Genomic DNA, 55577 nt, shown 5'->3' with positions numbered 1-55577 from the left:
GCATCTGACTGATAAATAGACATGTACCTTTATGTGTCCAACAAGGACCCGCCGTTATCATTCGTTGACTATACCAATGACCTTAGTTATCATTAACTTTAGAATATACAGGATGATGATGCAACCGAGGATACAACTTTCATTTGTCATCACAATCTATCGTAGATTAAAAAAATATGCTCAAATAAAAACTTTGAAAATGTTATTGAATGGAGTACAGAAAATGATTAACGACAAACAATCAAAATGTTTGGTTGTGAGACCAGAGAAAAACTGAAAAAAACTGCAACTTTAGGCCATATAGAAGGTGACAAACTTCTATGAAATTATACGGATAAAATTAGTCATGGTCATATCAAATTGATTAAATATGTGAGATGGTAGTAAGCAGACGGTATACCCGTTAAAAAGGCCGGTTGTAAAATTATTCACCATTAAAGAGCATGGTCGTCGTTTGTTGCTGTATATCATTTTTCGTTTATTGTTTTTTACATAAATCAGGCCGTTGGTTTTCTCTTTTGAATTGTTTTACATTTTTCATTTCGGGGCATTTTATAGAATGTTATGCGGTATGGGTTTTGCTCATTGATGAAGACAGCACGGTGACCTATAGTTGCTAACTTCTACAATATTTGGTCTCTAATGGACAGTTGTCTCATTGACAATCATACCACATCTTATTATTTTCATATTGTGTTGACAACCCTGGCTACATTATGAATATATATCAGCCTCACTAAATCACAATTAAAAAAGATCTGCAGTGATATGATTAATGATTCAGAATTTTAAACGCTGTCCGAAGCTCTTTTTTATATTTACATTTATAGCTTCATCAGGAACGTTCATAGCCAATTTTAAAGTCAAGGATATTTAAAATTTGGGTCAACCGAAACAATAGTTAACGCTGTGTAGTCTCATCATGCTCATATTACTGTAAAAACATTGAAAGTGGCAACGCAGATGCGGATAATCAAAAATAAATTAAACAAATGAATTTTTTACTGAACAGCATTATAAATCAATGCTAACTATTGATAAAAAAGTATTCGTCTATAGCGTACATTTTCCGGCTATAAAATAATAATTTATATAATTCTTACATGTCTTACTTCACACGAGGCCACTGTTATGTGTTTATATTGTTACGAGAAGCTGTCGTGACTAACGTATATTGTGCTGATATAATAAAAATCTTTTACTTCACAGCCTTATACTCTTAAAAGACTGAACTTGATATGTCACTAGTGTACACTAAGTTTACAAATGCCATTGAAAGTTCATTACTTTCCTTTACAGATCATTATAAGTACCCCAAGAGAAAACATGATTCAGTTACTTAGTACTTATTAATGATCATAATGGTAGTGAGCTCGATTCCGTATTGAACATATATATTAATAATTACATTACATGTATGGTTCGTAATAATCCATACTCTTGATTGGCTGACAACAATCGAGAGAAATTCTAAAATGATGTTTTATTTCCCAATAAAATTCAACATATAACAGCACGTGCTTCCTGTGACAACGTTAACGTCACAGCAATGTATAGGAAAACAACGAAAACATTGTTACGTTATTTCATGGTTGTACATGTAGCATAAAAATGTAATTATAAAAACTGAATGCTTCTTTTTGTAATTTTTTACGGTTGTTAAAGCATTGATCGATTTTTTTAAGTATGAAGCACTTGAAAATGTGCTGCGGTCAAATATTTTACACCAAAATAAAATTACGAATAGAAGCGTTTAATTATTAAGTTAATTCCACCTTATGTAATAATGCTGTATTTTGATTTGATGAGAGACATGGTATTTTTTACCAATTTCAATGTATTGAGATTTTCTTTTCCCTGCCGGGGTATTTGTCATTATATTAGGGAATTCCATGTGCCGGGGTATTTGCTAACAAATACCATGGCAGATGGGGAATACCATGTCTAAAAATAACCCAATGAATTATTTCTATTCTAATAGGACAAATTTATGGTCATTCTAAATATACGGTTCCAAATGAAATATTTAGGATAAAAACATCATTATTGAATTTGGAGCGAATGACGTAACTATTCCGCGAACCTGTACTTTTAATGACGTCATATTAAATAAAACTCAACGGAAACGCATTGTCAACCGGTCATAAACATAAACTGGAATCCGCTTGTATTACGCTTCACTCAAGCTGATGAACAAAGTGTAGTAGTCTAAAACCAGCTTATCATAAACAGGTAGTATTTACATTGTATCATAGGTCAAATTTATTTGTTCAGTGTATGTTCAATGGTGTTAATATGTCCTTTGATTGAGTTAAGCTATTTCAGTTGATATTTTATAGTGTATCTTTCTATGTTGTGATGTTACCCTATTGTTTCCGAAAAAGGTTGAAGGTTTGGTACCATTAAAACGTTTAAACCCGCTGCATTTGTTTGCACCTGTCCTAAGTCAGGAATCTGATGTTCAGTAGTTGTCGTTTGTTGATGTGGTTCATAAGTGTTTCTCGTTTCTCGTTTTTTATATAGATTAGACCGTTGGTTTTCCCGTTTGAATGGTTTTACACTAGTAATTTTTGGGGACCTTTATAGCTTACTGTTCGGTGTGAACCAAGGCTCCGTGTTGAAGACCGTACTGTGACCTATAATGGTTTACTTTTGTGGATTTTGGCCTGGATGGAGAGTTGTCTCATTGGCACTCATACCACATCTTCTTATATCTAGATACAATGTATATATACGGTCAGTGACTGTACATCAAAAAGGATCAGAAATCATTATACGGCCAATGCAAACGCTAACAGCACAGCTGCAGTATATACAAAAATTATACATTCAAGAAGAAACTCCATATGATATACCTGATTACAATAAACTTTCTGAGGTCAAGATGGATACAAATAACATTCGGTGGAATCAAACAATTAAATCATGCTTACAAGGGGTATTTGCCAAAAATACCGGTTTCGAGGTATTCAAATTTCCCTCGCCTAACGGCTCTGGAAATTTATACCTCTCAACCGGTATTTTTGGCAAATACCCCTTGTAAGCATGATATATTTGTATAGAATAGTCTATTTTTGCCGAATGTGTTTCCAATTTTACAATTATTGTTTGGCAAAATGAAAATTTAGAAACAACACCATTGAAAGAAAGACTGCAACTGCCTATACAGAGCAAGTAGAGCGAGACATGTGTACTATGCGGGACCTGACCGTTGACAGCATTTTTTACTTTGTATGTGCATTGCACATTTATTTTGAAAAAAAAACCTGATTAATTACAATTTAGGTGATTACGCACTTATAATTAACAAGAATTTAAGTACACCAAAAACCATTAAAACATAAGTTTTGTATATACAATGTATATAGATATGTATATAACAGGTACTTCAATGGAAATAGGACAATTCTTTTGCCCTCCTTTTTTTGTTTTCATAAGTCGAAAACAAACTGACAATGCTATGGCAAAAAAACGAAAAACGAAAAAGTCGGTTATTGAACGGAGTCAATATGTCAAGAGAAACTCGTTTGATTCCGCCTGGAGAACAAGCAACCCTTACTTAATCAATCTTTTTTATGTTAATGTTGAGCTTTGATCAAGAAACGAACGGTCAATGGTATAATCAAACCAGATGTACTATCGAGCTTCTTATTTTCAACGCTTTTTTTTATTTCATACATAGAAGAATTTTTATCAGCAAAAAGTTCGGCTTTTAGCAATTAAACAAGAGAAAGACAAGATAGAACAGCAATTAATATTGCCATAAAAATCAGTGATGAGGTATCAATTTGATGACAGAAAAATAGACGCAATTAATATTTCATTTCAAATCCATAACTACAACTTCTGAAAGTGTTACTGCATCTGGAAAATTTGTGAAGATGACACTTTTCCTGCTTTATCCAAACTAATTGCTGTTTTTAGAACAAGAGAAAATATAAAAATATCCATTTATTACTTCTATGTAAATCAATTGTAATCGTCTGATATCTTCTAAGCTGACGCCCCTCATATATTAGATGCTTACATCTAATACATATTGATTGATAAGTAAAAGATTAAATATATAATATAGGTCAACACGGTACTTTACACTGACTGTTCATTTTCTCATTTACGTCAAGTTGGCCAAACGGTACATTACATTGACTGTTCATGTTCTCACTTACTTGAACAATAATATTGACTGTTCATGTTCTCACTAACTTCACCACACGGTACATTATATTGACTGTTCATGTTCTCACTAACTTGGTCACACGGTGCATTACATTGACTGTTCATGTTCTCACTTACTTGAACAATAATATTGACTGTTCATGTTCTCACTAACTTCACCACACGGTACATTACATTGACTGTTCATGTTCTCACTAACTTGGTCACACGGTGCACTACATTGACTGTTCATGTTCTCACTTACTTGATCACACGGTGCATTACTAGTACATTACATTGACTGTTCATGTTTTCATTTATTTGGTCGCATGGTTCATTGCATTGACTGTTCATTTTCTCACTGACTTGACCACATGGAACATTACATTGACTGTTCATGCTAAGTTACTTGACCACACGGTACATAACATTGACTGTTCATGTTCTCACTTACTTGGCCACACGGTATATTACATTGACTGTTCATGTTCTCACTTACTTGACCACATGGTACATTACATTGACTGTTCATGCTTACTTGACCATACGGTACATTACATTGACTGTTCATGTTCTCACTTACTTGGCCACACGGTATATTGTAATGACTATTCATTTTCCCCCTTACTTGACCACACGTATCATTACATTGACTGTTCATTTTCTTCTTTTTTTTGGCCACACGGTGCATTATATTGACAAAAGGAGAGAGAAAAGAACCCAATAATTATGGATAGGTTTGAATATTCATAACCTTGTATTCCCATTATATGATATTTGTCTTACTAATATAAAAGCACGACTAAATATTACCAATACAGAAGTCAATCAATAACAGTTGAAAGATTGTTTGAACATGATGAACGATGAATTTTGTAATTAAACAGCTGATATTTCTAGTTGAAAAGTTAATTCAAAGCCCCCATCAATGTAATAATTTTATCGTTTTTCGTTAGAAGTAACTTTAGTTAATAAATAACTGACAGTCATTGTTTACATATATCTACTAAATTGCTTCGGCTTTGATTTATGAACACGTGCGATTTATTTTTTGCTGTTTATCTTTTAGAAGTAATATAAATACCTATTTCGCACCTGAGATTTCTCCCTCTCTTATCGCTTGCCAGATCGAAAAAAGATTCAAATTACGACACACTGCGAGATTAGTATACGATACATTATAAGAAGATTGAAATACTAGTAAATAGAGCTACGCCATGATCGCATGAAACGCCAAAACGATTTCATTTCACACACATGAGCCTCACAAAATCAAGTGATAATCTCCTGACCAATAGCAAGATTTAATTGTATTTCCAATACATAGTAAAGCAAATATTGGATGTAACAGTTAATGTTGATGTACTCAGCATGCTCAGATTACAAATTTTTGAAGATTTATGTCCCTTTTTTGCGTTTGTGGTTTGTGTAGCGTTTTATTTCGTTTAATTAAAGAAAACGCTATCATAATAGTTTACGAAATTCTGTAGATGCAAATTTTATGTCTCAGTGTTTTCTAATACTTTCATAAAGGGTTTTGTAGTTAAGAGACCTTATTCACGAAGCGTCATTAAAACCCCGCATCCGTTAACATTGCAGAATGGTTTCGAAATTGAAAATTTTGTCTATACAAAAGCAGCGGACATTTTGCATTCGTTAACTTTGAGGTACCAGGGACTTGCACAAACAACAATTTATCATTCCTCGACCCAAAGGAGGGGTATACTGGTTTACGTCTGTTTGTTCATCCGTTGCCGTTTCCGTCCGTCCGTTACATAAAACTACGTCGTTCTTTTCTCAGGAACTGCCAATCAGAGCTTCCTGAGATTTGGTAGTAAGATTTATGTGACCATGCCATATCGTGTGCTCCGTGCTTCCGTAAATTTTTGTACCATTATGGACGCTGATATGTGAATATTTTGCGAATTTAATGAGGAAACCATCCGTTAACCCGATATCTACAAACCTTTTCGCAACTGTTAATTTTGCTGAACCTTTTTGAATAAAGTCGCTGAGCGTCATGTCTTAACAATGTTCCAAACCAAAATTGTAAACTTTTGAATCCATGCTCCGTGTTATATAATGTCGCACAGCAAAGATAATTGAGTCTATTTTACAAAAATAACAAACACAATTGTAAATAACTCATAATACTAGCATCAGGAGCTAGGGTGTAGTATATTTTTAAATGATTATCTTATAAATAAAAAATAAAAATATATAATAGCTTATTCTCCAGATAAAACTAGAAATGAATCAGCTCATCATTTGGTTCTTCCGTATATACAATTGAAATGTATGTACCAATTGTGTAGGGCAATTACCCTCTTTTTAGGGGTGGGCTGACCTTTGTTTGATATCATGTTTATTTGTTTGTCTGTGTATTATCTTTTTTATCGGTTTTTGTTTTAGTTGGTCCTTTTTTCAATATTTGTAAATGCAACACATTTAATACATGTAGCCCATCGTGTTAAATGGAATAGAAACGAATATTTAGTAAGCATGAACATTTTAAAAGCAATTCCCTTTAGATTTCTTATAAATCAACCTAGCCAAAATTTCAAATCAACCAATCGAACACGTGTGTATACATTTTTACAGCTGACAATGTTCTCGTGGTAATTTGCTACAAGGAAATATAAATCATTACTACGGTAGTTTATGCGTGTAATACAACCTTCTGAAATTGATGTCTGAAATTGATTTAATAATTACAGAAGATTTGTTTATCTTCTATAGCTATTTGCCGTTCCCTATCCGGATCGATCTAGTCGTGGATGGAAGCTGTATTATAGACAACATATTCCCTAAAGTAAGTAACACAAATTAGTTTGCATTCAGTTTTCGTATCGTACCGTTGATGTTTTTATTTAATCGAGTATCGGTCTTCGGACTTGTTTACAAATTTTCATTCCATTTCAAAATTAAAAGCTATGCATGAAATATAACTAAAGGTGTGTAAAAGAACACAAAACACACAATTTTTAACGTGATTTTTTCATTATACATTCTTGTGAATAAAATGTGATGTGGAGTCTATGTAGAGACGAACCAGCATCCCAACAGGGAAATAAAACCAGAATTGATTTCTATATTTCACACTTGTTTTGTATATTACATATAGTACATTTAGTTGTAAAAATACTAACTACCCTGTAAGCAGCAATAACACAAATTAATAAGTAATGTTAAAATAGAAATACAATCAATTGTTTATATATCTTCACAGTATATATATATATATATTCCTGACAGTTAACTATGTGTTTGACTTATCTGCATTATATATAGTTACAAGTAGAAACACTTCACTAGTGCACTAGGGCCAGTGAATTTTAAACATTAATAACATTTTTATTACAAAAGAATTTATACAATCATTTTATCTTTATATGTTTATATGTTTATACATGTTGTGTACCGATAATTGTATGAATATATGATTTCACATTAAACCTTAATTTTTAAAGTCTGACTTGAAGGCCAGTAAATTAAGGAACACTTTGCGAACATTTAACTTGCATTCTTAGCCCATTGTGAATAAAATGTGATGTGTATAGATATGAGCCAGCTTTCCAACAATCCAAATAAAACCAGAAATAATACCTACATTTCACGCCGGTTTTGAATATTACATATAAAGTACATGTAGTTGTAAAAATACTCTAGCTTCGCTCACCCCATATGGGATTTACTGACCCAATATATATCGTATTAGGTCACTCGCACACTGTGTACTAATAACTTATACATCAGTGGCGGATCCGGGGGGGGGGGGGGGGGGGGGTTGATTCCGGGGGTTGGAACCCCCTTTTTTTTTACGATCAATGCATTTGAATGGGGATAATATAGTTGGAACCCCCCCCCCCCCCCTTTATCCTGGGTTAGGAAACACCCCCCTCCCACTTTTATAAATGGCTGGATACGCCCCTGTACATACTACGTCTTGAGTATATAAGTATAGCCCAACAATGTTAGATCTGCAAATTTGCGTTACCAAATTTTTGTTCTTCTCTCATGCAGCTGGATTCGACCCCCTGCATCTTAGACATCGTGGCAACACCGCCTGTAATATTTCCAGCGCCCTAGACCATTCAACCAACTAGGCTATACCAACGTCTCAGTGTTTATAAGTCCATACCGATGGATGAAAGCGCAAGTCTAAGACACTAAAGGATACTTCCACTCACTTACTATCATTCATTTTATAAATATATTGTTAGAAAATAATTGAAATTAATAGAAACGATAAATAAACGATTTTGGGGGGAAAAAAGGGAGGGCTAACATAAAATTGTCCTGTCCCCAGGTACCTATGCTATTGTTGGGATTTTCAGACGGAGTATATGTCAATAGTGGTGTTAGCCAAAAATATATTCTTGTGTCTCATGTCTAAATTTATAATGCATTCGAATTAGAGGCTAATCAAAGAAAACAAATGCTTAATAAATCTAATTGGCTATTGCATCACAGGGTTGTTTCATAGAAATGTATGAGGGTCTGGATAGGGTTTACAAAGTAGAGAATAATGGGCAAAAAAGATAGAATAAAGGGCAAAAAATATACAGAAATTGATGGGTCAAAAAATGTAATAGAGAATAATGGGCAAAAAAGGCAGAATAAAAGCATAAAAAATATATAGAGAGAGAAAGATAGGTCAAAAATGAAAAATAGAGAATTGTATGGTACTGAAAAAAAAAACGAATAGAGAATAATGATCGAAATAAATAAAGAATAGAGAAAAATGGTATAAAAAGTTAAAGAATAAAGAAATGAAGAACCCCCGTCCATACCCTCATTTATGTAATCATTTTGCTATAATATATATTTTATGAGATAATTTTGCAGTTTGTTCGCCGACGTTAGCTTTCCCTAATCCGTAACATAGACTAAATACCATACATTTCTTTTTATGATTAATAATTATAAGTAATTAATAGGCAATGAAGTTTTCTATGAGTCATTGAGTTGTACTCTTAAAGTGGGATAATATATAATGACATAGAACAATTGTATTCTATTTACAATTATTATTAGAAATCTTTTCTTGCTGTTTTTCATTTTTCCATTTTTTGCAAGACTAGTCATTTTAATATCCCAAACGATATTATAATTCACGAGTTTGTTCAGACAGTATGCGGTGTATCAATTCATTACAAAAATCCCAAGGTTTGACTATTACAGAATATAGATATATATTATCCCCTGATTTCTTCGCTCGCAGCCTAAAACTCTTGCGAAAGTAAGTGATGCCTCTTGTAGGGGGAGTGCTACACTCTGTGCTCTTTAAAACCCCTTGCAATAAGTATCTGAGAGGTCAGTAGGTCATCTGCTTTAAACAAAAGTTCGGCCTTTTCCAACTTACTCTCAATTTCTCGTTGCAGTCTAAATTTCCTGCCCTTCATTGTGGTCGAGCAACATGGCAGAACCTACCTTTCGTATAAATTGTTAATATTATTGTTAAAGTCTTGATTACGCATGACATATTTGCCACTGAACGGCCAGGAAGAAACAATCAATCATTAAACCACTATAAGTACAACAGATCTCAAAGACTGCATTTAAAATTTAAGTAGTGGTGTAGTGAAGAGGAATTCCATTTGAAGCCTCATGTCACCATTTACATTGTATAGATATATAAACATTGTTGTGCTGATTGTCCGCATTTTCCGTAGCCGTGAAATAAAAGATCATCAAAGGAACAATTGCATTCCTTTTTTTGTTTTTGGTGTCAACATTTATGTAAATTCATTAAAGGAAGTCTTGTGTGTTGTTGTATTTAATTTACATTTTTACTACACATAAATCAATGTGCGCAATGTGCGAACCGAGAAAACGATTAATTAAGAAATAATTCATGGGGGCTTGAATATATCGTGATTTTACCACGGGTTGGCCCTTTATGACAAATATTTTACCCTGAGCGATAGCGAGGGGTAAAATATCGGCATAAAGGGACAACCCGTGGTAAAATCACGATATATTCAAGCCCCATGAATTATTTCGATTCTAATAGGACAAATACTGCAATTCTTTTGGATCGAAGCGCTCTAGATGAAGGCATTATTTGCCGTTCCCATAAATAAACGCACTATTAAATTGACGTAAAGAACGTAGCAAACTGAATAAATGACATGTTTCAACTATTTACAATGACATGTTTAGATAGGTTTGGATGAATCTAAATGATAATTGTATTTATATGTCTTATATGTAAACAAAAAATGGCTTATATAACACATTTTAGCATCGTTTGTTTACGTTTCCTTGTTGTGATGATTTTCGGTTTCACAAGCGTGTATTTTCTCGTAAAATGCTTATATTCTTACGTCATCGTTCTATGACGTCGGGTAGCTCATTCATATAAAGGCATATGACGCGGGAGTACGATCGGAACAGCCCAAACAATATATTCATATTTTACCACGGGTGAATACTCAAAGCGTTTGAAGAACGTCATGTTAGAATGGGCGTTTTATCGAAAATTTGTATTTTCGGAAGCATTGTGCAGAAAAACAGATGATAATGATATGTAGACATTCCTGGTAAAAGTCAATTCGGAATCGTGCCTCAAGCGCAGCAAATCCGATGGGCAGTTTATCAATCGAACCCGAAACTCTTGATAGATAGTGATAATTATAAATGAATGGAGAACTATAATTTATAATCAAAATATCTAAAAAAATATATATAAAGTATCCGAAATGAGTTAAAATTTACATAACATGGGAAGATCGTTGTTTTGTAAATTTGTAAAATAAAATCCCTTACAATCTTTGAAAAAAGGTTGGCAATGCGACAAATGAATGCAGTTCCGTGTTTGTATTTGTATATCATATTTGTTATTCGTTTATTGTTTTATGCATAAATCTAGCCTTTTATGGCTTTTAACGTCACGGGTTTTGCTTATTGTTGTTCATTGCCAATTAGACAATTATCCAACAGAGATCATATGACGTAGAAGTTAGCAACTATAGGTCACTGTACGGCCTTAAACAATGAGCAAGATATAAACGGCCACGAAACCAATGTCCACCAGTTAAATACTCAATTATGAATTTTATGGTTATACATTATTCACCACCTAAACATGATTTGAACCTTAATAATAAGCAATATATATATATATAGCAAATATCACTTATTATCAAGGTTTCTGATTCATGTGTTATTTCCGACTCTGACTTCAATACATTGACTTAAAGGTTGCATTCGATTAGAGTAGTTGTAACAATGTATAATTTTTTTTTCTATTCAGATAGAACATTCCTTGTTTTAAAGTGTCGAAATCTTCAAACGAAAAATTGTTTTCTTCCAAACGTTCACAACATCGTCATGTTTTCTCAGTTTACATTTTCGCACATTTCACAAAGTATTCCATAAGTTTCGATTTTATAGTGATGCAAAGAAGTCATGATTTAAGAAATGTCTTTAGTAGTATCACATTTATCCGTCCCCCCAAAAAAACTAAGTTAAAATAGAATTTTGATAAAAATATTTAATCTACCGATATGCGACTAAAGTATTGCCATCAATCTACCGAAATATACATCTAAAATATGACACACAATTTACATAATTACGTCTAAAATATTCCAATGAATCCATCGGTATTTATCCAACTGACAGACGTCTAAAATATTGCAATTAATATACCGACATGCATCTTAAATATTGCAACCAATCTACCGAAATACGTCTGAAATACTACACAAATCTACAAAAAAAATATTGTACTCAATTTACCGAAATACTTCTAAATATGACCATCAGTCTAAAATAATGCAATTAAATCTACCGAAACATGTCGAAAATATTGATACCAATCCTACAAAATATGTTTTAAAGATATCCACATATTCATGCCTCGGAATCATGCATCCTGGCCTCAGATATGTCTTGTTTGAAGAAAAAAAAACGGTACGAGTCTTCACCCTAATTATGCAGCTTCAGGAAGATTAATTCTTTTCTGACAGGTGTTATATCATACAGAAAATTGCAATAAAAACGTTTTGACTATAGAATAATGAACATGCATACAACAAAAGCTTGCTGTTCACAAAATGTAACCACGTGGAAAACAACGTTTAATAGCATTACGGTTGCACTTTCATATGACATTTTGAAATCTATCCTTTTCACGTATAATTGACTTATTGTATTGAATGCGTTACAGCCAATACAGGTGATTTGGTTTCTAAAAATACGTGAGGGTCTGTATGTGGGTCCTTCATTTCTGTATTCTTGAATTTTTTAGGCTTTTTTCTCTAATCTATATACTTTTGTCCATTATTCTCTATTCTTTATATTTTAGCATCTAATTTTTCTCTATTCTCTATTTTTTTTAATTCATTTTTCTCTTCTTCATATTTTTAGCCTACTATTCTCTAATCTGGAAACCCCCACCCACACCCCCATACGTCATTGTGGAGGCTATAAATACTGTATGGATATTGTGTCAACCATTAATTACTGTTCATTCTATTTCCTCTTGAATCAAGATTATATAAGGTAGGAAATTTAAAGATTTTAGTGAAATAAAAATTAAATGGTACCAATATAGCATGTTGGATATTTAAAGTTAATATACAAATGCAATCAGTTTAGATAAGATAAAATGATTTAAAAAATGAGAAGAGCAAGTGCAAAATATGGTACACATGCATAAATGTTTTTATAGAGGGTGTTGGCTTCTTATGATTAATCATTACTTGTTTCTGTAATATATTTCCGAATCTTGGTCCATGACTTCTTCCGTTCCGGCAGCAAAACCATTGCTAACGGAGAGGGGTGTCGAATTGGCTGTGCGGGATGTATACATACGCAGCCACATCCCGTTATAATTGTGACGTTAAATCCGATGCCGAGTGCCACGCCCTCTGCACGATAAAGAACCATTGCAACAACTCGCAATGATCCGTAGGTGCAGACCTGTTGCAAGCCACAATTTCTGTCCCTATCCAATAATCACTCACTTTTCCAATTAGTTAAAACTTCCCGCCCTTCAACTCGGTTGAATCCCAACCTTGCACGTCCTACCTATTGTATTTCTTTTTGATTTGTTCTCTTGAATGAATTGTTTCCCCATAGGACGTTAATTAAGCAAAAACAATCAAACAATTTGATTCTTGGTTTCTTTGTGCCGAGTATATATAATTCTCTTAAGCAAAACCAACATGATGTTTGGTTTTGCCTGGTTTTTTTTTCAAAACATAATATTTAGGATGACTTGTCCTGAAATCGACAAGATACTACGAACATGTCTTTTTCTTTCATTTTCAGATTGTTAGAATCCAACCACAAATATGACTTCTGGAAAATCTAAATACAAAAAACGAAAAGTAAAAAAAAAATGTAGCTGTTGAATACTTTTCATTTTGGCAAAATATAATATATAAGTATAATGAATAGCAATAATTAATTTTGATAAAAAAAAAAAAAAAAAAAAAATTTTGATTATACTCCGTTATCGCCTCAGGATGATTTCCACATTACCTTTTTAATATTATAAGCAGGTTTTTGAAACAGGTGTTTTATCTAGTGAAATGAACTTGCTTTTTTGTTTTCCTTTTTGATTTTATAAATAGCGAATTTTGAAGATATTAATGAGTGGAGATATTGAATATTAAACACACTTCCAACATGTATACTTTCTTAAAACAACGTTACGTTTGTGACCATGAACATGTCACTATCATAACACGATATTTACAGACAAAAGAGTTCTGTCAAATCTATCATTAAGCAGCGTTATCTGGAAAGATATATGTGATGTATGTACATTAATAAAGGAGTCACTGTACTATAATTCAAGTCACAGGTTTTGTCAATGAAGCCGTAGAAAAGATAGGGTTTGACAAAAGGTGATTATTCAACGCCCAATCTGATTAGATGCATAAAACTACTTAAGTTAAGATATGTTCCGAACGGACGTATTTTTCTACATGTCCTACGATAAATTAGTACTACGATTGGATATCTTAACTTAAGTGGTACTATGCATATCAGATCCTGTGTTCACGCTTTCGTTTACAAGGTTAAGCGAGGCCGCATTATCTGTATTTGTAGCAGATAATGTTCCACGCCATTTTTGTAGGATGGAGTATCCTGTATCAATGGAATTAGTATCTCTCTGGATTTATAACAATAAATGATTACGCAGCATCATATAATCTCATTTCATCTTTGCACACCATCGCTGTTAACCTTATTAAAATTGTCCATCGACGTCACAAGACAAACTCGAGTAACTGCGAGTACTCTCAGATTGCAATAAGCAATTAATTTCCCCATAGGCGACAATGATAGCTTTTTTCGAAATACAGACTATAGAAAGTTGATTTTTTTAACGAAACCTTGCTAGAAATAAAGAAAATCTATTCGGACAGTATTTTTTGGTCAAAAAAATATAGGTTTCCGTGGCTTTTCTGAACGTAATGTGTACTTATCTCCATTGCCTATCAAATTTGCACTTAAAACACGTGTCTCATCCTAGCGTAGAAAAGACATCTCAGTTTCGTTAGGGCTAAGGAAAATATATTATTTTGCCTTTGGTATAACGCAGAGTGCACGAAGTCTCTAATAATTAAAAAAAAAACGGGTGCACATATCGACCAATCAGGATTAGCCATACTCTTAATTCTGAATACCATGTTCATCTTCATAAAATCTAATAGTTCATTGTAACCTTTACAGTATTTAATATTTTCTAAAATCATGCAATTTATTGTGCATTAGATGCACACACATATATGCCACAGATATGTCAACTTCAAAACGTTCTCTCATTACTCTCTGAATTTTCACAGTTTTTTATCAGAGGTGACCCCAGTCTAAAACTGGAAAAAAAATTACTGATTTTTTTAGTAAATGCGGTACCACTAAAAGGATCAGAAGATATACTTGTCGATTTACTCCAATGATTATTTATACGTCATCAAGTACTGATTATATTGATACCAACACCGATCCAATATGTAACTGCTACGGTGAATTTTGAACAACAGTTTTAAATGAAACCATTTTCGTATAAAAGTACATTTTTGAAACAGACTGTAGCATTTCAAAATATGAAAAATGTGAAAATATTTGTATTTTAACATTGAAAACTATTCTTTAACTTCAAAATTTCATGCCTATTCTAATTTTTCTAGTTTGCAATTCAAGTGAACATTTAAATGTTTAAGGGGGATCATTTCTGTCCATTTTCACTGAATTTGGTAATTTCAATAACGGCACTTGGGTCGAAATCGTCATGTTTAAAAATCGATTTTTGTATCCAAACTCTAGATGTGTGCCTGCTTTTTTCAAACAAATCAGCAGAAGTTCAGAAAATGACATAATATTCTATCCACAGTAAGTTAAAAGTCGAGCACACCCTTGTTTCTAATGCAAAACGCAATACAAATATGAAACAGACTATAGCTTGAAAACTCGTCGATCAATTATTTATTTGTCACCAAAAAATACGATTTCACATCAAATATCAAGTAAAATTACTGTTTTTGGCACTTTTTGAGCACTATGATAAAGAAATATCGATGCTGTATAGATTGCAATAAACAATTAATTTTCCCATAGGCGACAATGATAGCCTTTTTCGAGAAACAGACTTTAGAAAGTTGATTTTTTTTAACGAAACCTTGCTAGAATTAAAGAAAAATTATTCGGACAGTATTTTTTGGTCCAAAAAATATAGGTTTCCGTGGCTTTTCTTAACGTAATTTGCACTTATCTCCCTTGTCTATCAATTTAGCAATTAAAAACACGTGTCTCATCCTAGCGTAGAAAAGACATCTCAGTTCCGTTAGGGCTAAGGAAAATATATTATTTTGTCTTTGGTATAATGCAGAGTGCACGAAGTCTCTAATAATAAAACAATAACGGGTGCACATATCGACCAATCAGGAATTAGCCATACTCTTAATTCTGAATACCATGCTCATCTTCAAAAAATGTCTGCGCCCATAACATTTAATGGTTGATTGTAACCCTCAGATCTGTACTTTTTGTCTTTTTTGTTGCCAGGGATGTACAAATACCCTACCACATCTGGTCTGTGTTTTTGTTAAATGTTTTTTTCTGCTGTACTGTTGTCTATATATCTTCTTACATCCACTCCATTTGAACTTTGGTGTTTAGTTGTCTCATTAGCAATCACACCACATCTCCTTATTTTTATATCGATAAAAACTGTGTAACAATATAATCCCTAGGATTTAAAACGAACATATCTGATGTTCCCACCTCTCACTTTGGATAGTTCGGGAAAATCAATGAAAAATATTTTAAAGTATTTCTTAAAAGACCATGTACAGATGATCATCTAAAACAATCCCGATGAATTTATGATTTTCTTACAAATTAAGGTATTTACTCTTACCGCCCTGAAGCTTGAATACTACCTTTAATGAAAAATAAAAACTTCAAAGAATAAGGAAACTGCTGCAGTGCCAGATCTAGACTAGCCTGGGGTCCTGGCTCACTGATTGCTAACGCTGACAGTATATCGACGAAGTATAAAGATTGGGTCAGGATGCCAGGCTAGATCTAGACCAACACGATTCTTTTAAAAGAAATCACCGATAATAACTGCTAGAGCTAACATGGGTGTCTCAATAAACTAAAAATTTTGACAGAAAATCAATAACATCTTAAAAATCATAAAAAGAGATGTACTGTGAAAATTGTCTCCTTTGAGAGGCATTGCGATCAATTCAATTATTTTAAGGAAGTTTTAGGTCGATAGTAACTGTTGTCACGAAATCATATAAGTTGGCTATGCTGTAACTTAGTAAGTGGCATGTAGCTATGGCAGTGACTAAACTACCTTTTTTAAAGCATTTAGTATGTACTGTTCTATTTCCATGTATTCTATGGAGAGGAGAAAGTCTTTATACTTAGCGTAGCAGAAACAAATTTGACACTGTTTCGAAGATTTGTAAATTTCGGCAGACAGTTTTAACGGTGCTCAATATGAAATATGCGAAATCTGTCGAAATGCGTTAGCTGTTCAAAGTATTGCACATACTGGGAGGGTCTGAACGAGGTTGTCTTCATTTCTGTGTTCTTTAATTTCTATGTCATTTTTCTATTCTTTGTGTTTCGCCTTGTTTCTCTATTATGTAAACCCCATCTAGACTCTTTATTTTAGAATACACATTTTTGAGTTTTACGATTTTTCATGAATAATTCAAAAGTGTATTATACCTAATAATTATGTATACTGGCTCATAACATCTAAAACGTCTACAAATAAAACCAGGATTATTTTCATTAAAATTCATCATTGTATGAAACTGAAAACCATATTATTTGAGACTTAATGCCGTCGTTGAATTTCTATACCATAGCGTTCAGCTATTTTTAACTGCGGATCATTTAAGCATAGTTTCATTTGAAATTAAACTTTAATCGAAGAAATCCTCCTCGTAGATGAAAATAAAATCAAATTACTTTACTTAGAAATCGTGGTTTCTGATTTGCTAAGATCCATTAAACATAAATAAAATTTGATTTCAGTAAGAGCAATTTCTATATAGAAAGCAATTATTACAATTAGTCATAACGTCAGTTTTCATTTAGAGTCATCAGCTAATCGCTGCATCTGTGTATTGCAATAAACGCACGATAGATATTGATTAGTTTCAGCTTGTGGTAAGATAAGTTATTATGGCACTGTACTAGAAAACGTATTAATAATACGCCTAGATCATTGTTTAAGCGCTGGTGTCTACAAGGCTTTCAATGCAGCTTCACTTTTAAGAAAGTTATGCTGTATCGACAATCAAGAACCTATAGGTTTTAATCAAAGCTTTTGCAATAGTTAGCTTATAGAAAACCGTACTAATTGAACTTCGAACTATCTTTCAATAACTTCGAGTACTGTTATAGATCAGTTGATCTTGTCTCTTGCTATTTCTGTAGATGCAGTCTTTATAATTCCGATACCACGAATCTCTTTTGATTAATTCGTAGCTTCTTACAGCGTATTAAAGTGAAGTTTTTATTACATTGCTCATAAAAATTTTCATCTCCGACACACAAAATTGTATGCTCTTTTGTAATTTTATGTATAGCAATGCATATATGTATGTAGATATATATGATAAGTGCATGTGTACTTACTGACCAACTATTTGCCTTTGTTCGTGACATTTGAGTACATAAATATATAAAATTGTTACTTTGATAGTGTATTTTATAAGCCAGCTTAATATAGATATTTATATTAGAAAAGAGGACGGGATTGTAGTTAAGACAATCGGAACATATCTGCCCTCAACTGTGAAACAGATATTCCGTAACGGTCAACAACCTCGTGATGGTTCATCATATAAAGCCTTTGAATAATTCAGTGAGAGGACATCATCTATATAGCGGAACGTGAAGTTAAAGGATAATGCTAGCTTCTTTTCATTTTTCTTAGAAGCTCCTGTATGAAGTCTACCTCATATGAATAAAGAAACAAGTTGACAAGAAGAGGAGCACAGTTGTTTTCCATGGGAATGCCGATTGTTGGTTGAAAAATACGTCCTCCGAACGTAACAAATTTGTTGTCAATTAAGAAGTCAAGCATCTTGATAATGTCAGAGAATTTTTTGTTTGAATCAGTGTGGTTTTTTTTTTTACAACATACAATGCATCCCTCCCTTGAACAAGATACTTGCACATGTATCTAGTACGTTGGTTGGTCATTCTTTTTTATGAAACTAAACAGGACCAATAATTTCAGTTTCCTATTAGTTTGGAATTGGGAATACTTGTGTAGAGGTAGAAAAGTCAAATGTTTAAATACTCTTGCAAGAGTATAAAGACCTAGAATACTATATATATAGTTTGTATATTGCACTAATCATGGCTTTAGATTATCTATCGCGTGGTTGCTGTCTCATCGACGTATATCACAGCTCTCCATTTATTCATACCCTATATATAACATGTATAAAATTTGGATAATTAAGCACTGCTGTCGAGTGTTGCTCTTTTTAAAAGGATGATACATTTGTATAATTTAATAGATGTACAGCAATTTATGAAATTTACAAAAAAATGTAGTATTTCAAACCTTAAATCATTGGAAATCTATATTTGAATGAGAGGACAGGTAATCCACTTCTCGTGAAACGTTGTTCGTTATTCATTTTTAATGCCGGTCGTTCGTTATTACAACGTGTAGTTTCTTCTCAGACATTTGACTCATATAACTAATATACATGCACGTAAAGACTTCTTTATTTTTTTAGATGATAGCTGGAACCAAAAAAGAAGTGTGCTTTTAAAAATTTTTTGTAAATGATTTTACAAACTCCGAAACAGGGGCGAAGTCGCTACGTTTCCCGAAGTGCTGCATTAAATGATTGCATCGCGCGTAATAGAGACAACGTTTCAGCTGTTTTTCAATTGTAGACGAATAAGGTTCAATAATAACATAACAAATATTTTTTTCAAAATTAAATGAAAGAAAAAAAATTTGCCTGCATTGAAAAAAAACAAAACCAAAAAAAACCAAAAAAATAACACAATTTTGGCTTTGTATTGAATGAAATCATACAAAAGACCAATTGACAGATTGTGAAACAAAAGTTTCTTATGGACAAATTCCAAATTATTTTACTTAGTATTTTTCGGTTCAGCCTGTATTTTGTTTACGTAGAGGGGTTTATTTCATGTCAAATGAAAATGGTAAAATCATTTTTTGATATGATATAGAGACACATTAGTTATCAATGTTTCACATCTAGAAATTCACAGCATAGAGATGTATGAAAATTTTCGAAAAATACTGTAATTTTACATTTTTTTACAATAAGACAACCTGGTCGGAGAAGAAAGCGCAATTGAGAAGTATTTCACAATTTTTTTTTGTAGATTTTCCTTATTTAGCTATTGAAACAATAAATTCCTGACAAAACCAGCTATTTGCTTGTTCTAACAGTAAATGAACACGATCATCACGTAGATTCGTTTAGTGAAGGCTTTATTTATGCAGTAATTTAATATAGAGCTGGGAATACTGAGTTTAAAAATAACACTCATATTTGATAATTAAATCACCACGTGTAATGTATGTTTCTATAAACATTCCGCATCAGAATGTAAGAATGACAAAGCAGTGCAGTACTATATTGACAATAAAGAAGTTCCATCGAACCCGCTTTTATATTGTCCGGAGCGCTGGTCAGGGGGTTATTGGATCGATTCCAGGCTGGGTCAAACCAAAGACGTGTAAATTGCAATTTTCTGCTTCTATACACTGATCACGCCGCATTTCGGAGTAAGAGAAAAGACATATTGGTTCGGAGTGATCAGAATAATGTGAACCTTGTGAACTAGCACGATAAAATCCGGATCTGTTTGTCCGTCTTGTACCAAGCAGGGTTAATATTCATCTAATATATGTATCTAATATTTGGCACTGGACGTTAATTACTTACACATTCACCTTCTATATTGCCCAGAATCGTTTGATATACTGTCTATTTATTTTGGATACCTGTCAGACAAAACATTAACTTGCAAATAGAAATTTTTGAAATCTCGCACGTGTGAATAAGTGAGCACATGCATGTACAAAGCAAGGCTACGTGTACTCATGTTTAGGATTAAGAAATTTCAATGGTATTCTTTATATTTGTATAATGAGAAAATACTTGCCCTGAGTTATCATTCGCCGTTTCAAAATCTAATGCATTCTGGGTAATATTTTCAAAAAAGATTACACCCCAATGATGTGATTGGCTACCAAGGAACTAAACAATGCGAATTTTAACCAATGACATGACGTTATTTCATTTAGATTACGAACACTGAAAACACTACCCATAGCTCTTTAGATTCTGAAACGGCGAATAAGATGAATGTTATGTTGATTTATTGAATGTGATTTGCATCGTCAACTTGTTTGATTATTTTATATGCATTTATAGCACTTTTTCTTATCCGACACAATTTATTAATTTAAAAAAATCTTTACGTTTTTTTTTTATCTTTGCAGAATAAAAAACTGTTCTACAATGGTCTGATAGGCAGCTGGTGTGACATGATCTGAATAAATATTTCAAATAACCTAATTAAAGGATGAAAAATGTATAATGTCGGAATGATTTAGATACAAGGTAATAGAACCAACAGTTGATTTTTATGAACAACACACGTATTTGATCATCTGCGGTTTTTAACATGAAATATGTATGATTGGACAGAAAATCAATGGCGCCGGAAATGTTATCGTTAAAACAGCATAGGAATTTACTTAGGATTACACAAGACACTAGTTTAAGTCATGACGAATTTGAAAGATTGAAAGATGATAGGATTTAATCATTTCAGCAGAAGACACGCGCTGAATCTTAAGTACCGTCTATTCCCTTGTGGACTCGGGAATTCCGTCTACTTCGATATGAAAGACTGAATAAAAAACGTATAAATTGATCTGCTGGATTGAAATATGGAAACTATAAAGAAAGGATATTTCAAAATGTAAAAAAAAAATTAAGAGTTGTAATCAATTTTTCTTTAACTTTCAATCTATTAGTTTGAAAAGAGAAACCATTATAAAGCGGAAAATACCGTTCTGTGTACTTAATTGCGATCACATCGAGCCAAGTTGGATATAATCAATGTTTTAAGTAGTCGAGAAGCTCTTATCGTCAAAAATGTAATTAATATACACAGAGTACAATATTTAATGAAAACAGATATTGTTTGTTTTAAATACTAAGCAAGATGTACGAACAAAGAATAATAAAACAGAACGACTTATTTACAGAAACTTTGATCTTGTTTGTAGTTTTACAAATTATTGATTAGCGTTATAAGCACTTAATTTTGCACGAGGAAGAATACACGCGCTAACTTGTGCCAGACAAGTAAGTTATAACACAAAATTAGTTCCACATGCCAACGTACTTTATGTGCCGTAATAGACAATAATTATCAATAAAGGTGACAGATAAATCCTAGTGCTTTAATCTTCGATTGACCAGCATGGATGATATTCATAAAACGTCGAACGAAAAGGTACATGTTCTAAGCGTATCGTCTGCGCCTAGTCATCACGTGCATCATGCGGTTATGGCCCACGTGGGAGGTATTGAATACGACAAGACTAGGAGACGAAGTACGATCCATTCGTACACTCTATCTAACTACCACGCTCTTTCGCATGATCCGCAAACCATGAGAGCCGTTCACGAAATGACTCGGGCGAAAGCTTACAAAAATGTAATAGCACTTGGATTGGCATTCATGTTTGTTTTTACAGCATTTGTTTCAATTCAGGGATTACAAAGTACGATGAACTGGGAAGGAGGTGTAGGAGTTACTTCCCTTAGCAGCATATATGTTACTACTATCATATCGTGTTTATTAGCGCCATGGATAATCCAGAAACTTACGACCAAATGGACAATGATTATTGCCTTTGTGCTTTGTACGGGTTATTTTGCGGGAAACTTCCATCCGGAGCACTATATGCTTGTACCTTTGGGTGCATTACTCGGACTTTTAGGAGGTCCGTTATGGAGTGCGCAAGCAACATCTATCACTTCGATATCTTTAGCTTATTCTGAACATATTCATGCCGAGGAACAAGAAATTGTAGTGAATAAAATGATGGGAATATTTTGTGGCTTATTTAGAACAAGTAATATATGGGGAAACTTAATAACAACGTTAGTTTTAGGAAAAAACGAGACCCTTCACGTACCCAAGTATCATAACTTTTCAACAAACTCTACGTGCGGTGCTGGATACTGTCTCACAGTAGAGGATGAACTAAATCATGGAATCTACTTTTCACAGAACGCTATGAGAACCATCAGTTCGAAAACGAAAATAATGTTATTAAGTATATACCTCGGATGTGGCATGATGGGGATCGTAATTCTCATATCTTTATTTGATCAACATAAAAGTTCCAAGTTGAAGTGTAGAGATGATGTCTTGTCATCAAAAGAAACGTTCCTTGCAACAATAAAGATGTTCAAAGACACAAAATGTTTGCTCTTATTGGTGATTGTCGTATTCATCGGCCTAGAACAAGGGTTCATGTTCAGCGACTTTACAAAGGTATGATTGGTTTTCATGTTTCTGTATCTAATTCCTTTGGATTTGACCTGCATAAAATAATAGGCTTGTAAAAATAACAAACTCAATGATTGGTTTGAACGGTTGTATTGAAGACCAAGAATAAAAAAAGAATCGAATCGTAATATCCTGCAACTATGGCATCTGAAAGTTATCAGTTATCAATATTATTAATACAATGGTTAATTTTCGCATAGTTTAAATTCGCTATAGCTAAACCTATTCGCGATATCTTAAGTATCGCGAAATTTTAAATTTTGTATGTTAGTTGTACCTGATTCTGATATCTTTTATTCACAAAGACAGAGAAAACAAACTGCGCAAAAATATCTGAATTTTTAGTGTTAAAGCAGTCTGTACGTATCTGAGAACTTTATCTTTTCCTTTAATGTATGATAACAAAAGGAAAAAGTTTTTGATGAGAGCGATTATCTTACCCCTGAAATACCAAGAAATAGTAAAATTCTTCAAGCTTTTGAAAATTATGTTAATATTTTGATATAACGAAAAGACTGTGATAATATGAGTAGAAATTTCACTGTCTTAAGTGATAAACCGGCAAAGTTCAACTAACATTGCCATTTTAGTTATCCTTTAAAGCAATGGCTTACTAACCTTACCCTTAAAAGATACTTTACCCTTGTAAACATATTATTATAAGACATCTTGTAGCAAAATGTCTTTTGGGTTTTAGATATCTTGTAGCAAAATGTCTTTTTGGTTTAAGATATCTTGTAGCAAAATGTCTTTTTAGTTTTAGATATCTTGTAGCAAAATGTCTTTTTGGTTTTAGATATCTTGTAGCAAAATGTCTTTTTGGTTTTAGATATCTTGTAGCAAAATGTCTTTTTGGTTTAGATGTCTTGTAGCAAAATGTCTTTTGGGTTTTAGATATCTTGTAGCAAAATGTCTTTTTGGTTTAGATGTCTTGTAGCAAAATGTCTTTTTGGTTTTAGATATCTTGTAGCAAAATGTCTTTTTGGTTTTAGATATCTTGTAGCAAAATGTCTTTTTGGTTTTAGATGTCTTGTAGCAAAATGTCTTTTTGGTTTTAGATATCTTGTAGCAAAATGTCTTTTTGGTTTTAGATATCTTGTAGCAAAATGTCTTTTTGGTTTAGATGTCTTGTAGCAAAATGTCTTTTGGGTTTTAGATATCTTGTAGCAAAATGTCTTTTTGGTTTAGATGTCTTGTAGCAAAATGTCTTTTTGGTTTTAGATATCTTGTAGCAAAATGTTCAACTAACATTGCCATTTTACTTATCCTTTAAAGCAATGGCTTACTAACCTTACCCTTAAAAGATACTTTACGCTTGTAAACATATTATTATAAGACATCTTGTAGCAAAATGTCTTTTGGGTTTTATATATCTTGTAGCAAAATGTCTTTTTGGTTTAAGATATCTTGTAGCAAAATGTCTTTTTAGTTTTTGATATCTTGTAGCAAAATGTCTTTTTGGTTTTAGATATCTTGTAGCAAAATGTCTTTTTGGTTTTAGATATCTTGTAGCAAAATGTCTTTTTGGTTTTAGATGTCTTGTAGCAAAATGTCTTTTTGGTTTTAGATGTCTTGTAGCAAAATGTCTTTTTGGTTTTAGATATCTTGTAGCAAAATGTCTTTTTGGTTTTAGATATCTTGTAGCAAAATGTCTTTTTGGTTTAGATGTCTTGTTGCAAAATGTCTTTTTGGCTAAAGCATTGACTCATAACTAAATGTTAATAAAAATATATCTATAAACCCCTATTGTGGCAGTTTATGCAGTTTTACGTTCAATTCAAGCATTTTGAAACCATAAAGCAAATATCAAAGACGCAATTGGAAACTACAAAATTGATATCTAACTTACAAATGTCTGGTAAACATCTTTCAAATAGATATACGTGTATTATACTTTTTGACTTTCGCTTTAAACTAGCAAAAAGTAGAATAAGCCTACTTTCTCTTTTGCATTGAATGGAATCATTGAGATATTCAGGCAGTTAATTGCAAACGGGATCGCATACATTTTTAACCATGTTTTCCGAAGATAAATCAGGTTATTAATTTGGTGAAGTACGGCAGGCGGACGACGGGAGGACGGGCAGCTGCCAACAGTTTCCGTAAAATATTTTATGAGCCGTTCACTCACAGCTAATGCTTTTCAAATTTTGATATGTTGATACTGATGACAAAATGGAAGTCAAATTTTCACTTTTACCGTCCAGGAGTTATGGTCCTTGGACTATTGGAAAATGGCACTTAATGTCGTTTCCGTGCAATAACTTATAAACCACTCAACCAATGTATTTTAAAATTTTGATAAATTGTTATGATTATTGATGATTTTCACTTTTGCCGTCCAGGAGTTATCATGATAATGGTCTTTAGATTGGAAAATGGCAATTTATGTTATTTTATGTCATTTCCGTGCAAGTACTTCATATGAACCGTTCATCCAAGGCTTTTATTTTAATATGGTGTTACTGATGACAAAATGGTGGTAAAATTCGATTTGACGTTTTTCATTTTTATCATTCAGGAGTTATAGTTCGTGATAGACTGGAAATATGAATAAATATAGTAGTTCAAATATGTCTGAAAGTGCCTTTCAAAATACAAAATAGATAACCGGGTTTGCTGTCAATTTGACAGCTCATTCCTTGTCCTTTAATTTTAATGAACTTATTGAGATTTTCAGGCAGAATAAGACAAAGGGAATTACATAAGGACACGGTTAATGTTGTGCGTTTTTGTATGTTAAAATGTCGTCTGCAGGTACCCCGCTTCTTTTTTTAACTCACGATGACGATAAAAAGATACATATGGAGTTCTAAACGGGTAAGGAATGTCGATCTTCGTAAGACTGTTATAAATTAATAGTATTTGAATAACGGAACTTTAAAAGCAGAAAAAAATGAAAGGTCCGTGTTTTTGTTTTTGAGATATATAATCAATCGAAAATTTGGCGGGAAATGATTCTCTCAAGATTGTTCATACATTGAACATTGGCACCTTTTTTCTTTCAAAAACTATGAAAAACATAACAAGACTTTTATAAAATTTTCTCAAAAATGGATTTTTTATGTATATGTTATAAAACTATAAGAAGAAACGTAGGGTTTAGCAGACAAACATTAAAATTTTATTGCCACTACATGGATAAAACTAGAGGATTCCGAATATCTGACAAAAAGTCGAAAACAAGAGTGACGAACATCATTGAATTATAGGATAATGTACAATATACTTTAATAGTTATATCGTCGGAAATAATCAAATGCATGTGTTCTCTCTTGGAAGCAGACGATCCCGAGAACAGCACGACGAGCCTAGCATGTCATCTCGATTTTTAAGCTCAATGACATACATACAAATTCAAAAATTTCTGACTATGTACATGCATCTATTAACCGTGTTAACATAATTGTATGTGCGTGTTACACTTACAAATGTTTATATTTCAATGATTCCATGATTTAGGCAGATGTTTAACACCTAATGAAATCACTAATTTCAAATGAAAATAATTATGTAATTATACAAGAGCTTTTAACATAAATGCAATGCTGGATTCTCTTTTCCGTGATCTCAAATTTGCAGTTTAATGCCGTATCCAGTTTTGAAAAAAGGTTCTTACATTTTCAAATAAATTATGTCTAAAAATGAAATGGTCACTGAACTTTTGGAGAAAACAATAAATAGGTACTGCAGTGAAACTGATGTCGATCGATAATTCTTTACAGAACAACAGCCGATTAAATAGCGCAAACATTGTTTACACATAGAATAATATCACACAGTTAGACAAATATACCATTAGTGCATGTAAACATATTTCATTTATTAAATTCAAGTTAAATAATATACACAATTTGGCATAAACATAAATTACTACAATTGAATAATTAATAGGATGCGGAAACAGCTGTTAACTTATTACATGTTAATCCGTTTCCTAATGTTTCATAATAAGCCATTGTTTTACGTAGATTGTCTTAAAAGTATGAAATATACTTTTTAAATACATAATTTAAAGCATGAAATAGCTCCCAAAAATGGATAAATATAAAAGAATGTTCCCGAATAACGTCAGCTGCATGGCTACTTGTATTCAGTTCAAATCAAAACTATATACATGTCATGATTGATAAAACGGAATGGGGGAAATGACATTAAATAATAAACATAGAAAATAGAAACGCCCAGAGTCCCCAATAAAAGAAAAGTATATCAGTGTCATCGGGCATAGGTCAAGCTTTAATTTAAGCTACCCTGAATAAAGGAGGTTGTGCCTCCATGTCCGAATCTAGACATGTCAATCTAGACATTCATTTGTCATTTCGGGGCCTTTTATAGCTGAGTATGCGGTATGGGTTTTGCTCATTGTTGAAGACTGTACGGTGGCCAATAGCTGTTAACTTCTTTGTTATTTGGTCTCTGGTGAAGAGTTGTCTCATTGGAAATTATACCACATGCAGCTTCTTATTTTCATAATTCAATTATGAACGAACAAATACTAGATACAACAACCGATTTTCCATCAATTGATTGGCATGGAAGGATAATATAAACATTAATGTAAAATCGAAAGTGAAAAAAAATATACATAAATCAAGAATTTAATGATTCATTACATTTGATAATATAGCAATGACATTAACAGGTGTGTGTATTGAATGTAATTAACCGATTTTTTGCGGTCAGTGTTATATTGATTTTATTAGATCACATTTTCATGTTTTGCATTATATTCAATTATCAAACTGATATTTTTTCAAGGCTGTTTTCTTTGCTCGGTGATTTTTATGAATCTCAATGCAGAAGTTAATTAGTACTAAACTTTTGGTTCCTGCATTTTTAAATTAAATTTCATAAAATAATTATAGCAACGCCCTCGGGTAAAGATGCATGACTTATTTTAGGATTTTAAATAAGTTAGTTTTAGATGTCCTAATTAGTATATTAAGCGCATCTATTTTATACTTTTCTGGCTTTTAATTTATAAAGTTAATATGTATATCTTCCGATGAAGTTAAACACATATAATACTAAACTGGACGCATGTTGTGTTCACTTATCGCTATTTTTTTCTGAAAGTACATCATAAGAGCTATCTTCTCAGATTTTGTTTTAATATTTTATCGTTTATTTTATTTCTACTCACGCACAATGTTTTTTCCATGTGTAATCCTTACAAAATCTGACAACTTTTCACAACCTGTAGCTTGAAAAAAAGCTGCGTGACCCATACTTTTTGAACTGCCATTTTGTCAAGTATTGAAAAAAAAGAAGTATATAGTAATTGTTTTTCTTTCTTTCTTTCTTTTTATTGGAATTTAATCGTGAATGCTGATGCAACTTCATTCAGTCAGTGATGATTTCATATATGTTACTGCACTAGGGTATAAATGTCTATACTTGTAAATATGTAAATAATTAAAAATATTAATGAGGGTTGTAAAAAATCTTACATCAAAAGAACATGGAAACATAAAATATACAGATATAAGATTTGCGATAACGATTACCGTTTCGATATATTACAGCTATTGACATTGTGTTTTAATCGTTGCAGAATTACAGTGAAAAAGATAATAATTTACAGAATAAATCGATTGAATCACATGTTACTCGTATGTTTCTTCAAAAGATTATTCGACCGCCTTTTTCGAAAATTATCGATCCTTGACTCTTGCCATTTTATACTATAGTAAAAGGATTTGGATCACGAAGGGCTAAAATTGGCTCTAATTTTGATTTTTTTTTTAAATCAGACCAAAATACTATACCTTTCACATGGAATAGTTGTGATATAACTATTAATACAAAATATCTTCTTTTTGGCACTTCACATTATAGATTACGAAGTTTTGACCCCTTGGTTTTTATTTTAACATTAATTTGGTCATTTTTTTTCAATATTTTATAACAGTTTTAGGATAATTGACTTTGGCCACCATCCCTATTCAAGAAAATGATTGAGCCTAGGGATTTATTATCACCCCTTAGCATCATTTAGATACATTTTGAACATTTTGGATTGTAGATTGTTTAGCCTGTGTTTTTCTAAAGCTTTTCGGTCTGAAAAATGACGAAAAATCATCGCATTTTGACAAAATGTCTAAAATGTGCTGACTTTAGATCTTATAAATGTACTATAAAGAAGAGTCTGTTTAACTCGTCATTAAGAAAGGCTTTTGAAATAGATCTATTTAAGAACCAAGTTGTGGGATTTTTTATATTTTATGATATAAAAATTCAAGGTCATATTTTGCCAAAAATTAACTTTGTCCTTTGTCGTTGAGTTTTATTATTATCATACCGCAATCGGTATTTTTAAATTCACTGTTCGTATGTAGTGTTCTTAAAACACCATTACGGCAAATAATGTGTCCTGGTATCCCTGAGTCTCTGAAGCACAATGTTAATTCAAACCTTAAGTTTCCTTATTTTCTTAACACTAATATAATTGCATAGATGAATACATATATAACTATACTGTTAACCAACTTACTTTCAGGAGCAATTTATTTTCACGACTTTCGTGAGTAGAAAAATAACGCTAGTGATACCCTCGGGGAATTATTACTCCACCAGCAGTGGCATCGACCCAGTGGTTGTAAATAAACTCATCATAGATACCAGGATTAAATTTCATATTTACGTCAGACGCGCGTTTCGTCTAGTATAGAAATCACAAATTCTTGATAATCATAAAATTAATCAACACGATAAATTGAATATCCTTATCGGGATAATCTTGAAGGATTGTCTTGATTGGGTTTACAGAATAGAGAATATTCGGCAAAAAGTGCAGAATTAAGGGGAAAATATAAGAATAAAGAATAGAGACAAATAGACAAAAAATAAAGAATAGATAACAATGGGGTGCTACAATATAAAGAAAAGAGAATAATGAGCAAAATGAATAAAGAATAGAGAAAAACAGTACAAAAATTAAAGAAAAAATAAACAAGAGACCCCCATCTAGACCCTCATAAAGAATTCAAATGAAATCACCAATCATTGTTAATCGTCAAATTAGACCAACACGATTAATTAATTTGATTACACTTCTCGGGACCATCGTAATGTATATAGGTATTTCAAACGAAATTCATTTTCCAATGTTAAACGTAAAATAAGAGCAACTTAAAGAGAAAACGATTAATTTGAACTCGGTTACATAATATTTAAATCATGACAATTATTCGAAAATTATTACTTTTGGATTTAATTAGGTGAAAGCGTTTGTAGCAATGTTATTCCATTTTCAATTTTATATATATTCAATAATGATGCATGTTTCTGCGATTTTTCCTAATATGGCCCATGCATGAAGTGTAATCGTTGTTGTTTCAAACATATGTATATATATATCACCAAAGTCAGCTGAAGGCCGCCTACGGATGCGTAATTTTCTCGCTGTGTCGAAGACCCATTGGTGGCCTTGGGCTGTTTTCTGCTCTTTGGTCGGGTTGTTGTCTCTTTGATACATTCCCCGTTTCCATTCTCAATTTAATTCATATAATCATTGCAATCACGTCGACTAGTTTGAAATACAGGGGTATTTACTGTTCAAAACAAATTTATTAAATTGAATTCATTCGATTTATTGGAAATGTGTATTTAAGAGTTATAACTACTCATGGTCATAAATAATGTGAAATTGTTTTCTGGACAAGATCTGGATTCTAATTTTTCGTATAAAGTATCATCTCGTTGAAGTCAGTTAAGACCTTAAGTCGATTTAAGGTGGAATGGGTGTCTTCCGCCATCTTGGATTGTAAAATAGAAAAACACAATAGGTCTAGATTTTCAATCAAATCACAAAATTTCAATGCAGAAATGCATTTTACTAATTTCATTTAAATGAACAAATTAATGTGATTTTATCTTCTAATTTCTAATACTTTTACAAAGGTAGAATATTTTAGCTTGATTTCATTTTTTTTTTTAATTTTAGAGAAATTATGGGGAGGTTCCTGCGAAATTGTACAATTTATAAAGGAATGTACATGGATTTTTTCAGGTTTTTTTTTGTTATAACAGGAAAAACGTACGATGACCTGGAAGCATTTTATAAAAGCTAACTCCTTATATTTTATTTCAAAATTCTATCATTTCGTTTACCTGATGCTTTTTGTCTGTAAAGTCTATACAAAATGCTTCATTTCTTCGCAACTTTTAGCGCATGCAACACATTTTGATCGCCGTTTTTAAAATCTCATGTTATTCACGATATAATATATAAATGCTTAGTATAAAATCGTCCAAAATTTTTTTCGGCTGTATATCTTCATTTATCCGGAATTACGCTCCCCTTCCTTTGAAAATGGTGGTTATACCTTTTGATCGTGTCGCACATGTAATAGAGGGTCTGGGTGGGGTTTATAGAGAATAAAGGACACACAATATAGAAAAGAGAAAAATGGAAATATGGAATGGGGAATAACGGGGGGTGTTAACATATAATGACAATAATGGGCAAAATAATTCAGAAAAAATGGCTTTTAAATTTAAATAATACAGAAATGTAGACCCCACATCCAGGCCCTCATATTAGAAATCCAAAACGGTTAATAGTTGTTCCCATTTACTTCGGTGTAAATAATTGGAGAAGAAAGCCGTATTTAATATTCAGACTAATTGCCTATATAAACGTAAGCATCATATACATACATATAGATAACTTCGTCTAATGAGATCGCACCTCTTTTACATATACATTGCCATTTAGTCAGATAAAGTACCGTTCAACTACTTCTAAATAGTATGATACAGCTGCGTCCAATAATGGGGTAAGAATGCTGATAAGTTCGAGTAAAACCCCAGACAATCTCACAAGATACCAAATCAATGAAATATTAAGCAGAATAGGAGAACTTTCACGAATTAAATGAATTTAATCCTCATGATCAAAAGACGAATGATTGTTTTGGGTTTTTATATGCCAGTGTTAAAGACAAACGAAACCCACTATGTAAGGGATTGATATATTTAAAATGGTAAAATTCCTAATGAATTAGTCACGTTTTCGTAAATTTCTGTTTTGTTTTTTTTTTTTTGGTGAGCTTAATTTAAAAATTAGGTACAAGTAGAATGTTCAGTGTTCACAAATGCTTGTTTACATCTAAACGTTACTGGTTAGTTCTCAAGGACCTTAACATGTTCGGTCTGTACAGAACAAAGTGTTTCCTCCTCAGCGTATGAAATGTGTATGACTTACGACTAGATTTACTCTTAAGATTTTTTGTGAAAAGAACCGCTGGCCCCTAGGATATTGTCCAGTGACTTTGAATTAATTAGCAATTTCCAATGTTAAGTTTTCTGCTGAAGTAAGTTTGATAAGAACTGCTCATGACAGATCAATGCATTACTATCAGTACATGTATTAGATACAATACAAAGGTAACAAAGAAACAGGCCGGTAACAAACGTTGCCGGATAGTTTTTCTGCACGAGTAGTCAGGTGAAGGTCCGAGGCGATAGCCGAGGACCTTGACCTGACTACAAGTGCAGAAGAACTATACGGCAGTTTGTTTCCGGCCTGTTTTCTTTATTACCTTTGTTTTGTATCTGACTTGTACGACGTTTCAAGAAAGAAGTAGTACATTTTGCATTTAGAAGAGGTAGCAAAATTAAACAGATTAGAAACTTAAATGGCCATATACCAGTTAATGTAAGTTACAGATTAAAAAAAATTATTTTTTTCACTTCCCTTCAGCTGAGAGTTTTTTTCTCAAGAAATTCAAGAATCTGATAATTTTATAAAAAAAAACCAACCATATCAAGTAAAAGATGAATGTCGTACACATTTCAGACTTTTTAAAATGCAATTTCGCAAGTAAGTAATGTATGAAAAACATTTCAGAGGTAAGCAAGCTAACATTTGATTTTTATTTGGGGAAAACGGAAAAGGGGGTTGGGGGTTAAAATAAATTTAAAATAAACAGGCTTGATCCTTTCTTTTTTGAAAAAATGCAGGATGTGCCATTCCATTCCCCCCTTAAAAAAAATTAAAATCGTACGTTTGCTCCCAAATATATGAATTCATTATATATGAATTTAATAACAATATAAATGTATGAAAAGCATGAATTTCCTTTTTAATTAGTGAATGAAATGTTATTAAAAATGGATTTTGTCTTGTTATTAGATATATATTATAATATAGGCATATATTTTGGATTTTTTAAATTTTTTTCATGCTTATAGGTTTTTATATGTCTTTAATGGTGTTGATCAGAATTAGACACGTGTCACAATATGATCCAATCGCAGCTTACCGTCCCTTGGTGAAATAAGTTGAATGATTTTCTTCAAGATTCCTATTAGAGGTTTCTCAACATCTTACGAACGGACGAAACTCTACGAACGTATCGTTAAGGAGCAGTTATTTTGTAATACTAAAATCCACGATACATTTCTACCGATATTGCAGTGTGATTAAAGAGAACAGTTAACAATTTCATAGTCTTTTTGCAACCTGGCATTTTATTTTTGCGGTTAAACATCAGTGTTCTAATTCATTTTCTGTTGTTAAATGTTACGTATTCTTATGTTGAGTTTCGTTTGTTTACATATCGTATATGCGTTCGATTTATCTCCTTTTTCAATTTAAAATGAGTATTGTTTTGTAATGTTGTTGTTAAAAACAATCGGCGCGTCTGGTTTGCATTGATTGATTGGATGTTGGCAAGTATTCCATGCATTTCACGACGAGATTAGCGTTTGATAAAGGATTGAAAAGTGATTGAGATGACACGAGTTTAGTATTGATCATTTATTATATCCAAACATACTTTATATATATGGAACGAATAAAGGAGGAGTGTTTGGGTAAATGCTGTCTCCTAGAATAAAGCATCCAACAGGAAAGTCTTAAGGTGGGTCAGGTCCAATTGGTCCGACTTCCTGTTATGCATGAGCGTCATTTTCGTGTTCGAGAGTATCTTGAATAAATATGTCGTTTACAACGCTATTTATTTATTCAAAAGAAAATTATTTATGGGGAACAAGTTACAGAAATATAAAGGTGCACTCGATCTTGTTGAAAGTATGAGTGCTACAGCACCGACAAAACTGATAGTTACATGTTTTTAAAGGTATATTTTTAAAAAATTCTATTCCCAAAGTAAAAAGACAAATGAGAAAAATTTAAACAAAAGAAAATATAAACAGCATGCCATAAAAACTCCACGAAAACAAGAAAACAAAATTAATTATATATATACTAAAATGTGTACGATAATAAAACATACACAAAAAGAATAAGAACGGCCATGAAAACAAAACAAACAAAAAAAAAACTAAATAAATTACAGAACATCTTTTTAAAGTTTAAACTTTTTTTTTTTTCAAATATTTATTTCAATGTTTCCCTTTAGTTAGCTTCTTAAATTTACCAGTTTAGCTAGAATATAAATCAGTAATAATCATTTAACATGTTTAAGGTGAAGAAGTGATCATTTGGATTTTAGAGTTGGGACAACGAAGTTACCCCAGATCCGAGGATGTTTTTTCTTCAAATTAAAAACTAAGGCGTGCACGCCTAGATTTTTGTTGCATCCTGTTTGCGAAAGATCTTCTACCATTGATTTGATCCTTGATAAGATTCATAAAGATTCCTATCCCCCTTCCATTCCAAAGTTCTATATTTACCCTTTTTCACATATATGTACCAAAAAATTCGAAATGATGTTGTCATGTTTATCAAAGATTGCTCTTCTTGGTCTAAATGTTTTATATTCTTCGCCGTAATTTATTGATCAATTAGATTTTCAACTGTGATTGAACCGTTAATATTGTATATCATATATTATATATATCAAGTCAATATATTTAATATGTCTACGACTCAAAATGGTCTTAAAAATCCAGCATGTATATATTGTTTATGTAAAAGACATTTCAAAGGGAAGAAGAGCATAGCCGATAATCCAATATTTAAGGAATGACTGTAATATTTTTTCTGTCTATGAAGAAATAACATAAACTTGACATGTGGTGCACACTGAATAACCCGCGTAGCGAGTTATTTTAAAGTGTGCACCACATTGTGTATGTTACTTCGTATAGACAGAAAAAAATGTTACAGTCATTCCTTATAATTTAATTCTAAATTCCATTTTAAGCCGGAGAAATCATGAAAAAACGTTGATGACGTCACGGTCACATGACAAAATTATGTCTATATGAGCTGATAGACGAAACACTGTCAGCCAATCAGAAGACGCGTTACATTCAAAATTAAATTATTATCAAATAAACTAATGCTCCCTCTTTTCTCGTTTCGGTGAGTTACGTCAAGTTAGGGCAAATTTCGTTCGTTCGTAAGATGTTGAGAAACCTCTATTTGAACATGTATTACACGGACACTTTTTATTTATAGGATCAATCGTGCATTGGTGAGTTGATAGGGATTTTATATTTTGATTAGATTTGATTTTTTTTATATATATTTCCTGTCTTTTTTATTGAAATATAAACGTCGGTACCAGCATTTCTTTACTTTCGGCATTGTCCAGAATACTATTCATGTCCATATATTGAAAAAAATACATTTACGGACCGACCATTTAGCTTCAAAAGGGGGTATGTTTTTTTCTGAGTAAGAGAATTATTTAGTTTTTCAACGCTATCACCCAAATATTTTTTTTCGAAATTAGCACTATTATATACGGTATTCGGAAAATCAGGAATCAGAACATTATTTTGTCATCGGCTTGACCAAGGAAAAAAACCATGACACCCCTTTTGAAGTTAAATGGGCAATCACTTAGTGTATGAATAGTAATATTGGAATATCTGGAATTGTTTGAAAAAAATATTATAGTTTTTGATGCCAACGTAAATATTTTAATAAAAAAGACAGGAAATATGTCGGTGAAACAAAAAGTTCAAATCTAATTGAAATTTAAAGTGCCCATGAACTCACTGATCATGCACGAGTGATTCTATTCATAAAAAGTGTCCGTGTAACAACTAAAAAGTGTACGTGTATCATCTAAAAAGTGACGTTTAATTTTGTATTGTAGCATATTTACACAGAGCCTGCACCCTGTATCAATCTTTCTTCTTTGACATGATTATTCTTTTTTTTTAATATTAGTACTAATTATGGTCAAAAGTAAAATAACAAAAATACCGAACTCCAAGGAAAATTCAAAACGGAAAGTCCCTTAGTTATCAATTGGCTAATAAACGCTATTGGAACTTGCCCCCGTTTCACTCATATCCAGGAAAAAGTAAAATAACAAAACTACCGAACTCCAAGGAAAATTCAAAACGGAAAGTCCCTTAACAAATGGCAAAATCAAAAGCTCAAACACATCAAACGAATGGAAAACAACTATATTCCTGGCTTTGTACAGGCATTTCCTTATCATGGTAGAAAATGGTGGATTAAACTTGGTTTTATATCTAGCTAAACCTCTCACTTGTATGACAGTCTCATAAAATTCCATTATATTGACAACAATGTGTGAACAAAACAAACTATACTTCAAGACCATCATGTATTATTTGTGAAGTTGATACGGAATATTTATCAACAAGGTCTTGGTATCTTCTGATGCACTTTTATAAAAAGGACGAGACGTTTTTTGACATAACCCTGGTTCATCAACTTTCTGTTCAGACACTGATGACGTTTTGTAGAGTCTGAGTAGCAGCTGCAAGCTCTTGGATACCGAATGAGTTGGGGAAATGTATATCCCATATGCAGGTGAAGTTGGTATATAGCTACTAAGGTGGGGGAAATTGATAATTTCAAAATTAAAATCGTCTGGTTTGTCATAGATTCTGGTACTGAGATGACCGCTTATGTCAAATTCGAGGCATAAGTCTAAAAATGAGGCGGAGGAAGCCGTGTCTGTTGTATCTTTAATTTCTAGTTCTGGAGGATATATTAATGGAACCCAATCAGAACAGTTTGGATTGTTAACGGGAATGTTTTCTCGTTGTTACCTATATATAGAAATAAGAAGATGTGGTATGAGTGCCAATGAGACAACTCTCCATCAAAGTCCCAATGTGTAAAAAGTACACAATATTATATCCGTTTCACTCACTGAATGGGCTCAAGCTTTTTTTCAAACACAAGTACTGTATGAAATAAAATCCCTATTGGATTAACGTTAATGTCACAACTTCTCCTATTTACACTCTTAATAGCTATTTTCGCGTAGTTTATATCTGACACGAACCGCTGTTCTAATCATATATGTGTCTGGTCTAATTATGTAAATTATTTGATTTTTATTGCATACGATATTAAACCTCTCCTTATTAATGAAACTAATTGTTCAATACTGAGTAGATACCATTTTCCTTCCACTCAACCTTTCATGTTTTTATGGGATGACACTTTTCTATTCATCAAATTTCTTGGCGCCATCAAAATATAAAGTGTTTCGAATGTAATCAGCAATACTTGCAGACGACAAGTCAATGGACACGAAGTCAGAGTAATGAAATTGCGGTAAATGATTACTTGGGACTTGATTGGTTGAAATCATTTGCTGATCTTAATGTAACGTTCTGTATGTCTGGTTACATTATAAGATCTTAATCTTTTTCTTGCAGTTAATAGTAGGATGTTTCTACTATGTTCTACAGGAAATTTAATAAGCCGAACCGTAATTGTCTCTACCAGTTGTTGATGCTACTAATGTTATTGCTTGTAACTTAGAGCTATGGAATTATTATCGAATAGTTCTCCTAGGCTGAGATTGCAAATTTATCCTCATTTTCAAAATCTGGTTTTAAGCAACACAGAAAAAATGCGCATATCAAATTGATTTCGGGATCTACAGTTTAGTAATTCTACCACTAGGTCAACAATAATGCTTGCAAATTTTAAGTCCACGGTGATATTAAAGTCCCAGAGGCTAGTGTTATTTTACTGTTATGGTATCTTAAATGTCAATGTCAAAGCTTAACATTTTATTGATATGAATGTGTTGTTGTACTGATGTGATATCATTGATATTGATGCCTTTTATAATTTCAGTCGGCAAAACTTTGTGAAATGAAACTAAATGATTGTCATTCTCCCGAGGATAACTTTGACTTGCAATTTCTCAGAATTTGATACGTTTGTATATCTCGATATTCTTATACTATTGGATTCTGAATTATTTAATACGTCCTGGTTTCCAAAGTTTAGTTTTAAGCACTATCAGTGACAGATACATATTACAATTGAACATATTGTATTAATTGTATTTCGATTTTCCCTAATTTGAATTATTTATTTAGTTCATATAATTTCTGTATTCAGTATTGATTTCCATTAGAACTTCGATGGTTCCTCCGCGCACTCCGGCTTCCTCCATAAATACAAAAATCTGGCCGTCACGATAATACATAATAGTGCTGAAAGTGGCGTTCAACGCCAAAATTAAATCAATCAATCCATGAGCGAGACTCGGTATTGAACTCAATAATAAGATAAGGCTCCAAGACAGCAGCGTTTTATTGATATTCTTCAACTAAATGCTCTGTTGTCACATATTCATGTACGTGGTACAAAAGCGAACATTCAAAAATGTCCAGCGGTCACATGAGTGGATATCTTGATTTATTATACTTCATGTCAAAATGCCAGATTTTGATTGGTTAATACGAGGGAGAACATTTACTCTATCCCATGGCAAATACTCTATTACCCTTCACGGAGACGCTTGCTCAAGTCTGCGCTTTAATAAATACTGATGATTGTTAGTTATGTACAAGACGATATAGTTTATTACTTTGAATTTGAAATTTAATAGACAGTAATAACAGAACATTCAGTATAATAAATTAAATAACACATATCTGAGAGAGTGATAGAGCAGATTGTTACTCCTCGAAAAGACATTGTCAACCTTGGCTTCGCCTCAGTTGACAATGTTTTCTCGGGGTAACAATCTGCTCTATCACCCTCTCAGCTATGTGTTATTAAGTCTCCCAAACGAAGTTTGGGAAGACTTATTGGTTTTGCTCAGTTCTTATTAAGTCGCCAAAACGGAGTTTTGGGGACTTTATGTTTTTGTCCCGTTTCTTATTAAGTCGCCAAAACGGAGTTTTGGGGACTTTATGTTTTTGTCCCGTTTCTTATTAAGTCGCCAAAATGGAGTTTTGGGGACTTTATGTTTTTGTCCCGTTTCTTATTATTAAGTCGCCAAAACGGAGTTTTGGGGACTTTATGTTTTTGTCCCGTTTCTTCTTCTTCTTATTATTATTATTATTATTCTTCTTAACCCTAATTTGTCCGACCATTTTCTTCCAAGCCTTAAATGATGGAAACTTTATATTTAGTATGATGATGGGGTAGTATCCCTAGGGGTGCATTCACTATTTTTTATTTCAAATGGGGGTCAACTTGGCACTATTTGGGGGCCGGAACATGGGTGGGGTCATTTTTCGACTATTGATTCGCTACTGGTAGAACCTTTAAGTTTTGTGTAATACAAGAGACCGATGTCCAGGTGTCCATTCCACATTTTTTTATTTCAGCCCGGGGTCATCTTGGCATTATTTTAGGGGGTCAATTTTCATGGAACATTCTAGAACAATAGTCATGTGATTAGTCATGTGATAGTGTTGAATTATTCCTATGTACTTTTTATGTTATATAATGATAGATTATTACAGGTAGCACCATATGTAGCTGTAATTCGACTTTGGAATTTTTAAAATGACCGCCGTTACCATGGAAACTGCAAAAATGTGAAATTTTTTAAAAATGCTTCAAATTTAATGAAATTTTACAGAGATGTTAACGAGTGTATGTAGATTTGGAATTTGACTTTGGAATTTCCAAAATGGCCGCCGTTGCCATGGAAACAACAAAAATGCGAAAAATCTAGATTTGGTCCAATATTTATGAAACTTGACAGTAATGTGACCTGTCATGTGTAGATGTGCCATCCGACTTTGGAATTTTCAAAATGGCTGCCGTTACCATGGAAACTGCAAAAATGTCAAAAAATTCAAAATGCTTCAAACTTAATGAAACTTTACACAAATATTGACTGTCTTATGTAGATGTGGCATTTGACTTCGGAATTTCCAAAATGGCCACCGTAACCATGGAAACACGAATGCCTAAATTTGAAAATTGGTCCAATTTTTATGAAACTTGTAAGTAATGTGACCTGTCATGTGTAGATGTGCTATCCGACTTTGAAATTTCAAAATGGCTGCCGTTACCATGGGAACAGCAGAACAATGGTTGGGGGCCGTTTTGGCGACTTTTGTGTTAGCATCCTAACACAGGATTACTTGTTATTATTATTATTATTATTATTATTATTCTTAACCCTAATTTGTCCGACCATTTTCTTCCAAGCCTTAAATGATAGAAACTTTATATTTGGTATGATAATGGGGTAGTATCCCTAGGGGTGCATTCACTATTTTTTATTTCAAATGGGGGTCAACTTGGCACTATTTGGGGGCCGGAACATGGGTGGGGTCATTTTTCGACTATTGATTCGCTACTGGTAGAACCTTTAAGTTTTGTGTAATAGAAGAGACCGATGTCCAGGTGTCCATTCCACATTTTTTATTTCAGCCCGGGGTCATCTTGGCATTATTTTAGGGGGTCAATTTTCATGGAACATTCTAGAACAATAGTCATGTGATAGTGTTGAATTATTCCTATGTACTTTTTTTGTTATATAATGAAAGATTATTACAGGTAGCACCATATGTAGCTGTAATTCAACTTTGGAATTTTTAAAATGGCCGCCGTTACCATGGAAACTGCAAAAATGTGATTTTTTTTTTAAATGCTTCAAATTTAATGAAATTTTACAGAGATGTTAACGAGTGTATGTAGATTTGGAATTTGACTTTGGAATTTCCAAAATGGCCGCCGTTGCCTTGGAAACAACAAGAATGCGAAAAATCTAGATTTGGTCCAATCTTTATGAAACTTGACAGTAATGTGACCTGTCATGTGTAGATGTGCCATCCGACTTTGGAATTTTCAAAATGGCTGCCGTTACCATGGAAACTGCATAAATGTCAAAAAATTCAAAATGCTTCAAACTTAATGAAACTTTACACAAATGTTGACTGTCTTATGTAGATGTGGCATTTGACTTTGGAATTTCCAAAATGGCCACCGTAACCATGGAAACACGAATGCCTAAATTTGAAAAAAAATGGTCCAATTTTTATGAAACTTGTAAGTAATGTGACCTGTCACGTGTAGATGTGATATCCGACTTTGAAATTTCAAAATGGCTGCCGTTACCATGGAAACAGCAGAACAATGGTTGGGGGCCGTTTTGGTGACTATTGTGTTAGCATCCTAACACAGGATTACTTGTTATTATTATTATTATTATTATTATTCTTAACCCTTATTTGTCCGACCATTTTCTTCCAAGCCTTAAATGATGGAAACTTTATATTTGGTATGAGGGGTAGTATCCCTAGGGGTGCATTCACTATTTTTTATTTCAAATGGGGGTCAACTTGGCCCTATTTGGGGGCCGGAACATGGGTGGGGTCATTTTTCGACTATTGATTCGCTACTGGTAGAACCTTTAAGTTTTGTGTAATACAAGAGACCGATGTCCAGGTGTCCATTCCACATTTTTTATTTCAGCCCGGGGTCATCTTGGCATTATTTTAGGGGGTCAATTTTCATGGAACATTCTAGAACAATAGTCATGTGATTAGTCATGTGATAGTGTTGAATTATTCCTATGTACTTTTTATGTTATATAATGATAGATTATTACAGGTAGCACCATATGTAGCTGTAATTCGACTTTGGAATTTCCAAAATGGCCGCCGTTGCCATGGAAACAACAAAAATGCGAAAAATCTAGATTTGGTCCAATCTTTATGAAACTTGACAGTAATGTGACCTGTCATGTGTAGATGTGTCATCCGACTTTGGAATTTTCAAAATGGCTGCCGTAACCATGGAAACTGCAAAAATGTCAAAAAATTCAAAATGCTTCACAAATGTTGACTTTCTTATGTAGATGTGGCATTTGACTTTGGAATTTCCAAAATGGCCGCCGTAACCATGGAAACACGAATGCCTAAATTTGAAAATTGCTCCAATTTTTATGAAATCTGTAAGTAATGTGACCTGTCACGTGTAGATGTGCTATCCTACTTTGAAATTTCAAAATGGCTGCAGTTACCATGGAAACAGCAGAAAAATGGTTGGGGGCCCATTGGGGACTTTTGTGTTAGCATCCTAACACAGGATTACTTGTTATTATTATTTTTCTTCTTCTTCTTCTTCCTCTTTCGCCACTTTTAAATTTAAACTTGTCCGCACCCGTTCTCCTAAACCGCTTGTCAGATTAACTTAGGGTTTCACAATATGTTAGACTAACATGTCTAGTGGTGCAATCAGGGTTTTGTTTGTGCAATGGGGTTTATAAATGGGTACTTTGAGGGGCAAAAAGAATGGAGGGTCTAACTATAGAACCCTATGGGATTTTATTTTTTTAAATTTTCAAATGATTATAAATTGAAAACCGTTTGTGATAGACACAATCTTTTTAATTGAAAATGTTCTAAATGATAAAGCACATTAAATGAAATACAGGGTTAGTCCCTAGGGATCACCCCCACCCCCTGCCATTTAAGAAAGTTCTAATAACTTGTAAGTGGTCAAGATCCCCATCCCTAAACCATATATATTCTGGTTTGTCATGCTAAGATGGTTTGAATGATAAACAGGGTTAGTCCCCAGGGGTCATCCCGACCCCCTGCCATTTGAGAAAGTTCTAATATCTTGTAAATGGTCGAGATCCCCACCCCTAAACCATATACATTCTGGTTTGTCATGATAAAGCACATCAAATGAAATACAGGGTTAGTCCCCAGGGGTCACCCCCACCCCCTGCCATTTGAGAAAAGTTCTAATATCTTGTAAATGGTCGAGATCCCCACCCCTAAACCATGTTTATTCTGGTTTGTCATGATAAAGCACATCAAATGAAATACAGGGTTAGTCCCCAGGGGTCACCCCCACCCCCTGCCATTTAAGAAAGTTCTAATATCTTGTAAGTGGTCAAGATCCCCACCCCTAAACCATATATATTCTGGTTTGTCATGCTAAGATGGTTTGAATGATATACAAGGTTAGTCCCCCGGGGTCATCCCGACCCCCTGCCATTTGAGAAAGTTCTAATATCTTGTAAATGGTCGAGATCCCCACCCCTAAACCATATTCATTCCGGTTTGTCACGATAAAGCACATCAAATGAAATACAGGGTTAGTCCCCAGGGGTAACCCCCACCCCCTGCCATTAAAGAAAGTTCTAATATCTTGTAAGTGGTCAAGATCCCCACCCCTAAACCATATATATTCTGGTTTGTCATGCGAAGATGGTTCGAATGATATACAGGGTTAGTTCCTAGGGGTCAGCCCCACCCCCTGCTATTTAAGAAAGTTCTAATATCTTGTAAATGCTCGAGATCCCCACCCCTAAACCATATATATTCTGGTTTGTCATACCAAGATGGTTTGAATGAAATACAGGGTTAGTCCCCAGGGGTCATCCCGACCCCCTGTCATTTGAGAAAGTTCTAATATCTTGTAAATGGTCGTGATCCCCACCCCTAAACCATATATGTTCCTGTTCGTCATGTCTCGAACATTTGAATGACGTTTAGGGTCAGTCCCCAGGGGTTCCCCCACCCCCAATGTTCTAGTATCTTGTAAATGGTCGAGATACCCACCCCTAAACCATATATATTCTGGTTTGTCATGCCAAGATGATTTGAATGATATACAGGGTTAGTCCCCAGGCATCACTAATGCATATAACTTTACTGGACCAAACCAATTTTTACTGGACTTTGTCCAATGTCAGGGAATTACGAATTATGGGAGCTTCGTTTGGGAGACTTCGTAACAGCATCCTGTTACAATCATTTCTTGTTTATACATTGTTTTGAGAATCATTCACGATAAACCTTGAATGTATATACATACATAGCATGTGACGCTTATCCAAAACAACGGGTCTCGCACCTTTTGCAGTTCACGCGATTACGGTATCTCAGTTTCTGTTTGTTACCTCGATTGGTCTCTTCCTAATCGGTTAATAAGATTTTAAATTAATGTCGTCTTAAATCGTGACTTGAGTATAATATATTCAAGCGTAAAACTCTTTCGTGACTGCATTAAAGAACATGTGAATTTGTATTATATTTTCAAACTGTCAGTTATTAGAACACAGATGTAAATATAATCAAATAACTACAGATCTCCTTACTGAGCAAATATCATACCGTTAAGTAAGCCATAAAACATGGAATAACAGTTGTAAAGGTCACGATCCAGGTTTCAACAGATTAAATTGTGGCTGATTGTAAACACAGCTTTAAATCTTTCTGATTGCCACTAAGTTTGCATAGTTCTTTTTACTACGCGTTGTCAACGGACGTCATTTTAGTAATGTTTTAACAACCAACCATTTTATATTTCAATGGACAATTCTTTATTGATTTGATTAACAATGATCATTGTCGAAGATATTGAAATCATTGTAAATGAAGAGTTCTTTTCTAAAGAGGGGGGGGGGGGCTTGGATAATTGTAGTAAAGTACACTATAACGTTTGATCCCATGTCCGCACCTCAGCTAAAGACAGTATAATTTTATAATTTTGTAATTTGTCGTATAATTTCAAGAAGAATCTTATTTCTTTTAAATGTCTTCTGTTAACGTACATGTTATCCTTTAGACTGACATCAACGTTTGCAGTCGGGTTTTCATACGTCTAGACTGATATCAACGTTACGTGGCCAGTCGGGTTATCAGTCGTCTAGACTGACACATAAGTTACGTTGTCAGTCGGGATATCATACGTCTAGACTAATACCAACCAACGTTACGTTGTCAATCAGGTTGTCATACGTCTAGTCTGAAACCAATCAACGTTACGTTGTCAGTCAGGTTATCGTACGTCTTAACTAACACCAACGTTACGCTATCAGTCGGGTTATCATACATCTCGACTCACACCAACGTTACGTTGTCAGTCGGGTTATCATACGTCTAGTTTGAAACCAATCAACGTTACGTTGTCAGTCGGGTTATCATACGTCTAGTCTGAAACCAATCAACGTTACGTTGTCAGTCGGATTATCATACGTCTAGACTGACACCAACGTTACGTTGTCAGTCGGGTTATCATACGTCTAGACTCACACCAACGTTACGTTGTCAGTCGGGTTATCATATGTCTAGACTCACACCAACGTTACGCTGTCAGTCGGGTTATCATACGTCTAGACTAACACAAACCTTACGCTGTCAGTCGGGTTATCATACGTCTAGACTAACACAAACCTTACGCTGTCAGTCGGGTTATCATACGTCTAGACTAACACAAACCTTACGCTGTCAGTCGGGTTATCATACGTCTAGACTCACACCAACGTTGCGTTGTCAGTCGGGTTTTCATACGTCTAGACTAACACCAACGTTACGCTGTCATTGGGGTTATCATATGTCTAGACTAACACCAACGTTACGCTGTCAGTCGGGTTATCATACGTCTAGACTAACACAAACCTTACGTTGTCAGTCGGGTTATAATACGTCTAGACTAACACCAACGTTACGTTTCAGTCGGGTTATCATACGTCTAGTCAGACACCAATCAACGTTATGCTGAAAGTCGGGTTAGCATACGTCTATAGAATAAAATCAACGTAACGTTGTCAGTAGGGTTATCATACGTCTAGTCTACACCAAACAACGTCACGTGGTAAGTCGGGTTATCATACGTCTAGACCAATACCTACGTTAGTTGTCAATCGGATTATCATACGCCTAGACTAACACTAACGTTTTGCTTTCAGTCGTGTTATCATACGTTTAAACTAACACCAACGTTACGCTGTATGTCGATACATCATACGTCTAGAATAACACGAACGTTACGTTGTCAGTCGGGTTATCATACGTCTAGACTTACACCGACGTAACGCTGTCTGTCGGGATAGCATACGTCTAAATTAACACGAACGTAAAGTTGTCAGTCGGGTTATCATACGTCTAGACTAACACCAACGTTACGTCTTCAGTCGGGTTATCATATATCTAGTCTGACACCAACCAACGTTATGTTGTCAGTCAGATTATCTTACGTCTAGACTGACACCAACGTCACGTTGTCAGTCTAGTTATCATACGTCTAGACTAACACCAACGTTACGTTGTCAGTCTGGTTATCAGGCGATGTGATTACTTGGACACCCCCATGAGGGGCCTCATTTCTTCGTGAGCAATGTATTATGATCAGGATCTTCTGAAATCATGAATTTGATGATCGATTTTACAATATCTGTGTCTTTACTAACGAGAGACTTGTTTTGGCGGTCTTAGATATTAATATACACGAATAACAATCCGATCCATACATTTACCAACCAATAAATACACAACAGGAGACGCTTACCCTGTGAACTCGCTCAATTTTTAGTAAATGGGATTTAAAAACAACAAATTTATTTGGTTTCAATATTCAAAAGACTTAAACATCAGTACTCTACTATTTCCTTGCGCATACGGCATATGTTAATGTTATTGATAAATGAACAAATCATATTTATCAAAACTTTCCATTGTGGCATCAGTTTACATGTCGTATTTGATATGTTTGACCACAACTAACATGCGTATTTAATGAACAATAAGGTTTAACAGCCGTTTCGAAAAAGATACTTGAAACACACCCACAGTTTTGTAAAGGACATCTTGCCAGTTTTTCATTCTAGGATGAGATTATTGTTCAAACATAACTATTGATTGAAAGATATCAAAACAAGGCAAACCGTGACCGTGTTTGGACTTCGAACTTTCGAACATGTTAATTACTGATATCTGACAGATTGATGCCGAGGCCTCTTTTTTTTTAGCTTACTATACGATATGATTTTTGATCATTGTTGAAGTTCATACGAACACCAATAGTTGCTTACATCTACGTCTTCTGGTCCCTGGTGTATTAGAAAATTTGACAGATTTGTAATACTTTGTGATATTTGTGAATTTAAGGGACTAAAAATATGTTAGTATCATAATATATTTCTTCTACTTACCAAAGATTCTATATATTAATACAACATATAACTGACAATAACAGACTGTGATAAAAAAAAGTAGTAAAGGGTTCCATACAAAATATAATCGCCTTTTTGCAACAATTGCATGATATCATAGCTCTTTCTTTAAAATTTTGACGTCAAACGCGAAAAGGTCTGACGCAACAAAGATAAAGTAATCTATGTATGGCATCAATATGTCACACGTTGTAGACACTCAAATAACGGTCAGGTCTATTATTGCTAACTGAATATTTGTTTTAAGAGTGGAAAAATGGAGAAAAACAGCTGTCATCTTGTCGTTCAATGTCTTTTGTAAACAATATCTGTAATTGGTAGTAACGAGTTGCATGTCGTTTGTTGCTGTATTTTGTTTTTCGTTTATTATTTTGTACATAAATCAGGCCGTTAGTTTTCTCGTTAGAATTGTTTACGCTTTTCATCTCAGTGCCTAATATAACTTGCTATGCGGTATGGATTTTGCTCATTGTTGAAGGCCGTACGGTGACACATAGTTGCTAATTTGTACGTCATTTGGTCTCTGATGACGAGTTGTCCCATTGGCAATCATACCACATCTTCTTATTTGTATTCAAGTTTCAATCGTTTAATTCATTACATTGAACAAATGTTTAATTTAATATACAAGCATAAAACAGCATATGCCCGAATAACAAATTTCTAACGACCATGAACATTCACTGGTAATGATAGTTGCCATTGTTCCTCTAGCCACGTGACCTGGAATGCATGACAATGCATTATGGTATAAACTGTTTATTTGATTCATTAAATACATTAGGAAATGTTGATAATGTCTATTACATCAATCGATAGTTATTTACTATTCACACATGACCAGCTATTTTTTTAACACATACAGTAATTATCTTATTGACGGGGTTAGTCTCCGCGGTATCTGTTAACCCATAGACCAATTATCTTATTGGCATATTACGAATACGCTACACACAAAGATGGGGATGGTCAAACATAAAAAAGATAAACATATTTACTGAATAAACTAAAGGTCAATAACGTCCAATGTTGAAGATCAAATTTAGCTGACAATTTAAAGTAAAAGGATTTAGTACTTTCTGAAATTGAACAAAACAAATTAATGTTGTTTTTTTTTCAAAATTGAGAAACAAAAATTAAAATTTGTTTACATCATAAAGCTAATGATCAGATTTGGCGACCAAAACCGTAAGTTAAAAGACAAACGAGATCATGATCAATAGAAATAAAACATGATTTCGGGGTTGAAGCTACGATATGTAGAAAAAAATTGAAAACAACACGTTATTAATTTCATGCGTTCGAAGCGCTTTTCTGGATTTACCTTCATCAGGAACGCTCAAAGCCAAATATTTGAAATCCGAGGGATGTATAAGAACAGACACAGTTGAAGAGCTATATGTCAAAAAAGGACATAAAAAAATAGCCAAATTCATCTAAGGTCAACTTTACCTGAGGGAGTTAAAACCTTAGTTTCTTTATAATTTTAAAATTTATACATGTTATAAACAGACAATTTTAGAAAGGTTTTTACAAATCATGTCTGTACCGAATTACTGATTACTGAGCTGATGATACCCTCATCGACTGAGTCGTTCAGCAGAGGTTGGACATAGCCATGTTCATTGGGATAGATGCCATTAGCATAGCCACAAAACTATGAATTATTGAATTGAAGAATAACGAAAAGTTTTCCATTTTTTTCATTTGACGTTTTAATAAATCTAGGTATTGCCATATCTGTTACAGTTCCATTGAAACCATTTATATCTTGCCTGCTATTATTCATTTAAATAAAAAATAATAATATCCAAATTGTGTGGCATATCTAACAAAATCTGTATTCTATTCAGTGGATACAATATTTATTAACACAGATATTGTTTAATCAAGGCCATGATAGTACTCATTAGATATTCTTGAAGCAATTAAATCTTAGGGATATGCAACCTTGTTAAGAATAGTTAATTTTGTACTATTAATGCAATAAACCTTCTGTATTTATTACATCTCAAATACCAGCCAAAATTACGAACACTGCTTCGTCATAAAGGACTATTTAAAAAGGATAAATTAGTGGTACATGTGTAACTTAGTGGTACATGTGTAAATTAGTGGTACATGAGTAAATTAGTGGTACATGAGTAAATTAGTGGTACATGAGTAAATTAGTGGTACATGAGTAAATTAGTGGTACATGAGTAAATTAGTGGTACATGAGTAAATTAGTAGTACATGTGTAAATTAGTATTGTTGCTTCTCAGGTTTTCTGGTTTTCAACTAATATATTGAACGCCTCTCGCTTTTTCCCTGTCTATAAGATTAAAGTACCCAGTAACAACCACATTCGCAGATGTTAAAAATTTAAATCTCGAATACTCTTCTGGTTAAGAGTTTTGAAAATCTTATTATTGCTTGCAAGTGCATATATTTTTTGGAATATAAATAAATATTTGTTTTAACCTATACATAATCAAAGCATATCTTTTTCTGCAAAGCTTTCTAATTTCTCATGTGCTTTTATATGACAATTAAGCACAAAGTCATGTTCTATTTTTCCCGCCAAAAATTATATTTTCAGATGCTTTACAAATATCTATTAATGTATGAAATGTATAAGTTATTGATTATTTTGCTATCGTATAATATACATGTAGGCACATGGCTTTACATTACACAATTTACACATACATTACTTATTCAAATGCATATAATCGCTATTCTCTAAAATCTTTTGATTGATACATATTCCAAACCAAATGATTGATCTGCAAAAGTTAAACAGTAACAAAATGAAAAGCTGAAAAGAAACAGTGAAAGAAATTACTACAGACACACGAAACTGTATGTGGAGCACAAAAGCCAACATTGCAATGTCTAAAAATCATCTTAAACTAATAATCTTTATAGCTCACTCTGCGGTATGGGTTTTGCTCATTGTTGAAGGCCGTACGATGACGTATACTTGTTAGCTTCTACGTCATCTGGTCTCTGGTGGAGAGTTGTCACATTGGCAACCATACCACTTCATCTTTTCTTTATATTTGACCGCGGATTAACTTTAATCTTGAAAATGACATTTAGTTCTAAATAAAAATCATTGTATATCATAATAGAAGAAACATTGGTAATAACTAAAATATGCGTTTTAAAATTTTAAGTACATTTGCTCTTTTATTTATTTCAGGCATACATTTCCTGCACATTGGGAGTAACAAGCATTGGACCTGTTATGATATGTTTTGGTGCAGTCAGTTCTGTTAGCTGTATTTTGATTGGTTGCATAGCCAGTCGCCATATTAAAAGATTTGCTTTCATCAGCGCAGGCGCAACGTTTAATATTGGTCTACTGATAGTATTATGGTTATGGAAACCGTCTACTCTAGATATTCCAAATTTTTTCGTGGTAGCAGCATGTTTAGGATTGTGTGATGCTATCTGGCAAACACAAACATACAGTAAGTTAATGCTATCAAAAATTGTATCAAGAATGTTCGCTGCTCTTGTTTTTGACTTTTTGTCAGATTTCGGAATCCTCTGGTTTTATCCATGTAGTGATATTAAACATATTGCCCGCTAACCCCTCCTTTTCTTTTTATAATTTAATAACATATAGTTTGAGAGCCATTTTTGAAAATCTCATCAAATCAATGTTATTTTTTCATAGTTTTTGAAAGGAAAAAGGTTCCACTGTTATATGTATGAAAAATCTAGAGAAAACCATTTCCCGCGAAATTTCCATTAGCTTATATCTCAAAAACAAGGACGCGGACCTAGTATATTTTTTCTGCTTTTTCCATTCCATTATTTATATACTATCAATCTATAACAGTCTTTTAAAATGCTTTTTATTTCAAATTAGAGGAGCGAACATCCTTAAGCAGAAAGTGGTAAACATGAATAAATTGGTCAGCAACCCAATAAACAAAAGGAGGCAATTAAAAAACAGACATTGACAGAATTGTTGTTGCTTACAACCTTGTCCTTTGGTCTCTGGCGAATAATTGTCACATTGGCAATCATACCATATCCCACGATGGCAATACAGTCTACCAAATTATCAATAGAGTGTAATAGAAAAGACTATTCGGCAAAAAAATATAAGAAGATGTAGGGTATATGTAAAACACACAGAAACACAGCAGTCCTTCAAAGGTTTGATTGATTGATTGGTGTTAAATGCCACTTTCAGCACTATTGGCTTTTTCGTGGGGGTCAGTTTTTTTTTTGGTTGAGGAAGCCGGAGTGCCTGGAGAGAACCACCGACCTTCGGAAGGAAAACTGACAATCCTCTGTCAATTAAGATTGGATGCGAGCGCACCTGCCACGTGCGGGGTTCGAAGTCACAACCTCAGTTTTGACAGGCTCGTTGTTGAAGGCCGTACGATTGCCTATAATTCCATATATCCACTTCATTTGAACTTTTTTACCATTTTACATCGGACAACGTATATTAATGAGGGAGATTGTTTATCTGAAATATTTCTTGGTTTTTCCATACGAAAAGATATTGTAAAGATATTAAACAATAAATATATCTGACCCAAATAATCATTAATTGATTTCTATGGAAAAGTTAGTATACTTCACTTTTGTACTAACTTAAATGATATTCTAAAAATAAGACGCAAGATACCAAAGATACAATAAAAATTCATAAGTCTACGATAGACTGATAAACACTATGACAAAAACCGAAAAACGAAAAAAAACGAAAAGAAATTGTTTACGAAACACTACACAGAAAATTAAAGACTTAGCAACACAAACCCCACAAACATCGAGGGTGATCTAAGGTACCGCACGTTGTTCATCGTAAGTACCAATTCGGTGAATTTGCAATTAAAAAAGAAGACGGAATTGTTGCTACGAATATGTGACACAGGTATTCCCTAACGGACAGCCAAATCATATTGACGTCCATAAATATTTCGAAGAGATGACTTTAGTCTCAAAGTCGTCTGTTTATTACTATGTTTGGTTGGCACTAGTTCATGTAACTTAAATTTAACACTACGGGTATCACTAGTGGAGCAGGATCAGCCTACCCTTCCGGAGCACCTGAGATCATCCCGGTTTTGGTGGAGTTCGTGTTGCTCAGTCTTTAGTTTCCTATGTTGTGTTTTGTTTTTTGTACTGTTGTTTGTCTGTTTGTGGTTTTTCGTTTTTTGCCAAGGCATTGTCAGTTTGTTTTTTAACTTATGAGTTTGAATGTCCCTTTAGTATCTTTCGCCTCTCTTTTGCAGAATGGTATAGGGGCAACGTACTTTATTAAATAAATAAGATTGAGTAGAAGCATTACCATCTCATCAGGGTTCCTTAATACTAACAATATAAGTAGGTGACTGAACTTCTATAGTTATCTCAATCTTTCATTCAGTGTCTAATGTAAACAGTATCATCAACATTAGCAGGAAACCTAATAAATCCACTCCGATAAAAGTCTAAACCTAATATCACATTCTCAGCTTAAAGATTAAAAAAGAAGAAAATTGATTAAGCGTAAATTAAGGTCATGCATTAAGTTTTATTTAACACTACAACAAAAAGAATCAGGTGGTTTGATGATAAAATTATTACCCTTAAAAAATTTGTTACTGTGCAATATTTTTCATGATGAGGATAATGTCTGTTTATATTCTTTTAAATAAATTGACTGGTTATTTGCGCTACAACTTTCTATTGACTGGTTATTTGCGCTACAACTTTCTATTACCCTACATAAACATAGCTACTTGTGCTATACAGTATCTTTTTTTACGATCTGTTCTTCCTAAAGTTCATATATAAAAGGAGGAGATATGAGAATTACACTTTGATGGCCACTTAAATTCGAAAATTAAAAAGTATTTTAAATTTACGAAAGCATGTCTGTATAATTATAAAAAAAACAAATAATCATATAATTCGCGCGTGTCATCTATGAATATAAATATGTATTTAACATTGATGACAACATTTAAAACACTTTGTTCAGCCCACATCGTGACCTGGTTTGTGGTAACCAAGCAAGCATTTAGGTTTACTATATAGTATAGTAATAATTGCATCGAATGATCAGTCTATTTTTTTGTTGTTGACAAATTGGAAAGCACTAAAGCTAAGATTAATAAGAGCATCTAGCGGAGAATTGAGTTTGTATAATAGTCACCAATACAAGCTCAAATATTTTAAATCTCAATATTTTCGGAAGATGTTCAAATCCTAGTTTTTTTTTATTAATACTGTTGTTTGCACACTAACTAACCAATTTAGTATTTTTATTTTCTATTTCAGCTTTATTCGGAATAATTTTCATGCATAAACAGGAAGCAGCGTTTGCCTCCTACCGGATGTTCTATGCCACCGGATGTGCAATTGCTTTTGGATACAGTTACTTCCTGTGTGTTGAAACCAAAGTATTAATTTTAGCCGTTGTATTAATTATAGGACTAATATGCTACTGCGTCATCGAAATGAAAGTCCAGTTACAAAGTCAACATATAAAAGATATTGTTGCGTTATAACAGTTTAGCTAACTTTGTACCTTAAATTTGCATTATATTGATGCTATATTAAATATCTTTATTGTAATGAAATCAGAACTAAAAAAAATATTGGAACTACAGTTTTGTAAACAATTTACCTTCGTGTATAGATGATTCCAGACAATGAAAACAATACCGACATACTGGTTATTGAAAGGACGGAGAGTCAACCACGATTTCTTCTGATTAGAGGTTGTAAAAAATTTAAATAATTTTTGTGTGCTCGACACATGGTTTTAGATTATCATTATCCTTCATCAGTTTTCTCGAGACTAAATTTTTGAAAATCCAAAAATTACAAAACGTTTGACAACATAAAATCAAGAATGGCATATGCAGTATTGCAAAAATCTATATTGTTAACATTGCCGAAGGGAATTGCAACATTTTAGATTCTAGCACAATTGCATAATTTAAAGAACGGGTGATTAATCACACAATGTATCATTTAAAGCTTGACTTATTGAGGTATAGGAACACTCGACATGTAGTGTATACATAATATTGTAACAACATTTTTGCTTGGAATGGTTTAAGATGGAGAAGCCAGTAGTTGAAATACAACCAGCAGTGTTGTAATTAGGAGGAACACATCTATTTATAACAGCCATAATACAATCACAAAACATGGGGCACAAACTATGATACAACCACAAAACATGGGGCACAAACTATGATACAACCACAAAACATGGGGCACAAACTATGATACAATCACAAAACATGGGGCACAAACTTTGATTCAACCACAAAACAAGGGGCACAAACTATGATTCAACCTCAAAACATGGGGCACAAACTATGATTCAACCACAAAACATGGGCACAAACTATGATTCAACCACAAAACATGGGGCACAAACTATGATTCAATCACAAAACAGGAGGCACAAACTATGATTCAACCACAAAACATGGGGCACAAACTATGATTCAACCACAAAACAAGGGGCACAAACTATGATTCAACCTCAAAACATGGGGCACAAACTATGATTCAACCACAAAACATGGGCACAAACTATGATTCAACCACAAAACATGGGGCACAAACTATGATTCAATCACAAAACAGGAGGCACAAACTATGATACAACCACAAAATATGAGGCACAAAATATGATACAACTACAAAACATGGGGCACAATTTTAATCTGAAACTCATCATCGATACCAGGATTGATATTTTGTAAGCCAGTACGCCAGACTCGCGTTTCGTCTACAAAAGACTCATCAGTGACGCTCGAATCAAAAAGTTTGAAGAGCATTGAGGACCCAAAATTCCTAAAAAAAATTGCCAAAAACAGCTAAGGTAATGTATTGCTGGGGTAGAAAATCATAGTATTTCGATTTTTTTTTTTTTTTTTAAACAGTTAATTTATCACTATAACCATATCAATGATAATTCATGTCAACACAGAAGTGCTGACTACTGGAATGGGGATACCCACGGGGAAAAAAACTCCACCAGCAGTGGCATCGACCCAGTGGTTGTAAATAAACTCATTATATACCAGGGTTGGAAATTTGTCCGCCAGACGCGCGTTTTTGAGTTTGTAAATTATGTAACTATGATAAATAAAGGTCGAAAATATCATTAAAATAACAATAGTTGTAACTATTCTATAAAAGCCCTTTTAGTTAGCATTATAAATGAAAATAACACTTTATTAGTTTTGTGAGTCCGAAGAGCTTTTCATCAGGAAAGCTCAAATC

At 33.3% G+C, this 55577-nt stretch overlaps 1 protein-coding gene across 1 annotated transcript; it reads left to right on the top strand.

The window, feature by feature from the left end:
* The first annotated feature begins 6899 nt into the window (after positions 1-6899).
* Positions 6900-54230, top strand: LOC127713097 (protein unc-93 homolog A-like). Its single transcript, XM_052219725.1, has 4 exons — positions 6900-6970; positions 21155-23229; positions 50521-50791; positions 53610-54230. The coding sequence occupies exons 2-4, from the start codon at positions 22147-22149 to the stop codon at positions 53837-53839; spliced, it is 1584 nt and encodes a 527-aa protein (XP_052075685.1). The 5' UTR covers positions 6900-6970; positions 21155-22146; the 3' UTR covers positions 53840-54230.
* The last annotated feature ends 1347 nt before the right edge of the window (positions 54231-55577 follow it).

The sequence above is a fragment of the Mytilus californianus genome, unplaced genomic scaffold (genome assembly GCF_021869535.1).
Source record: "Mytilus californianus isolate M0D057914Y unplaced genomic scaffold, xbMytCali1.0.p SCAF_8, whole genome shotgun sequence".
In the NCBI taxonomy this organism is placed as follows: domain Eukaryota; kingdom Metazoa; phylum Mollusca; class Bivalvia; order Mytilida; family Mytilidae; genus Mytilus; species Mytilus californianus.
The sequence above is the reverse complement of the archived record's forward strand: the minus strand, read 5'-3'. Positions and strand labels throughout refer to the sequence as shown.

Bases quoted from the DNA above. Each gene is read 5' to 3' on its own strand.
- LOC127713097 (XM_052219725.1), top strand. From the start codon at position 22,147: ATGGATGATATTCATAAAACGTCGAACGAAAAGGTACATGTTCTAAGC. The intron at 23,230-50,520 runs GTATGATTGGTT...TATTTATTTCAG, and splicing joins TGTTCAGCGACTTTACAAAG to GCATACATTTCCTGCACATT. The intron at 50,792-53,609 runs GTAAGTTAATGC...TTTCTATTTCAG, and splicing joins CTGGCAAACACAAACATACA to CTTTATTCGGAATAATTTTC.